The sequence below is a fragment of the Rutidosis leptorrhynchoides genome, chromosome 11 (assembly GCF_046630445.1).
Source record: "Rutidosis leptorrhynchoides isolate AG116_Rl617_1_P2 chromosome 11, CSIRO_AGI_Rlap_v1, whole genome shotgun sequence".
Taxonomy (NCBI): domain Eukaryota; kingdom Viridiplantae; phylum Streptophyta; class Magnoliopsida; order Asterales; family Asteraceae; genus Rutidosis; species Rutidosis leptorrhynchoides.
This window is the reverse complement of record NC_092343.1, coordinates 6,250,239-6,322,327: the sequence shown is the minus strand read 5'-3', so window position 1 is coordinate 6,322,327 and position 72,089 is coordinate 6,250,239. Positions and strand designations below refer to the sequence as shown.

The window sequence follows — 72,089 nt, the reverse complement described above, 5'->3', positions numbered from 1 at the left end:
CGAGCAGGAAAAGTAGTTCAGGTAAGCATCTGAACTGGGAAGGATAAGTTCTCCACGTCGGTATAGCGAATAATAGACATGTAGCAAGCGCGTAATCAGGCATAACAACTACAGCAGCCTAGATTGTTTACAACAGCACGTAGCATGGCAATAGTAACAGTATCATACCGAAGTAACATGCTAAAAGCAGATAGCAGCATGCAGTGGCGAGAGTAAACAAAAGCATACAGCGAGTTTACATAGTAGTAAAAGGAAATGGTAGCATGCAATAAGTTCATACAGCAGTAGAAGTAAGTAGTGGCATGCAGTAGTATAACAGTAGCATGCAACAGGTTCCGCAGAAACAAGTAAACTAGCAAGTTGTAGATTAGTCCTATTAGTGAATCCTACTCGGGTCGGTCTTAGACTCACTAATGCATCCTAATTCCCTACAACCAATGCTCTGATACCAAATGTGACGCCCCGTACTAAATCATCATGTACGGACCATCAACAACAGGATCATTACAAGGTCAAACACTATATGCGTTTTCAAAACAAGTTTGCATTCATATCAAAAGGTGATGTCATAACTAACGTCAATTGTTTTACATCAAAAGTATGCTTCAATGAACAGAAGCAAAGGTAATAGTACGTGACCCTTAGGTCGTTACAATTCATAGTTCAAAAGTAATTAAGTTTGAATGCAAGATAAAGTAATTCATGCGGAGATAACTCTAGAGCAGCGGGTGTCTACAGCAAGACTAGTACACAGCGAAAGCAAGCAAACCTTAAGCACCTGAGAAAAACATGCTTAAAAACGTCAACACGAATGTTGGTGAGCTATAGTTTAAGTATAACAGTAATGTAAGGTAGGCCACGAGATTTCAGTGCTACAAAGAGCTTTTCTAAAGTAATCCAAATCAGTATGTTTAAGTATATGCTCAACCGTGGGCACTCGGTAACTAACTTAACGTTTAATAATATATCACCCCCTGAAGTACACTTGGCAAGTGCGTATGTTTACGAAGTATTAAACACTCGTTAAATGCTAGCGCGACTAGCCCGAGTGGGGATGTCAAACCCTATGGATCCATATCTAAGATTCGCGTTCACCGGTTCAAAAACCAATGACTAAACGTTACCGAGCTAAAGGGAATGTTTCTGCCGTTATATAACCCACACATATATAAATTTAAGTACTCGTGCCTAGTATGTAAAACATAAAATCCGCACGTATTCTCATTTTCCAAAATAAGTTAAAGTAAAAAGGGAATGCTATAACTCACAATGATAAGTAGCGGTAAAGTATGACCCGGAAAGTAAGCAAGTAATGAAGGTTGTCCAAACGGGTCCTCAACATAAGTCAAATAGTATTAAGTCAGTAAATCGTCCCAATAGATTTATAAGTATGTAAATAAGGTCTTAAAGGTCATCATCATTCATCATCAAACAAAAAGTATAAAGTAAGTTTTGTTCAAGGAAAGAGTTTTAAAACAAGGGCTGACTTCGGTCAGTCACCACGGACTCTACACAAACTGAACAGAGGTGAGACCAGTGGTCATGGCTCCGTCTAAGAGTCCTTTAAGTTTGGTAAAATTTACAGAAGCAAACTCGTCTTCATTTAACCGTGGTGACGGTTTAAGTGCGAGTAGGTCAGAAATTTCTGCACAACGTTAAAAGGACATAGTGACAATCGGAGGGCCATAAATCCTAAAACGTAACTCGGATGAAGACGAGTCTTAAATTAAAAGTTATCTACACGAACTGAGCTAACTGAAAATCAAGGTTACAGTAGCCCAGGTGTACTGGTCTGTCACAGAAACAGCAAAACAGTAAGCAGAGGACAGGAAACAGAAAAATAGTGGGTTCTGGTGGGTTTGGTGCTTGATGTTCATCATGGTTCTCATCCTTGATGCCTATAGCTTCAAGTGTATAACTCATTGATGTGTTTACATCATCGTTACCAAGGTTTGACCATCATAACCCAAGTGTAAGTCTAAGACAAGTAGCACAACTCATTTAAGTATTGCAAGTATTTTGATGAACCAAAGTTACATCAAAGTCTTAGGTTTAACACATACATGAAATATAAAAGTAACATTGAACTAAAAACTTGAAAGTAAACTAGCTAATCAAGATCTTAAGTAGTAGAACATAGTTCTTAGTTTGATCTTGAAGATCCAAGACTCAAAAGTCTAGATCAAGCATAAGTATACAAAGTTATTTTTAAAGAAAACTTTCTTACATGTTCTTGAACTTTTAAGTTAACTTTTAGTTCCAAGAGGTATGAGATCAAGACTAACTTGTAGTACTTGACCATTTAACAACAAACATGAATTTAAATGTACAGGAAATGAAGTAATAAGCTAACTAAACAAGTAAAAGGTTTATGGTTGTTCATACTTTAAAGATTCAAGCCTAAGTCTTGATCTTTAGAAAGTAAACTTTAAGTTTACTTCATGAACACAAGTATGCTTTCAACACATGAACTTTGATATTTAAACAAGTATTATGTGTAGATCGTAAACTAGAAAGTTTATGTCTTGTATGTCTTGTAAGAACAAGATGATATGAAGAATCAAACTAAAGAGTTTGATTCTTACAACACAACAACAAACTAACAAAGTAAGTGATTAAACAACAACAAGTAATCAAACACAAACAAAGAATGATGATGATGGAGTGTTTTAGGTTCGGTCTTGTTAAAGAAAAGAAGAGAAGAAAAGCTTTAAGTCACTTACAAGGAAGAAGAGAAAATGGAAGAAAAGTTGAGAGGAATTTCAAGTATTTTGTGTGTGTAAATGGGAAATGAGGTTACAAGTGAATATGTTAATCAAATTTGAAAGCAAAAAATCCATTCCCAAGGCCATATGGCCGACGGCCAACAAGGGAAACAAGGGGAGGGTTTAATCCACTAGATTATGCATGTAAAAGTTTTATAAAGTTGGTTATTAGATGGTTGTTCATGGGGAAGATGTCTAACTAGATTCCAAGTGGCTTAAACTAACTAGTTATGTTCTAAATAATACTTACAAATGTTAGTGGGCTAACTAGTCCACTAAGGAAGTAGGGTGAGCTTATAAGCCCAAGTATGTATGTAAGTAACAAGTTAAATGAATAAGCCCAAGTCCAAAAATAATAATCCAATAAAAGCCCAAGTAATTAACTAGTAACTTTAGTTAATTAAAATGATTAATAAAACTTAATCATGAATGTAAATAATATCTGAAAATATTATTCGTATAATGTACGTGTGTCACAAAGACGTTTCGAGCATTCAAAAGTTAATCGCGGTAACAAGTAAATGTAATAACATACATTCGTTTAATCACAAGTATTAATAATAACCATTATTAATTAAAGATGGAAAAGTCAGGGTCGTTACATTAATGCTCATAATATATTATAGTTGACAACTCTTATACTCCGTATATAGAATATACGAGATGATGAGGTAATCGGGCGTTCTGACGGTGATCTTTTTTAGACTGATCATGCATATATTTTCCAAGAGAACAATACGCATGTTCAATACATTTAGGGGGGGGGTATAAGGATCTTAGAACTTAGCTCTCTGATCCGGCTACCGTGAATAACCCTGGCCGACATGATGATGTCGGAGGGGTGGCTAAGTGGTTAAGTCCACCTTTGATAATGTTCGTTGATCAGAAGGCCCCAGATAAGGTCGTATGTGCCAGTTTAAGAAGAACTAACCTGTTAACCTTTGATGAATGATGATGATGATTACGTATTGTGAGCTACGTAATTGCGATGATGATGATGTGTTGGAATGATAATTAGGGTTAGTATATATAGGCAAACCTTAATTCTAGAATCGTCTAATATTGTGATAATCCTGTCCATAACAAACTCCCCCGAATCTCGGGTGTAATTATGGAAAAGATATTAGACTTGATAACCAAGTAACCACCATGCCGGGAAGAAAGGCATTCAATACGCAACCGCATGGACGCATACCGCGTACAGAGCATATGCATACGCGCATTAGCATTTGCCCGCAAACGTATAGCATGCGCATGCGGGTCGCGGTATCATTATGTCCCCCCAGTTTGAAGTTATATGACGCAAGACATATGATATCAAACTATTAAGCAAAAAAGAAAAAACAAGAAAACGTCCAGCATTAAATTTTCCGCACGCGGCTCGAGGTCATTAAATGCCTGACAGTGTCACAGAAGCCTATTCAGCTGACAAGACATAAAGTAACAGTGACACAGCGAACGTGAACCACTAGCCGCTGGTTGGTAACGACACCCAATGATGATTCATGGATTGACCGTTAGATTGAAACATGTGTACGCCCCTGATGAATTTGCCACCCCACATTTTCCTATAAATACACGCAAAAAACCCTCATTTCTACCTTTTCTGCCAAATCGTCTCCAATACGCTGCTCAAACCAATTCCGATCAGACGTCGTGTATTTCCGGACGTTCATAAAAAGTCAGTAATTCTCCGATCACCCTTATTAAATGACGAAAGAGAATGAAACCTTTGTAGATAGTGTAGAGTCTGTCATTGAGCAGAAACATATAGATTCTTTGATTAATGTAAAGACCCGTCCTAATCCATAAGAACGAATACAATAACATATGATTACATCGTGAGGTATTTGACCTATATATGTTACATTTTACTAACATTGCATTCGTTTTAAAAGATAAACTTTCATTACATCGAAAGTTGACGGCATGCATACCATTTCATAATATATCCAACTATAATTGACTTAGTAATAATCTTGATGAACTCAACGACTCGATTGCAACGTCTTTTGAAATATGTCATGAATGACTCCAAGTAGTATCTCTAGAATGAGCTAAGACACAGCGGAATATTTCTTTCAATCCTGAGAATAAACATGCTTTAAAGTGTCAACCAAAAGGTTGGTGAGTTCATTAGTTTAACATAATCGATCATTTTCATCATTTTAAAAGACCACAAGATTTTCATTTCCATTTCTCATAAATATACGTCCCATGCATAGAGACAAAAATAATCATTCATATGGATTGAACACCTGATAATCGACATTAACAAGATGCATATAGAATATCCCCATCATTCCGGGACACCCATCGGACATGATAAATTTCGAAGTACTAAAGCATTCCAAATTCCAGAATGGGGTTTGTTAAGCCCATAGATCTATCTTTAGGATTCGCGTCAATTAGGGGTGCACTAATTCTCAAAATTAGTGATGTTCCCTAATTCTTAGATTACCAGGCTAAAAGGGGCATATTCGGCTTCGATCCACTCAACCATATAATGTAGTTTCGATTACTTGTGTCTATTTCGTAAAACATTTAAAAATAGCGCATGTATTCTCAGTCCCAAAAATATATATTGCAAAAGCATTTAAAAAGGGAGCAAATGAAACTCACTATGCTGTATTTTGTAGTAAAAATACATATGACGACATTGAACAAGTGTAGGGTTGACCTCGGATTCACGAACCTATATCATTTATATATATATTAACACACATAATCATAATCGAACAATTTTATTTATTATACCTTTAATTTATATATTATGTATGTTTAATTTATGTATATATTAATAATGATTACTATTTATATAGTTATATTAATATATCCATATTTATATACATACTTGTTTAATGTTATATTTAAAAATCGATAGTTTGTTATCTGTAAGTATTTATATAAATAATTTTAGTAGGTTTGATAGATATAGTTATGTGAAATTTTAATATAATTATAGTATATGTAATAAGTATATTTTATGTACAAAATATTTATTTGCTTAAAAAGGTAGTTTTTGATATTAATAATGATAATATTAATAATTATTTTAATTATAATAATTGTAATATTAATAATAACACTTATAATAATTATAATGATAGTAATGTTATTAACAATTGCAAATGTGATGATAATATTAATTTTTAACGATAATAATAATAAATCGTAGTATGATAGTTATAATAATACTTATCTTAACAATAATAATAATAATATTCATTTTTGTAATTATAAACATAATAATAATAATAATGATATTTACTACTTGTGTTGGAAATGATAATAACAATTGTAATCATTTTAATACTAACAATATTAACAACAACAACAACAACAACAACAACAACAACAACAACAACAACAATAATAATAATAATAATAATAATAATAATAATAATAATAATAATAATAATAATAATAATAATAATAATAATAATAGTAATAATAGTAATAATAGTAATAATAATAATAATAATAATAATAATAATAATAATAATAATAATAATAATAATAATAATAATAATAATAATAATAGAAGTAAAATAAGAATGTATACCCTGGAAGTTTTTCTAAAAAGAATGCCCCAGACGAGGCTCGAACCTCTGACCTCTCGTTAAACCGCTAACACCCAAACCACTCTGCCAAACTCGTGTTTCTGTTTTAAACCGTAACTAAAATCGATTTAACCCGTCTCTTCCCGTTTTCCTCTGTTTGCCCAAGTGCCATTTACAGCCCAACAACATTAACCCAAGCCCCAACACGATTTTAAATGGCCTGTTTACAATTTTTAAATGACCCGTTTAAATCTCTGTCCATTTTAATCTCATCTGCACTTCCCATAAAATAAGATCGATCTAGTAACCCTACAAGTGGAGCAGTTCAACAGCCGACACTATTATTGTTAGTATCGACATCCTTATTAGTTCTTCCATTATCTTAACCTTATCATTATTTAACATCACCAATCATCACGTCTTCTTCTTTCTCTCTTCACTTCTCGTTCATCATCAATTCATTAATCTTCATCATGTTATTCGATAATAGCAGCCTCCAGGAGCAATCGAACGTAAAGGATACAAAAAAAAAGAGCAATAGCATGTATGCAGTAACAAATTTTTCTTGGGTTTTAAATTGTAAACAAAAACGAATAACAGTGGGTGGTTTATGAAAGTTAAACAGGAATAGGAACAATTATGTGCGAGTAACAGTAACAGTTATTGGTTACGTATTGGAGGTGTAGAGTAGTGAATTAGTGTCTGGTGGAGTTGTTGATGGAATTAGAAAACATAAGTTGCTGCAGGGAAATTAATTGATGAAAGTGTTGATGTTTTCTTCGTGGCGGTTGTGGAGGATGGTTGTGAAAGTTGAAAAGATGTTCGATTAAATTATGGTATGCATATATATATGTATCTCTATCTTGAATATGCATATGTATATAAATGATATATGGGTGTAGGTGACTGTTTGGAACCGGAAATAGGAGTAGAAAAAGCATGAACGTTACAGCGAACAATAATAGTAATAGTGACGGTGTAGGGTTTCAAATGTAGTGGTTTCGGGTTGTTGTTAACTTGATCGAAATAGAAGAAAGTATGGGAGAAATAGAAACGTAGAGAGAGAGTGAAGATGAGGGTTGTAGTGGTGTTTTATGGTGTCGTGGTTCATGCTTTGGTCAAGAGAAAAGGAAAGAAAGAGATGAAGAAATGTAGTGATAGGTGGTGATCAAGTGTCGGGTTAATTATGGTGATGGGTTTGGTGTTTGTTCGAGCAATAGGGAATAATCATGGTAGCATCCTTGTTTGATCAGAAATGGAACTAACATTAGTAACTTGACTGGGTTCTGTTGTAAACCGAACAAGAAACATACTAGACCGGTGGAAGAAATAGTTGGCGTTCAATTAAGTTTGATGATGGTGATCATAGGTGGTTCGGTTAGACAATAGAAACAATCAGGAGTATTAGCTGCAAGATTTAGATGGGTGTGTGACCATGGTGGTACGATGGTACATGGTGGTTGCAAGGTGGCCGGTGTGATATAGTGACAATCAGGAGTAAGCGAGCTTTGTATATGTATATAATTTATATGATATATCTCTCATATATGTGTGCAAATTCTGTATATAGAATTAGATAAAGGAGAAGAGAAAATAATGTCCCATAGATAGATTAACTCACGGATGTACTTATCAAAAGCAACAGGAAAATTCTAAAAGTTGATGTGTATGTGTAACCAATTTCAGACCAGAATATCAATTAGGAAAAACAAAACAAAATTTTATAGATCATGATACCTACTGATTCGTACGATTTATTCTTGATTTATAATTTATATAATATATATAAATATTAATTCTAATAATGTTAATAATAATTATATTATAATAATAATAATAAATAATAATAATACTGATAATAATAATTATTAATAATAATACTGATTTTTAATAATAGGAATACCATTAATAATAATAATAGAATAAAAATAATAATTAATAATACTAATAATAACACTAAAAATAACAATGATAATAATTAAAATGATAAATTTTTTAATCATTTTAATAAAGATAATAATAATAATAACAATATTGATAATAATATTAATAATTTGATAATGTTGTTAATAACAATATTGATAGTTATATTAATTATAACAAATTATATATAACAAATTTCATATTACATTATTAATAATACTAATAATACTAATGTTATTAATGATAGGGAATGTAATAATAATATAACAACTATAATTAACTTGTATTTACATTTAATATCTTAATGTTACAATTTATTATTTATGCAATGTTTACTAATTATATATATAATTGAATATTTATACATTATATATATTACAATATACATTCAATTACACATAGAATCATATCTATTTATACATAGATTCATCTTAACAATATTATTTCGTATTTTATATACGTAATTAATTCTAATGTTTAATTTATATTATTTTAAATTATTATACATACTTACATTTAGGTATATATATATATATATACTTATATATTTATTTACAACAATTGTTCGTGAATCGTCGAACACAGTCAAAGGATAATTGAATATATGAAGACAGTTCAAAATTTTTGAGACTCAACCTAACAGACTTTGCTTATCGTGTCGGAATTATATAAAGATTAAGTTTAAATTTGGTCGGAAATTTCAGGGTCGTACAATTAAGCAATATCCGCCATTAGCACAGTATAATCCGGTGCCACCCCTAGCCCACCAACGTGCCCATGAGCCACCGGAGAAAAAGGTGGCCATTTATGAACACGCGTTTAAGCATGGAAACTTTAGGGTTCCACCGTCGGACTTTTTTCTAGGTGTTTTAGACCATTACCACGTAGGGTTAGGTCAGTTACATCCATACGCTATAGGAAAGATAGTCCTGTTCGAAATGTGGTGCGCTGCGCTAAACAAGGTGCCTATGGTCAACGTGTTTTGCCATTTATACCGTCTCGCCACGCATCATAAGTCCTGGTTTACGTTTTTCGCACGCCAAAATTTCACAAAAACCCCCAAATCAAATGTTGGCCAATGGAAAGAAACTGTGACGCCCCGTACAAAATCATCGTGTACGGTACATCAACAACAGGATCATTACAAGGTCAAACACTATATGCTGTTTGAAAACCGATATGCATTCATAAAAGATAACGTTTTTACAAAAGATGAATAGAAAACATTAACATGAGTACATGATACTAAGGTCATTACAAAGCTATTGTTCTGAAAATAACATAAGTTGCGAATGCAAAGTAAAAGTTCTATGCTTGAGACATCTCTAAGTAATGCAGCGGAAGTCTAACACAGCAAGTCTGTAATAGCAAGTCTATACACCGAGACTAGAATAGCAAGGCTAACAGCGGAAGCAACATCGTCTAAGCACCTGAGAATTACATGCTTAAAAAGTCAACACGAATGTTGGTGAGCTATAGTTTGTTTGTATCAGTAATGTAACGTAGGCCACGAGATTTCAGTGCTGCAAACAGCGTATCAAAACAGTATGTTCAAATCAGTATGAATAAGTATATGTATAACCGTGGGCACCCGGTAACTAGACTTAACGTTTATAACCCCCTGAAAGTGCACTTGGCAAGCGCGACTAGCCCGAGTGGGGATGTCAAACCCTATGGATCAATATCTAAGATTCGCGTTCACCGGTTCAAAAACCAATGACTAAACGTTACCGTGCTAAAGGGAATGTTTATGCCGTTGTATAACCCACACACATATAAAGTTTAAGTACTCGTGCCTGGTATGTAAAACTTAAAAAGCGCATGTATTCTCAGTCCCAAAATAATTAAAGTAAAAAGGGATGCTATAACTCACAGTGATAAAAGCGGTAAAGTTGGTAATGAAAGTACGCAAGTAGTAAGTCGGTCCGAAAGGTCGTCAACCTAAATCAAAGGTTACTAGGTCAGTAGGTTGTCTTAATAAGTTCTAATAGTGCATAAAATAAGTTTAAGTGTCATCATCATCATCATTCATCATCATAAAAGCTAAGTGAGTTTGACAAGAATAGAGATCGAAACAATAGGCTGACTTCGGTCAGCTTCTACGACCTCTACGTAAATCGAAAAGACGCATGGTCAGTGGCTATGGCTCCGTATATGAGTCCCCTAACAGCTGACCAATTTTTAGGACCTAAATCTTCTTCGTTTGACTGTGGCGACAGTTTAAGTGCGAGTAGGTCAGAAATTTCAGTACAACGTTAATAGGGTGTAGTGACTCTCGGAGGGCCATAAATCCTAAACCGTAACTCGGATTAAGACGAGGCCTAAATGGAAAATCATCTACTCGAACCGAACTAACTGAAAATCAACTTTCCAGTAGCCCAGGTGGTCTGATCAGATACGAAAATCAGTGGACATGAGCTCCAGTGGGGTTCTTGGTGCTCGATGCTCATCACGGTTCTCATCCTTGATGCTTGTAGCTTCAAGTGTACAACTCGTTGATGGTTTAGCATCACTTTTGACCATGATTCACCATCAATACACAATATGTTAAGACCAAGTAAGAATACAACTCATTCATGAGTCTTAGATGGATGATGAACCAAGGTTACATCATATCCTTAGTCTTAACACTAATACAAGTCACAATAACAACTAAAGTTACAAACTTTACATCAATTTAACAAGTATGAACACAATCTAAGTAAAAAGAGGTGATGGAACCCTAAGCTAGAGAGCTTGGATCCATTTCACACAAGTTACAAGGTTACAAAGCTAGAAAGCTTGAACCTTTAAGTGTTCTTGAAGATCTTGAAGCATAAAGCTTGGATCTTTAAGATATATGAAGATAACAAACACAAGTTTGAATCTTTTTCACAAAACAACATGATCAAAGCAAAAAGAACTTAGATTTAACAAAAAGATATGAAGATTCAAGCTAGAAAGCTTGCATCTTGATTGTTCTTGAAGATCTTGAAGCATAAAGCTTGGATCTTGAAGATGCATGAAGATTACAAACAAAAGTTTGAATCTTTATCATAAAATAGAAAGATTAAAGTATAAAAGAAGTAGATCTACAAAAGTTATGAAGATTCAAGCTAAAAGCTTGAATCTTCCATGTTCTTGAAAGATTCATGCTTGAATCAACAAGATATAAGTAAAATCAAAGCTAAAAGGAACTTTGATCTCCATAAAATGATGATGATGATCATGAATTTGAAAAGAAAAAGAAGAAGGAAAAGAAGACTTACAAGTAATGCTAGAAAGGAAAGAAAGAGAGAAAGAACAAGTGTGTGAAAAACCAAAATGATCAAGTGTGGAAATGAGAGGCTAAATGCTAGTATTTATAAGCAAAGAGTGATCACATGGATTGATGACATGGCAAGATCTAGGGTGGTGGTGGTGGACGGTTTATGGAGGGGGAGGGGAAGAAAAAAAGTTTACTTTTTGGCTAATGGTGTCTAAAGTGTGTCCTTTTGCTAGAATCTTATGTAACAAAGTTAATTATCCTTATCCATAATGCTAGCATGACTCACTAATTATTTATTTATTTATTTATTTATTATTATGGGCCACTAGTAAATATATTTGGGCTAATTAATTGGGTCACTAGCTAGAGTAGGGTGGGCTTGAGCCCAACAAGGTAAAAAGTCCAAAAAGGCTAACTATTGGGCTTTAGCAATTAAATAAATAAAATTAAGCATCCAAAGGCCCAAGTAATTATTATTATAAAATAATAATTAATATTTCGCTGTCCAAAAGTTCCGGTTCCGACAAAAGTCAAACGTACGCGCAGTCCGCGTTTTAATCGTAACGGCAAGTAACGCTAACGGTTATAAAGCATCCAATGGACAAGTTAAGCATTCTAATCATACCAAGGCACGTTTTAAAGTATATATGAATATAAAACACGTGTTCCAAGGTTCCATAGTAATAAAGTAACGCAGTACGCACAAATACGCAGTTTCGCAAAAATACAAGGCACAAAAGCAAGTCGAAAAAGCCGGGTCGTTACATTACCCACCTGTTAATGGAAATTTCGTCCCGAAATTTGAGGAGTGACCAAAAATGGTACAGTATTTAAATAAGAAGTAGCGTATCAAAGTTCCGTGAGACTCGTGGGCTCAGAAGTGAGTTATTTGCCTCGAAGGGTACTTGGGCGTATAAAAGTAAGGATAGGTATATGCCATTAATTAAGTCTCTTATCCTAAGAAATCAATAAATTGATTTCGTCTCTGGTTAACATGAGTATGTCATTCGAATATATGTATCCACAGAGGGAAAGATGATGTTTTTAGCCTTACAGGCATCTTCAGTAAGCTGGATGCGTAAAATGCATCATGAATGTTACTAAACTCATCTAAAACATTGAGCGCTTATGTCACAATACAAGGCTAATGGGTAGAACGGAAAACATGGTGATCACAACCATGTGATTTGATGTCTGGATAGTGTTAGCCACGGATTTTACTAACCCCTTGATTTCGGAAGGAGACCATAGGCATAATGAACCCGATATTTAAGAACATTTCATTTGACTAAATGAATTGAAATGTTAGCTGGAAGTGACTAATCGGACTTATATACAATGCAAGCCATAATTATTTATAGTGTCTCCAGGGCGGTCTGAATGAACAATGAAGGATATCACCCAGTTTACCATACTGCAGGTGAACTTATCCTTAGATGAAATGAAAACACAGTTCCATAACGTAACTTTATCCTTTCAGTTACATGTTGAAGTTAGGGTTAACATTAACTAGAACAACATATAGTTGCAACCAACGAAGGAAGGAATACGTAGAGTAACCATATCAGTGTCGTAGATGTTTTAAGCAGTCCCTTCCAAGAGGATAACAAGATTCATAGGTTCTTAAAGTAATTTATACTATGTTTTTGAAAGAAAATCGCACGAAAGGTGTAATCTTTGAACGAGAGTGAACTCTTCGAGCGGTTCATCCTGAATTTATCCTTATACCTAAGGGGATGCGCTGATGAGAAGATACTTGAACCCTTGGTCCTAAAGAACGGTTTACTCCAAGTGAAAAGAATCTCCAAAAATGATTTCTTGTACCTCAACCTACTGTTTCATAGAGATAATGTTTACGAGGGTGTTGCGATTAGTCGTGAAACATTGAGAGTAGAAACCCGCCTAATGTCTTTCCTACGATAGGGTGACCACTGGGTGGGTCCCAGAGAACTGATTTATCGGCCCGCGTTTTTGCCAAGTCTAACCTTAAGAGGAACATTTTACGAGCACAAAGACTTACTAATAAATTTATAAATCTGCCATCCAAAGTGGCTCAAGAGTTTTTAATAAAGATCTTAATAGTAAGCTTTTATCCCTAACGGGGGGCGAGAAGAAGTGTGATCCATACATGGTGTAGTTTAATACGAAAACCTTTAATAAAATCAACCGAGGAAGTTTTGAAAAGCCTTTAAACGTTTGATGCGACAACATAAATGGAACGAAGTTCTTGGTAAATTTAGAAGTATGTACAACGTGTATCATTTGCTCAAAACCATTTGACTTCAACTTAATAAAGGAGCGATTTTTAAATAATTTGGAGGTATAACTTGGAATGTACTAACCAAAATAAGTAAGGGTAAATTTATACATATATGCTTTTATAAATCGCATAAGTGACAGAAAAGTTTTTAGTACTTTCATTTGTCCATAAATCTCGTGAGGACCGCACAAATAAACAACGTGTAAAAATCAACGTGTGAATTTTTTTGATAAACATAGTTTTTCGCATTTCAAAGGTTACGAGTTGAAAAAGATTGAGTGGAAAATCTTTGAATCATCGGTTGACATGTTACTAGGTAACGAAAACTAATGAATTAAATGTAGTTTTGATAACATAAGTCTTTGGGCAAAAATGTTCACGTGTGAAGCCGTTAAAAAGTGAGGTACGAAGGGTAAAGTATGAGGATGAGAAGTTAACCGTTTCTTGACTTTGCAGAAAGCCAAACAGGTTATGACTAATATTAAAGTCGGAATACTGACGGTGTTAATATCGCTAGATGGGAATCTCTTGAAATAAGTCAGGATTTCGAGTTATGTAAGAAAGAGCATCGTTCCAACAGGCGTGGCAAATAAGATCCTTGGGGTAACGCAGTAGCTTTGAATGGTTTAAGTGTTAGTGGATGCCCTAAGGCTCTGCATGGCGTGGTAGTAAGTGCCTTCATCACTTACACACACATAAATCACTCAATTTCGACGGTTGTAAAGTCTTCATGATGACTTGGATGCGAATAAGCAACGAAAAATTTTGTATAATAAGCAACGAAAGTTTTATAGAAATCGTTTTAGGTGACAATGTAAGAAAATAAACGAAGTTCTTTGTAATCTAGGGTTACGTACAACTTGTACCATTCAAGGTAAAATATCTTTTGAACAAAAGATTTGATTTGTAAAAGTAAAATTTCATATGTATCTGTCAAAATAAGTAATTATTTACTTTATTGTATATAACGTATATGATTTCAAAAATTTGCACGAACGGCAAATAAAATAAATTTACTTTCATAAAACTTTGAGAGGATCGCACAGTAAAATAGTGTAAGTAAAATTTTTTTAGCAAACTAAATTTTCATATTTCGGAGGTTACAAGTTGGAAAAAGATCGAGTAAAAGATTTTTTGAAAATTTCGGGTGACATTTGAGCAAAAATGTTACGAGGTAATGAAAACTGTTGGATCTAAATGTGGTTGATGACTATTAGTAGTGCATAAGTCCTTCGACCAAAAATGTTTAAGTGTAAAGTTGTTGCTTATAAGTGAGATACGAAAGGGAGAGTATGAGGATGGGAATTAACTACCCATTGATTTTGGAAATCTCGAACTGATATGACTAATATCGAGGTAAGAAGGATGTTGGTGTGATTACCATCGAATAAGAATTCTTTCGGGATAAGTTAGGATTCAGAGTCGCGTAAGAATGAGCATTAAATAAGATTCTTGGGTAGTCCTTAAGATAGAATTTGTATTGCCGAAGTGACGGAATACAATTTCCTTTATGTATCGTTGTCCATAGTATCGGTTTCTTTCGTAGTTAGAAAGTGAGCAGATTTGGTGAGACGATCACCAATAACCCAGGTAGTGTCATAACTGCCTATTGTTTTTGGCAGCTTCGGGATGAAATCCATTGTCATCCCTTCCCATTTCCATTGTGGGATCTCGGGTTATTGAAGTAACCCAGATGGCTTCTGGCTCACCATTCTCGTGAGGTATACGAATAATATTCTTACTATAAATAACTTACGCTTTCATCCATGAAAGCCAATTTGTTCCAACTAAATCTTATTATACTACCGCGAAAAATTCTATCAGCCTTCTCAAATAACATCTGATTGTGCGTAGATGACTAATCCTTTAAAACTTCCAACTACTACTTTTAAAACTTTCCAAGTTTTGTTGACATGAGGTCATTTCCAATGACCCACCTGTTAATTTTAAGGTACTACCTTAAATTATTCCTCTATCTCTGTCAGATTACCATTAACTTGTCTTAGAGAATACTTAACCCTCATGGTTGTTAATGGCTTACTAGTCATAACACTAAGGTTCTTAGATGTAAGGTTTCTATCACTCTAGTATTAAACAACTTCGAGACAATAAACGTTGTGAAGAAATGTACCCTAACTAAAATCAGGATCCATGCGAGTCTCCATAACTGAGGTAACGATTGCTCTACCGCAAGTAAGTCCAAAGTTTTTCCTGTTTAAGAACTTTTTCCTTAAGTATTCAGGGTGTCTATATCTATAACAAATTTTTGGGTTACAGTATCTAGGCTACGTGGTTATTCTTTCCCTACCTCTAACGGATCATAATGCGTATACTCAAGCGGTTCCTACCAAAATTTCCTTTGAATCACTTCATATTCCTTATGTAGTAACGTTGGGACTTCTGTATGATTTACTTCAATATAATCACGCTGGCCTGGCGTCATTATATTGTACTAAATCGCACGTTCATTCCAATATCACTCCATATGGTCAATGTAACGTGATCACTTCAAGTTCTACTCAGTTTCATATAACGTTGCTTTATCTATGCTATCTCAAAACATAATCTACATAGTTAATCTCACGGTTCCTCGGTGTGGGTGCGTATGTCCCGCAGATCATGCATCAATGCCTAAATGTCCCGAAATTTCTTCAAAATATTCGGGTTCCGGTAATGTCGTTAGGTTCCTTTATAGAAATTCAATATGGGTCTCGTGTCGAGTTGTACGTGTAGTAAGTAGTAATACGATATGTTTCGAGGCGACTCCCAAGTCCTTGGGTATGGCTGAGCATCAGTGGAAGGCACTCTGACCTTGTGAAAGGAGATGTCCTCCCGACTTCTCCAATGCCTAAGAGTGTCAGGGACCTAAGTCCAGAAGTGTCGTTAGATCGTCGAGTAGTGGTGGAGAATGGAAGAGATAAGTGACGATCACGAAAGTGTACGGGATACGGGTCATCTTGCAGAAACTGAACATCCTTCGAATGTTCATACGTTGTACGTGGCTAATTAGGGTGAGCTCGAGGTGCGGTTACTCCGATAAATCCTCCTAGATTGCGTGAAGTAATGTTCCGATTTCTGGAATGGTAGAACAGTAGTCACAGGTGGATTACATTACTAGTACTTAGAGTTAGAAGAGTGGGGAAAAGGGTTCAGAAAACATCTGAATTAGGAAAGATAAGTTCTCCAAGTCGGTATAGCGAAAAGCAGACGGGTAGCAAGCACGTAATCAGGCATAGTAACTACAGCAGCCTAGATCGTCTACAGCAGTGCATAGCATGGCAATGAAAATAGTACTAAACAGAAGTAACAAGCGAAAGCAGATAGTAGCATGCAGTAGCGTAAAATAAGCACACAGTAAGTTCGCATGGCAGTAAAGGTAAGTAGTAGCATGCAGTAAGATTATACAGCAGTAGAAATAAGCAGTGGCATGCAGTAGTAGTAAGAAGTAACATGCAGTAATATAACATAGTAGCATGCAGTGGTCCGCAGAAACAAGTAAACTAGCAAGTTGTAGATTAGTCCTATTAGTGAATCCTACTTGGTCCGGTCTAGACTCACTAATGCAACCTAATTCCCTACAACCAATGCTCTGATACCAACTGTGACGCCCCGTACAAAATCATCGTGTACGGTACATCAACAACAGGATCATTACAAGGTCAAACACTATATGCTGTTTGAAAACCGATATGCATTCATAAAAGATAACGTTTTTACAAAAGATGAATAGGAAACATTAACATGAGTACATGATACTAAGGTCATTACAAAGCTATTGTTCTGAAAATAACATAAGTTGCGAATGCAAAGTAAAAGTTCTATGTTTGAGACATCTCTAAGTAATGCAGCGGAAGTCTAACACAGCAAGTCTGTAACAGCAAGTCTATACACCGAGACTAGAATAGCAAGGCTAACAGCGGAAGCAACATCGTCTAAGCACCTGAGAATTACATGCTTAAAAAGTCAACACGAATGTTGGTGAGCTATAGTTTGTTTGTATCAGTAATGTAACGTAGGCCACGAGATTTCAGTGCTGCAAACAGCGTATCAAAACAGTATGTTCAAATCAGTATGAATAAGTATATGTATAACCGTGGGCACCCGGTAACTAGACTTAACGTTTATAACCCCCTGAAAGTGCACTTGGCAAGTGCGTATGACTTACGAAGTATTAAACACCCGTTAAATGCTAGCGCGACTAGCCCGAGTGGGGATGTCAAACCCTATGGATCCATATCTAAGATTCGCGTTCACCGGTTCAAAAACCAATGACTAAACGTTACCGTGCTAAAGGGAATGTTTATGCCGTTGTATAACCCACACACATATAAAGTTTAAGTACTCGTGCCTGGTATGTAAAACTTAAAAAGCGCATGTATTCTCAGTCCCAAAATAATTAAAGTAAAAAGGGATGCTATAACTCACAGTGATAAAAGCGGTAAAGTCGGTAATGAAAGTACGCAAGTAGTAAGTCGGTCCGAAAGGTCGTCAACCTAAATCAAAGGTTACTAGGTCAGTAGGTTGTCTTAATAAGTTCTAATAGTGCATAAAATAAGTTTAAGTGTCATCATCATCATCATTCATCATCATAAAAGCTAAGTGAGTTTGACAAGAATAGAGATCGAAACAACAGGCTGACTTCGGTCAGCTTCTACGACCTCTACGTAAATCGAAAAGACGCATGGTCAGTGGATATGGCTCCGTATATGAGTCCCCTAACAGCTGAGCAATTTTCAGGACCTAAATCGTCTTCGTTTGACCGTGGCGATGGTTTAAGTGCGAGTAGGTCATAAATTTCAGCACAACGTTAATAGGGTGTAGTGACTCTTGGAGGGCCATAAATCCTAAACCGTAACTCGGATTAAGACGAGGCCTAAACGGAAAATCATCTAATCGAACCGAACTAACTGAAAATCAACTTTCCAGTAGCCCAGGTGGTCTGATCAGATACGAAAATCAGTGGACATGTGCTCCAGTGGGGTTCTTGGTGCTCGATGCTCATCACGGTTCTCATCCTTGATGCTTGTAGCTTCAAGTGTACAACTCGTTGATGGTTTAGCATCACTTTTGACCATGATTCACCATCAATACACAATATGTTAAGACCAAGTAAGAATACAACTCATTCATGAGTCTTAGATGGATGATGAACCAATGTTACATCATATCCTTAGTCTTAACACTAATACAAGTCACAATAACAACTAAAGTTACAAACTTTACATCAATTTAACAAGTATGAACACAATCTAAGTCAAAAGAGGTGATGGAACCCTAAGCTAGAGAGCTTGGATCCATTTCACACAAGTTACAAGGTTACAAAGCTAGAAAGCTTGAACCTTTAAGTGTTCTTGAAGATCTTGAAGCATAAAGCTTGGATATTTAAGATATATGAAGATAACAAACACAAGTTTGAATTTTTTTCACAAAACAACATGATCAAAGCAAAAAGAACTTAGATTTAACAAAAAGATATGAAGATTCAAGCTAGAAAGCTTGCATCTTGATTGTTCTTGAAGATCTTGAAGCATAAAGCTTGGATCTTGAAGATGCATGAAGATTACAAACAAAAGTTTGAATCTTTATCATAAAATAGAAAGATTAAAGTATAAAATAAGTAGATCTACAAAAGTTATGAAGATTCAAGCTAAAAGCTTGAATCTTCCATGTTCTTGAAAGATTCATGCTTGAATCAACAAGATATAAGTAAGATCAAAGCTAAAAGGAACTTTGATCTCCATAAAATGATGATGATGATCATGAATTTGAAAAGAAAAAGAAGAAGGAAAAGAAGACTTACAAGTAATGCTAGAAAGGAAAGAAAGAGAGAAAGAACAAGTGTGTGAAAAACCAAAATGATCAAGTGTGGAAATGAGAGGCTAAAGGCTAGTATTTATAAGCAAATAGTGATCACATGGATTGATGACATGGCAAGATCTAGGGTGGTGGTGGTGGACGGTTTATGGAGGGGGAGGGGAAGGACAAAAAGTTTACTTTTTGGCTAATGGTGTCTAAAGTGTGTCCTTTTGCTAGAATCTTATGTAACAAAGTTAATTATCCTTATCCATAATGCTAGCATGACTCACTAATTATTTATTTATTTATTTATTTATTATTATGGGCCACTAGTAAATATATTTGGGTTAATTAATTGGGTCACTAGCTAGAGTAGGGTGGGCTTGAGCCCAACAAGGTAAAAAGTCCAAAAAGGCTAACTATTGGGCTTTAGCAATTAAATAAATAAAATTAAGCATCCAAAGGCCCAAGTAATTATTATTATAAAATAATAATTAATATTTCGCTGTCTAAAAGTTCCGGTTCCGACAAAAGTCAAACGTACGCGCAGTCCGCGTTTTAATCGTAACGGCAAGTAACGCTAACGGTTATAAAGCATCCAATGGACAAGTTAAGCATTCTAATCATACCAAGGCACGTTTTAAAGTATATATGAATATAAAACACGTGTTCCAAGGTTCCATAGTAATAAAGTAACGCAGTACGCACAAATACGCAGTTTCGCAAAAATACAAGGCACAAAAGCAAGTCGAAAAAGCCGGGTCGTTACAGAAACTTTCTTCTTTATTGACCAAACCGTCGTGGGCACAAATTAGAAGGAAAGATTAGTTTGGTAAGATGGGGTAAAAAAAGATGTAAACAAAACCCCGAAACTGGATGATGAAGAAGCCAAACTACTCGCGGAGTGCGCAAACGCACAGCTTGTCCATCGCTCCTATGGAAATGTGATGCTGCGACTGGGGAAGATATCTGCCCATTGGCCATGGGAGGATCTGCGACCAGCCATAGTCGCACCGAATGGCAATGGTAGGAATAGTAACGTGTATATCCATTTTACGCAGCCACATATGTCTGTAATTAACATGCGTTTAGGGTCAATTAGGTTATGCTTCTAATTGTCTACTTTACAAGACAAATGGTTTAAATAAAACATAACTATAAGGAAACGGTTTAAACGGGTCAAAACTCATCCCAAATGTCTTTTAAGTTAGCAAACTGATCTTTGAATATCACCCAACATGATAAAATCAACCTTTGTGAAGTAATAACACCTTATCAAACTAACAAAGGGAAATGGGTTAAACGGGTCAAAGTTACCTACAATGTCATTTGTAACATGCTAAAGACAAATGATCAAAAACACCAAAACCAACAACATAACTTGTTGCCATTATTTAGCTCTATAATGAAAGTACAAACGAAAAAATGTGTATACACGAATAACTCATGGTTAAAGATATGATCTTTTAGTGAAACAAAACATGAAAAAAGTATTACACATGGAAGGAATCTACTATAGCTTTCAAAGTTTTTTGCGATGACGGCCACTGTTTATCACTTGCACTAGCAACAAATAGCACCAACGTGTTTCCCTTTGCTGTGGCTTTCGCAATGTTGTGTGAACCAGTCAATGCAAAAGGCGTTTCCAATACATACTTGTAGTACTGCAAATATACAACACCATGTAAAGTAATGAATATTTGATTTTGGCAACTTAACTTATTCTTAGAGCTTAAAGTAAATTTCAGGCAGAACTTAAAACCCATGGATATATGATTTTATCATTTTCATGGCGTTTCAATTTGATTTGTAATTTTTTTTTTTGAAAAGCATTTTTATTTTATTTGTAATTTTATTTTATTTTTTTAAAAAAATTTTCCTAGTTATTGGCCGGAGGTCCACTCGGAAGCTATCTCTATATCCGTCGAATAGAGAGAGGGATGACTTTCTCTACTTTTGAGAGTGTTTTTCCTATGGGTGGAGAAATGACTTTTCTTTATTTTCAGATAGGGGAAAGATTGTCTACATCTCACCTCCCCATACACCACTTATGTGGTATTAGGTTTTGTTGTATGTAAAGTAATGAAGAAAAGACAAATTTACCCCTCATGTGCCAGGCACATGACACGACTTAACGAGATTTTTTAACGGCCGTTAGTGACAGGGACCCGCATGAAACTAGTACAAAGTACGGTGACCCCGCACGTCAAATATAAAAAAGTTTAGGGAAGCCGTATGAAATATAAAGTAAACCACAAAACGCCCCCATCTAATTTCATCAGAACAAATATAAAAATATATATTAATGGAAAAGTTTATAAGTTGATAAGATACCGTTTGATCACCGATCTTTTCGATCGACGTTTCAAGTAGTTCTTCATCTAAATCGAGAGTATTTCCTGTAACAAAAGGGCCAAGAGACGCGATAACCTTCTCTGGACTACCAATATCTTCAATTGTTGCGTTTGGTTTGTTGGTCAAACGTATTAAAGGAGATGCAACTACTTGAATTTTACCCTGTTTTTCATCTTCAAATTTCACCTCGATCCAAGGCTCTGCGCATTTGGGTTGGCAATAGTTTCCGGATAAAATGTTAGCAATACGCAATTGTTTCCATGTTGGTGGAAGGACAAATTGGTATGGCTGCACATTTCCTGCAAGCAACTAAAATCAACATTTTACTACTATAATAACAAATCCATGACCTATAAAAAAAAAAAAACATGTACACATAACTCAAACTGGTAAAAATTTTGATCTATGAGTTCATTTTTAACATAATAGTTGATTTTCAACCAAACATAATCCAGTAAATTGAAGTGTATATACAATTATGATCCATATATCACACTAATCTGTGATCTGTGAATGGTACTAACTCTTATCACAAACCCAAGTTTAAATATTAATCAGCATTATGACTTTTGAGCCTAAAGTTAATTAGTACATCTCAAAATAAAATCTGCCAATTTCAACTTGGGCAAACTTCACAAAAAGGTGCTCATTTCTTGTTATCTAAGCTTATCAAAATTATAAAAAATTGATGAAAAAAATGGTAATTGTTTTTACAAGGTAGGACACAAAGCTGCAGCCGTGAGGATCGAACTTTGGTTTTCACTAAAGAAACGACAATTGAGAGCACACAAATTTTTAATACTATCCTTTAAAAAGAAAGAAAGTTAAATATATATATTTAAGTTTAAGTAAAAACCTTAGAATCCTATACCTTTACAGAGATCCAGATTAATTAGTTCTTACAGTTCAACTTTATAATCAAGTTCTTAGTTTTATCCCATTTCTCATGTCTATCTCTTAGGGTAAACTTTACAAAAAGTTGCTGACTTTCATATTTTCAACTCGAGCTATTATACTGTTACTTTGGCTGATTCAATAACGGAACTTAATAGGCGCTAGGAGGGGTTCTGGCCCACTAAATTTTAAGCAAGTATTGAAATTTGTAGCCTTTGAGTTACAAACGTTTGGGTTTTTGAATCAACTAAATCAGTGTAAGTTTTTAATGCTAATATGGTGAAGGGCTCACATAATTTGTAATGTTCTTTTGCTAAGGTACAATTTACACTTAGAAGTTGATTAAGATATTGATCAAATAATGATAAAAAGTACCTGCACGAAGAGCTGGAGTATCTTTAGAGGAAGCTTGAAACAGAACGAAATTCGGATCAGATGTCGATTGGGGTAAATAAGAGCCGACTTCAATCTCTTTGGCTGCTAATGAAGGTAAAGGTGAATGCAGTGGGATTAAAGTAGTAGTGAATGCTGGAACTAATAGACTCAATCCTTTTAGAAACTGTCTTCTTGAAGGTGGAAACTGAGAGTGTGAGAATGTGTTTGGTTTGTTGATTAGTTTATTGTTTGAAGAAGATGAAGAACTAATGGAAGATAGTGATGAAACTGAAGCAGAAGATGAAGAAGAAGAAGCCATTTGTTGGTTGAAATTATGAGTGAGAAAGGGCGGTTTAATCTGTTTTTGGATCAGGTTTTGTATTGGTCGCTCTCTGTATAGCCACATGTTTATATCATACCTAAAAATTAAATTTATTACTATAACTTTTATATCTATATCTATCTATATCTATATCTATATCTATATCTATATTTTCTATTTATACGGAGTATTGTTTTTTTTAGACACGGGATCACCGTGACTTAACTACCATGTGACTTAACTACCCACGAGTTTATCTTTCGTAGTTGTATAACCCGTGGTGACTCGGGTATTTTTTCGGGTTCGGGCCGGGTAAATGGGTCTAGGGGTCGGGTACGTGGATAGTTTTAATTTTTTCGCGGGTTCGAGTTCGTGGATAGTGTTAGACACAAACCCAATTATCCGACCCTTATATCCGAAAAAATACTCGAGTCCATATACCCGGCCCGTATACCCAAAATAAGACTCGAATACCCTTGAAATAATCCATTTACCCAATAATTAGTAAGAAAATGGGGACCCGAATACCCGTAAATAACCCCGTTTACTAGCTAGTTATTAACTAAATGAATAAGAACCCGATAGATTGAGTCCAGATTTAAACGGGTTTTTCTAATCGAGTTCGGGTCTTGACCCGATGCCATCCCTAAATCATACATCTAATGGTCAATTTTTGAATTAGTTCTCATTGTACCACATTATATCACATTATATGTTGTGGAGCCACCACTTATTTTGGCATCAAACAATGATTTGGGTCCTAAACAACAGAGTATGTTTGTCGTAGTTTGCCTCAACAACAATAAAAACACCAGAAAATAATCAAATATACACGACGAAGCTGTTCAAACACAGCGGTCATTTCAAAGCCCTAAAATTGTGATTATCGTCTGTTTCTATCTAGGGTTCTTTTTTGCATACCATATTTCTCAATCGAAATTATCATTTTTTATTATTATAACAAAACGATTCGCTGTAAGTACTCTCATATTCCATCAAATTTGCTTGCTTTGTTACTTTTTTTCTTTCATGATTTAATAATTGTATTCGTTGATTCAACCACATTCTAATTCTATACTAAATTCACAAAATTTGCTAATCTTTTAATCGTGGTTCCGTTTCTTACTAGAAACGTGTAATTCTGTAGCAAAGGAAATTAGATATTAATGTGATTGTTAATTTAATATGTGTGTTAGATTTGTATTAGTGATTAATCTGCTGTTGATAACTGTCAAGATCAGTTTCGGTTTATGATTGAATAAGAGTGTTTTAAGCCGTGGTAATGTATAGAGTGTCGTTTTACACGTATCTGATATTGAATTAACATGTGGCTCTATGCTGATTAGTTTGACCTAAGTGTGTTGAGAGCTACTGTGTTTAATTTAACGAAATTTTAGGCGTTTTCATTGCTGAAGTATCGAAAAATCGATAAGCTTTACTAGCAAGTGGACTTTTGAGCCCTAGAAATACAGGTTGTGTGTTTGAATCATACTGATGAAAAATTACAATTATAATTCCTAAAAGAAAAAATGGTTTCAATTTTGGATTAAAATCTCAAGAAGAATGTTTGTTTATCTTGTACTTTGTATTTTAATGTTTGTGGCTTCATATGTATGCAGGATTTGAGTATAACAATGAATCCAAAAATGAAATCAAGAAACGTTACAGAAAACGGGGACACGGTTGAGGATTCAATACTTATGACTTTAATTGGAAATGGTGAAGATTTGTCTCCTATGGTACGACATTTATTTGAAATGGGTAAACCCGAAGCTCTCGTTCATCAGCTCAAAAACGTTGTTAAGAAGAAAGAAATCGAAATCGAAGAGCTTTGCAAGTTACACTACGAAGAATTCATCGTTGCAGTTGACGAACTTCGTGGTGTACTTGTTGATGCAGAAGAATTAAAAGGTGAACTTGCAAGTGATAATTTTAGGTTACAAGAAATTGGTAGCGCGTTACTTTTAAGATTAGAAGATTTACTTGAATCGTATTCGATTAAAAAGAATGTTACCGAAGCAGTTAAAATGTCGAGAATTTGCGTCGAAGTAATGGATCTTTGTATAAAGTGTAACAAACATGTATCAGAAGGTCAGTTTTACCCTGCGTTAAAATGTATCGATCAGATCGAGAAAAATTACATGAAGAATATTCCTGTTAAGTCTCTTAAAAACCTAGTGGAGAAAAAGGTCCCGGTGATAAAAACGCATATTGAAAAAAAAGTTTGCGGTGAAATTAACGAGTGGTTGGTTCATATACGGAGCACGTCGAAAGATATTGGACAAAAAGCGATTGGATTTGCGTCTTCTGCTCGTCAGAAAAACGAAGATATGCTTGCGCGTCAGAAAAAGGCTGAAGAAGAAAGCTCGTTAGGGCTTGGCGATTTTACGTATTCGTTAGATGTTGAAGATATTGATGAAAGTTCGGTTTTGAAAATTAACCTTATGCCGCTTTATCGAGCGTATTACATTCATATATGTCTCGGAATAGGTGATCAGTTTCGGGATTATTACTATAAAAACCGTATGTTGCAGCTGAGTTCGGATCTGCAGGTATCTTCGGATCCTCACCCTATATATATACAAACATATACATATACATACATATACATATACGTATACGTACAAAGATTTTCACATGAATAGATTGAATCACCCATAAATGTTGATGAGGAGTAAGAATGAACATAAAATAGTTTAAATAAACCTTATATTTTACCTATATAATCAAATATATAATTTCTCGTTCACATGTGAATATTTGTTTGTGATACATGTGAACATTTCATATAATTAACAATTTAACATGTAATTTGTGGTAATGAACATATGTTTGTTAATGATATGAGCATTAGTTAACATTTGCATGTTATTTGTTGCATTTAAATGCATAAAAACTATGAAATTAGAAAGTTCTCGCAGTTATATATTTATATTTGTACATATATAGATAACACATACACATACACATACACATATATAGATAACGCACACATATAGATAACACACACATATAGATAACACATACACATACACATACACATATATAGATAACACACACATATACACACATATACACATCTATGCATATCTATACATACATACATATATATACATATGTATAGGGTTATATTATATCCATATGCATTCACATACTTAAATCGGACCTGCAGGTTTCTTCGCTTCAGCATTTTCTTGGATCACATCAAACTTACTTGGCGCAAATTGCGGGTTACTTTATCGTTGAGGATCGGGTTCTAAGGACAGCTGGCGATTTACTATTGGCTAATCAGGTTGAGGCGATGTGGGAAACAGCTGTAAATAAGATGACGTTGACTTTGGAAAATCAATTTTCGCAAATGGACACTGCAAGTCATCTTCTTCTTGTGAAAGACTATGTTACCCTTCTTGGGGCGACCCTAAGACAATACGGGTATGATGTGGGCCCCATTCTTGACACTTTGACCAATAGTCGTGATAAATATCACGAGCTTTTATTGGCAGAGTGTCGGGTTCAGATTAAAGATGCTGTTATTAATGATGATTGTAAGCAAATGGTTTTGAAGGAGTCGGAATATCAATCTAATGTTGTTTGTTTTCATCTTCAAACGTCGGATTTAATGCCGGGGTTCCCGTACGTTGCTCCGTTTTCGTCGATGGTCCCTGACTGTTGTCGAATCGTTAGGTCGTTCATTAAGGATTCTGTTAATTACTTATCGTATGGGGGTCAAACTAACTTCTTTGACTTTGCAAGAAAGTATCTTGATAAGCTGCTGATAGATGTATTAAATGAAGTTATACTCAACACGATTAAAAACGGTAACACGGGTGTATCTCAAGCAATGCAAATTTCTGCAAATATTGCGTTTCTCGAACGCGCGTGTGATTATTTTCTTCAAACCGCGTCGAAACAATGTGGGGTCCCTACTCGAATGGTTGCAAGGCCGCAGACTACACTAATGGCTAAAATGGTTCTCAAAACTTCAAGGGATGAATCTTATCTTGCACTTTTGGATTTGGTCAACCATAAGTTGACCGAGTATTTATCACTTATGGAAAACGTGAATTGGATAATTGATGACGTGGCGCAACATAAAAGTGAGTACATGAACGAGGTTGTTATTTATCTTGACACGCTTTTGTCGACAGCTCAGCAGATTTTACCTCTCGATATCATGTATAAAATTGGTAATGGAGCTTTGGAGCATGTTAACAACTCGTTTATGGATACTCTTTTAAGCGATAGCTTAAAACGGTTTACTGCAAATGCGGTAATGGGGATTAATAATGATATCAAAAGTTTGGAACTTTTTGCAGATGAAAAGTTTCATGGTACTGGATTAAGTGAAATATATAAAGAAGGAAGTTTTAGAGGGTGTTTGTTAGAAATAAGACAGTTGGTTAATCTTTTATTGAGTAGTCAACCTGAAAATTTCATGAATCCTGTTATACGTATGAAGAATTACAACACGTTGGATTATAAAAAAATCGGGATTATTTGTGAGAAATATAAAGATTCACCCGATGGTTTGTTCGGGAGCCTTTCGAACAGAGGTGGTAAGCAGAGTAATCGTAAGAAGTCAATGGATGTGTTAAAGAGAAGATTGAAGGAGTTTAATTAATAATTAAGAACTGTTACAAAGTTTTTTGCTGGTGGTAGAATAAGCCAATTGTACTTTCTGTTTTCATTTATTTATTTATTTATTTATTTATTAATGATTAATGATTAATGATTAATGAATTAATGATTAATGACTTACCTAGTTGTTCACCTCTATATCTGTTTAGTTGCTGAAGAGAACTTTTCAATACAGTAGGATAAATGGTATTGCCTCCAGCTTCTATTAACTGATTTTGTTTGAATGTTATTAGTTATATAAATGTTGTAAAGTTAAATCCTTTCACCTTAGTGGCCAGAATAGATACAAATGGTAGTCATAAAAAGTAAAATCTACCGAATGCGTTCCTGTTCTAGTGATCATGTTTCATTAAAAGTTAACAACAAAACTTGTAATAATACCATTCATTTTATCATAAAAAATAAATATGATCGTTGGATTGATTGTTGAAAAGATTATTACCTAATACAATTTCATTTCCAAAGCTAATGACATCAATGACCTTATTTTACTTTCAATTTACAATTAAAATCATTTTAACTTCAAATGATTAATTACTTAATTAATACTTAGTTTTCAAATTCAAATTTAAATTAATTATTAATGAAATATTTGGAAGTGATTTAAATGACGATTAGGAGGGATTTAAAGCTATTTTAACTGCAACTATCATGCTAATTGAAAGGGATGTAATGCTATTTTTACTGCAACTCATTAAAGGAATTCAAACAAATACTTAACATTCCATATAAACAGCACGATTGAGTAACATTTTTTTTTTTTTTTTTTTTTTTGAAAGGCAAGTAGGATATATAAATAAAGGAAAATTACACGATACGGACTAGCAAGAAGCTAGCAAAACAAGCACGAGACAACACCCGACGACAACTCTACTAAAAAGTCACATCAATTACAGACTCGAAACGATTACCGACTCGAAACACGACAAGACATGAGACTATGTATCCGACTCCGAGGACGCACAAGAAGAGCAGCATGAGCAGCAATCAGTTTCATCCTCGTCCTCAAACGAATGCTTCATCACATTATCAATGAAAAGCCTATCATGCCAGCGAAAGGATTCCCGACGGCGACAACGTTTCAAATTAGCTCTTCTCCACACATGCTTAATGAAATGACTTTTAATTAGGGGGTGAAATTTTTTTCCCCTAACACGAAAACGAGCAACAGCTGTAGATGATGGGCAAGTGATAACCTCATTCGAGTCGGCATAATCCCTGTCATCTAAACAAGAATCAGCCGATATAACATTTTCATCCACATTTGAAGTAGGATCCAGCCTGTTTGGAGATACACAACCCACCTTAGGATCATTTAAGGGAATTGGCCCATTAAGCTCAGGCCCAAAATTATTTTGAATTTGCTTTTGGGTAAAAATACTGTCACGCGTGCCATTGGAATCACCAATTACATTGGAACTATCCTTATCCTCCCTCGATCCACTTGTAAATCCTACGCCCGAGATATTTTCTGGCACGTAATCCGAAGTTGCAGAATCCAGATGATCGTCGGACGGAAAAGAGACAGAAGCCGGAATTTCTTTGACTGGAACAGGGATAAACTCTCCTTCTTCAATAACATCATCGACATCAGACCCGTCAACGACTTCATCTTGTTCGGTGGCCTTTTCCTCACAAAGATTATAGTTCTTACCCACTCTCGGCCCTTCTTTATCCGTCGAAATGGGATCCTTGTTAAGTACCGATTGGGACACACCTTTAACCTCAACATCAACGTTGGAGACGTCATGAGGTTTTATCGATGCATCACCACAGTCGTCCTTTACCGGAAAATCGTCAACCTCGATCAAAGTCCACGAAACACGATCTTTGTTAAAGCTAAAAACAAGGTTGTGGTTGTACACCGACTTAGGAAGGTTAAAATCGAAACATTTATCACCAATCTTAATCTCAATTCGACTGTTGACAGGTAGTTTAAAAAATTTGGAGTCGAGATTCGCAGACGGGGCAGCAGCATTTTTGTCTTCCCATTTGAACGGTTTGGCCTGACCTTGGTTCCAAGGAGCAGGAGGAAAGTCCTCGAACCCATTAATATTCGGAATGGCCTCATGGTGCCTGCGAGAAGGGAGATCTTCAACTTTCGAACCCCGACTTGTACAAGGAGGAATCTTAACCCCTGCAGATTTTTTCTCCAAAGCCTTATAGGCTCGAATCCATCTTCCATTTATATGAATGGAGTTTAAGACTTTGGAGAAAGACTCGATATCGTCAATGCCTTCAAATCGAACATAACCAAAGCGTTGACCACTCGATAGTTTTTTTCGTGCAAAATACACATCTTTAAGAGTACCGTAGTTCTCGAAGATTCTCCGACAATCATCCCGGGACCAAGACTCCGGGAAATTGAAAATCAAAAACGAAGTTACACGATTATCACACGACGATGAAGACGAAAAGCCATTGGGCGTTGCACGATTGTCACACGACGAAGAAGACGAAAAACCAGTGGGTTTCGACATATGGGTCAAACCAACATCCTCTAGAGGTCTGGCCGGAGAAGATGTGGCTGACCGGAAGTTAAGGCTGGTGGACAGCAGTGTAAGGTGATCGGAGTTTTAAGGGTGTTGGGAGAGAAAGCTGTTTCTATCTATATAGATAATTTTCTCTGTTGTTAAATGAAAGTAGAAATTAAGAATGGAGATGAACGGAAAGAGTTGGTTGTGGCGGTAGGATGATGGTGTAAGGTGGTAACGGTAGTGAGAAAAAAGGAAATATGGAAAATTCAAATTAAAGTTGGGAGAAAGGGTTTACATCGGATGTGAGTTATTAATGATGATTTTTTATCAATATTGAGTAACAAATTTTAGGGCAGAAATTTTCAAAATCAATCTCAATCATATCTTTGCAGATGATTATCATAGACGATGAACTAACAGATCAATGATAATCAGAAGTGTATGATATGTAAGTCTACTTAAATCAGTTTTTGAAATTTAGTTTTTAACTTTCTCGATTATTACTTTCAACTTTGGGTATTAATTTGATCGATTTGATCGGAAATCAGTGCGACTATCGTCATGTATAACTCGGGTGTTTGTTTTTTTTTATTTGTTGAACTGACTGGCATCATCATGTTATTCCTCTATGTTTAATTTTCCATGATGTAATCAGCATATTTATAGGAATTGTGGCTTGCTTTTTCTTCTTCAAATCCATCTGTTCATAACATTGAAGGTACAATTGTTCAACGACCATTATTGTTTCTAAGAATCTACGGTAATTGTTTATCGACATTTATTGTTTATAGACCATTATTGTATTCATCCCCAATCTGTTGGTCACTAACATAGGTTCTTCTTGTGCAAGCACTAGATCAGTGAGAGTTTGGTAATGAGTTATTGTATTTATTAAAGAAGTCAAGAAGCAGATCAAGATAAAAATTGTATTTAATATCCTACTGCTTATCAAAATGGGTTGGTTGATTACCTACAGACATTTTCGGTGAATATATCTAACTTCTATTGTTAGTTACTACGGAGTAATATGTTAGGTATGGTTATATAAACTGTTCATTGTTGTTATAATATATTACTTATTTAATGGTTTTATTTGTTATTTTGCAGCTTCTTTAATATTGAAAGGTTAGATTGTTGTGTTGAATTAAGCTCTCAACATCATGTACAATGCCTTGAGGACAGGTCATCATTTGACCTTTTTCAAAAGTTACAAATAAAATTCAGCAGAACATACTGAGTTGTAAATTAAGTACTTCCAGTATATCAAATGAATCATTTTAAATTCCAACCGCGACAACTTTGTTGATCGCCTTGCTCTGCTCGGATAGAAAGTACAGTTCTGTTCGAGTTAAATTGCTATTAGGATTTGGAACAAGTTGGTAATTATTTTTTCCAAAATGTTGGCTTCTATTCATTTCCTGAATAAAGTTTATATCATGTCCTTTTTGTTACCAGACATATGAACCATTCTTGTCAAATGGGTCTTTATGGTCACCACTCCTTTCTTTTAATCCATAGTCTAACTGTCTTTTTTAGTCATGCGAAACATAAACTTGGGTTTTCTTGCAGAGGTGATACGAATCAAAAGTTTCAACGGGACCAAACACCTAATATTTGCAATTTCTCGTGGATAGCAAGTTGCACCAACAAAATATCTCTTTCTTGGATGGTAAATTATTAGAAGGATGAAGATGAGGGTGATATTAGCCTTTTGATTTATGGATATTCAAAGGTGAGTATATTAAAAACTATTTTTTGACCCCTTTGAGCTTTTAGAACTTGTAAAAAGTCCAAAATGATCTAATTATAAGTGAATGGGTCAAAATATATACCTTGAATATCATGATTGTTTGTTAGTCCATCACTGAACAACATTTTTTTAGTTGGTTTAGCCTTTTAGGTAAAAGTAAAAAACAAAAACCAATGAAAAAACTCTAATGATATGAAACGTTGGAAATATGCAAGGAAGTATGATTCCTCTTTCCCTAAATTTATTTATTTCTTTCCCCTTAGGTCTTTTGGCTTCTTTTTATATGGATATAATAACTGAGTGCACTTGCATAGACCATTACTAATGCATATTGACACACTAACAAGTATAAACTGTATTAGTAATTGTATTTCCAATGGGAATGGAAGTTGCTAAAAGTGAGATCAAAAGCTCTATTTTTGTGCCTAAGGAAGTCATAGGTTCCAATTCAGTCAAATTTCAGTACGAGTGTTTGATGAACTTTTTTAAAATACACTTCAGATGGCATTTGTAGTGTACTTATTATATATATGACCGACGCTTTATAATTAACTTCTTTCGCGGAAAGTCTTTGGGAAGTGTTGAAGAAACAACCACATTGTTGTAGGAATCATTACAACCATAAGTAAGGAGGCATGGATCAATATATGACGCATGCTTTATTATATTGTGTGTTTATCACATGTTTATATTTTATAAAGTAGTAGATAAAATGTATTATTTAAAGTAAGCCCACGTTATAAGGAATTAGGTTGCATTAGGTCATTTAAAGTAAGTCCACATTATAAGGAATTAAGTTGCATTAGTGTTAGAAAGTGTGTACTTCATATTGTGGCTTTACATGATTGATGCAAGAAATTATCTAGAGTCCCATTCATAAAGAACCTACTGTTATATTTTCTTTAGAATTAAGTATACTAAAATTTAAATGCAGGACGGGTTTGAAATCCAACTAAAAGCAATGGAGATTTTCATGCTTCTTTATGTCTTGCGGTAGACATTTGATTACCGGTTGCTGATGTTGAATACAGTGGTGCAGCTGCCATTTGGATTTTTGTTCTTTTAGGTTGCTCGATCAACAACATTAATGGTGTGGAGTCTGTCCATTAAAGCTTTATCCAATCCGTCCACTCCTGGCTATGTGTATGGTGTTCAACTTCAAGTGGGTTTTAAGCTCAAAATCTAGCAATATGTTAATATGACTATTCCAAGCTTAAAGTCTCTCAAAATGACTTCAAGTTCAAAGTCTTCATGTAGGCTACTTTCAACTTTTTTATGGTCTTCAATTCTTTGTATGGGTTTTTGGCAGCTTAGATGATTTGGTTTCTTCGTCTTAGCCTTTTAGTTTGCCGATCGTCCATTGATGAAGGTTCTATATTTATTTTATTTCTCTGTTTTTTCGCCGAAAAAAAAATTGGTTACAAAGTAGATGGAAAAAGTTACAAAATACAAAATGAATGAGTATTTATAGCACCGCACTTAACCCCTTACAAGTTTGCAAATAGTTATTTAACCCCTTGCAAGTTTGCAAGTACTTATTGTTTGGTAGATAGTTTATTTTAAATTTGATTTTTATGTTCTAATAGTGTTACATTTGAATATCGTTATTATTCATGTTATTTCTACTTTACTATACCAAAATTTTTACAAAATTCCGCGAATTCGCGGGTCTTTGACTAGTTATTAGTTATATAAATGTTGTAAAGTTAAATCCTTTCACCTTAGTGGCCAGAATAGATACAAATGGTAGTCATAAAAAGTAAAATCTACTGAATGCGTTCCTGTTCTAGTGATCATGTTTCATTAAAAGTTAACAACAAAACTTGTAATGATACCATTAAGATGTATGATTGTTTAAAAGAAGAGCTTTTCCAGGTTCATCTTTCAGAAAGAGAAGACAAGTGGTGTTGCTCTTTGACATCGGATACACTGAGTTCGGTTAAAGCTATTCGCGAACATTTGGACCAGACAATCTTGCCTTCGTTACCTTTGGCGACCATATGGGTCAAAACTCTTCCTAAAAAAGGTAACTTGTTTTGGTGGCGTTTCAAGTTGGATGCTTTACCGCTTCGTTGGAACCACGAGAGGTGTGGAGCTTCCGAGTTTAGATTGCCCGATTTGTGATCAAGAAATTGAACGTCGAGATCATGTATTCTTAATGATATCATAAAATATGAAGCCTGATGTCGTAACAATTTTATTGATGTACCTCTCATTTTGTTTTCTTGGGTAAAGGGCCTTATGAATTAAAAATAAAATTATGTAATTGCATGTTTATGTCATTTTATTTTGACATGTTGTAGCTTAGTTGCATTATTAGGCTGTTTGTAACGGGTATAAAGACACCCCGTTTCTTACCTATGTGGCGATCAATAGACGCCAAAATTGGTTGTATTGGGCCGTTACTTTACGGCGTGTCTTTGGCGTCGGGACGAAAGTAACACAGCAAGCAACGGCTGTTTCTTCTTCTTCATTTTTTTTTTTATTAATTTAAAAATAATATTTTTATCCCTTTTAATACTTAACCAAATTATATTTTATCACAATACTCAAAAGTAACACCACCACTACTCCACCCAACAAGTAACACGTCATAGTCATCCAAAAAATGCAAAAAAGCGAGTAACACCAAAAGAAACGCCACTCACCGTTACGAATGGTCTTATGCAACTTAATTGCTATAATAATTGTGATAACACAAAGAAATAGTTTAGGTTGTAGCGTGTATTGTTCTTTTGCTTAGTTGTGGTCCTACTTGTTGTAGTTTTAATATTTAGTTTAGTGAGGTTTTGATTTTGTTTTGTTTCCTTTGTGCTAAGGTTGTATTTTCCGGTTTCTTGTTTTCAGATTGTTTGTTAATTTGTTTTGTTTTCTTATCGTTTAATGTTTTCCATCTTTGATGAAAGCTTCTCGTTATAATTATGATATTTGTTTTTTCTAGAAAAAAAATTGTCCAAAAAAAATACTCATAGCATAGAATATTAATTGGTCTTTTAGTTGATATAACTAGTGAAATGACCCGTGAATTCACGGGTTTGTTTAAGCGAAACAATTTAATAACATGTTTTAGGTATTTAGTGAATGTAAATGATAAAGTCATTTATTTTAATGACCTATGGAACCATGGATTCGACTAAGAAACTTGTCGTTGTTTTTACAAATATATAAAGATATGTATTTTTGCATACGTATGTAACGTTGTTAATCTCATAAATAGAATTCATATTTGAATATTGATAATGTGATAATTATAATTATAATTATTATAATAGAAATATATTATAATAATAATAAAGTTTGCTCAAAGTTGAGTATTTATATTTTTAATAATAATTATTAGTAATAATAAATGTTTTTTGAAATTGTTTTAGAAAATTAAATTACAATTATTATATAAAGTTGTACAATATGCTTTAAAATTTGTAAATGTGTTCATTGGATGTTTTGTAGAAGATTGTATAATTTGTTTTAAAGTTTGTAAATATGGTTATGTGATTGTTTTATCATAAGGTTGTACTTAATGTTTCAAATATTGTACATATGGTCATTGGATGTTTTACCATAAGCTTGTGCATAATGTTTCAAATACTCTACATACAGTCATGGGAGTGTTTTATTTCTTTCCATAATAATCGTAAAATTTGTTTTTATTTTGTATGTTTTTATGTCATTAGCGTGTTTTTTAATATTTAATTAATTAAGTAAGATTTAATAGAATTAATATATAAAATATTAATGACATCATCATTTATGAAATTAAAATGTAATTAACTAAATGATGACATTATCATTTTAGAGGTTTATTAGATTATATAGATTTCATTGTTTGTCAAAACACAATGAAAAAATAAAAATATAAAACATACGGAGTAGAATATTAGATTTGTCAATAAAAAGGAATTTCACTTTTACATTTGTTTATAAAGGAATTTCGAATTTAATGTGTATAAAGGATTAATGTTTTTAGAAGGCTGCAATTATAATAATACGTGACAAGTTGTGGTTCAATTTAATCTTTAACGTTTAATTTGGTTTAAAATTGGTAGCAAATGAAGTATGTGACAGATTTGCGGGAACAGGGTTTCATGCCAAATTGATAACATATTTGACACAACAAATGCATCTTCCCATGGTTATGGCTTCCAACATATCACAAGTGAAGGTATGACTTATGTTAACTCTTTCAGGGAATGGTTTGCATCACAACATTTTCAATACTACCACAGCTCATATCACCAGCTTGTCCTACAAAAGAAAACTGCACAGAAGCTTCATCTCAACTATGGATTCTTTACCTTTGCCTGCTTTTGACCTCCCTCGGTTCGGGCACCATTCGACCTAACGTAGTCACATTTGCAGCCGACCAATTCGACATGAGAACAAGCAAATCCAACCCAAGTAGTGCGGGCCGTAACTTTTCAACTGGTACTATTTTTGTATGGGAGTTGCAACCCTAGCGGCCCTTACCATCGTGGTCTATGTCGAAGACCACGTTGGGTGAGGCCTGGGTCTCAGGATACCAACCATTGCAATGGTTTTGTCATTTATTGCATTTGTGGTTGGTTGCTTCCCATCTTTATCGAAGGGTTAAGCCCGAAGGGAGCCCGTTGGTTCGGGTGGCCCAAGTTGTAGTGGTTGCATCTAAGAGAAGGAAACTTGTAGTGCCTGAAAACACAGCTCTTTACAAAAATAAAGACTTGGATGCAAGAATTTCGGCCGATGGAAGGCTTCTACATCCAAATACCATAAGGTAATTCACCTCAAAATTCAAGATTATTCATATTTTTATCATATTTACACGTTTTAAATAAGGATGTTGATAATGACACTCTTAGGGCTATTGTTAAAATGATCAATCTCATTTGCTTTTGTTTATTCTAGTTCTCATTGTATGATTAGAATGTTCAGTTGTACATTTGGAGTTTCTTTATGATCAAGCACCCGAAAGTATGAGAAGTACTTGTATGACGTTAAATTCAGTGACTGTGGCGATAGGAAGCTATGTTGGTACGTTCGTTGTATCAATGATTCATGATCACACGGGAAAGGAACATAATTGGCTACCGGATTATAATTTAAACAAAGGGAAATTAGATTACTATTATTGGATAATGAGTGGTATACAAGTAGTGAATTTAGTGTACTATGTGACTTGTGCTTATTTCTATATGTAAACCACTTGAAGTGGTTAAAGATAGTGATAGCGATGGTGATTTGGAGTTAGCGAATGAGGATACGAACGTACTGCAATCGCCTTTGAATGATCAAACACAAGAAAATGATGAAAACAATGAGAATAGGGATCTCGAGTACAAGGAGAAGAGAAGGTGAAAAAGATGGTTAGTGAATTACTAACCACAATGTGCCTTTGAAAAAATGCAATATGTAATAACAAAATAAAAATAATGTTGTTTTTTATTACTTCTTTCGTCTCAATTTTATAGTCATTGATTGACTTTTTTCCTTAACATTATCTTTAAATATTTTTTTTTGTTCTATAATACATGATGAAATATATTAAATTAAGTTTTATGTGTTTTCATTTGGCATAACTTTCATCAAGTATTTTATAACATAAAAAGAGTTATCTACGGTCAAAGTTATGAAAAAAATTAACCCAAACTATTAAATTGAAACAGAGAGAGTATATAGTTGTGAGTGCAAATTTTTAACCGTGTGATCACATATATATATATGGTCGTGGTTTTTCATCGTAGCATGAAAAGTATATGTATGTATGTATGTATCAATGTATGTGTGTATTGTATTTCTCTTTTTCAGTATTTGTTCTATCTTTATTTAAAAAATGCGTTTTTCTATTTGTAGCTCTAAGGGTTAAATTTAAGGATTTAATCAGGGAAAATTTAAGGATTTGGATGAAAACTTTACATCATAATCTCATCAACGTAGCTTCATTATCATGCAAGCGTGTTTTTTTCATGATTAAAAATAGTTATGTGAACAATAAAGTTAGATGAATGCGTTATCAAAGTGAGTAAATAATATACTCGTACGGAGTAGAAAAGAAACAGTATAACTTTTCATCTGTATTATTTTGTAGAGAAACTTCTATACATTTACCAAGTACGAATAAAAAAAGATAAAAAAAAAATGAGATGCTTCATGTTTATCATTATTTGTTAGTATACTCATACTTTTAATAGGGAGCAAGTACTTTTTATGGTTTGTTGATGAAGTGGTAAATTGTGGACTCCATTGTTCCATCGTGCATCCATATGTGTGGGTAGGTGAAAAATTAAACCAATTGAAAAGGTAGAAGACTAGAAACGTTTCGTTTTGAGTCCATAAATAAGATTTAATATTTGTATACATTAATTATTATTATATTATCGTGAAATATGTGGAGATTAGAAGGCGTTCACAACGAATGAATCTACTACTCGTTGATTATGACCATATTAAAAGCCGACAACATAACTTTTTGGTTTGAATCTATGGTTGTATAAGTTTTGATTATTATTATTAACAAGCAAGGTTCTTGTCTTTTCATAAACTAGTAAGCAGAGGCGAAACTAGAATTTTTTTCATACGGGGCAAAAAAAAAATTTAAACCGTAGCAATTTTTATGGACAAAATTTGAAGATTTTGGGGCAAAATTTGGAGATTTTGGGGCAAAAGTTGGAGATTTTTGGGCAAAAGTTGGAGATTTTGGAGCAAAATTTGAAGATTTGGGGCAAAAGTTGAAGAATTTCGGGCAAAATTTGAAGGTTTTGGGTCAAAATATGTAGGTTTGGAGGAAGAAAAAAAAAATCCACCGGGGGCAAAATCGAAAAACCCAAAATTTTTACATTGAAAAAAAAAATCCACTGGGGGCGGCCGGCCCCCTTGACCCCCACACACTTTCGCCCCTGCTAGTAAGTTTTTAACAAGATAACAGTCTCGAATATGAAGTGGAAATGTAACTTTGCACAACATTAAAAAATACTAAAAAAATTAATTAGTCAATATACTCTAATAATCAGCCATCAACTAAAAAAACGCAAAGCCCTAAATTCACAATTTGACAAACCCTAAATTTACACTCAGAAACGGAGGAACAGAAGCGGGAAAAAAAGCATTAATACATCAATGAAAACCCTAACCTTTCAACCATAAAGCATATGTTGTTCACTCAATAAATAGGGAAAAGAGACGACGAGAAGACGATGATAGTGGTTGCGACTCTAAGAGTTACATGCGGAGAAGACGACGTCGATCTCGATGGTGACAGTGGTGGCGATGGAGACGGTAAGATGGTGGCGATGGAGACGGTAAGGGAGATGGTGGCGACGGAGACGGTAAGGGAGATGGTGGCGACGGAGACGGTAAGGGAGATTGTGGTGAAGGAAAAGTCGAAAGAAGCTTCTGGCCTGAACCATCGCTGAAGCTAAAAATGGAAAAGGGAAAGAAAGCTAGAAATAGATATTTTATTGTGTTAAATGACAAAAATACCCCTTTCGAATAAAAAATAGCCGTGAACAGTGAATAGAATTTGCTTAAATGTAATAGTATTAATAATTAATAATAAAATAAAAAGGCAAAATGTGAATAGACTATGACCGAGTTTATTTAGAACTTAATGAACTTAATTATATAAATTGAATAAGTTGTATAGTGTTTGTTTTTAACTTAATAAATATCAAATGTCTTAATATTTGAAGTTATAAAAATGTGAATTTTCATATTCGCCCACTGCTTTCAAAACTACTAACGTAACTTCCTATTACTAACGTATGTATAGTGGTAAATTTATTATTTTAATTATTCAGTCAGTTATTCAACACATAAATCAAACAATAATTATTTTTCTATTACTTATTCCGCACCTACATGATAAATTCATTCATAAAACATAACTTTATGGAAATAAAATACAAATAGGGCGTATATTAGACTACTTGAAGAGTACTTGATATTATAATTACCATTACCATTATATTATATTATACCTTATATCTAAAAGACAAAGGTCACGTGAATAGTAACCCACAAGTTTCACAAACCACCCCCACTCTTTTACTTACTTACATAGACAAAGGTCACGTGAATAGTAACCCACAAGTTTCACAAACCACCCCCACTCTTTTACTTACTTACATTTTAGTCCCAAACAAATATATAATATCTAACTTTATGGTTTTTACAAACTTATCACAAACTTTTAACATTTTATACTTTAACCATTAAACTCCTCATTCGTTATAAATCGACTACATACTTTATATACTACCTAATAGACAAAAAATAAATAATAGTCGCCAGTGGTGCTTTCGTTCTTTCACTTTTTTTTCCCATTTTCCACCTTTTTTTTTAAAAAAAAAAAACCCTCATAGTTTGTTCAAATATTAAAATCGACCTCCAAACAGGGAGTAAAGTGTCAAATACTCATTTTCATAAAAAAATTTTAAAAAAACTACACCCAAATATTCAACGGGCCATATCTTCTCGCTCGCACCGAGTTAAATTTTTCTGAAACCATCGTTAAACTCGAAACAATTTTAGGAGCACACTGTCACTAACTATACGCAAATCAGACGCTTTTTAAAAAACGCTAAATATTTGAGGTACTTTTCATACACGTTGATTTTGCGTTAAATTTTTAAAAGTCGACAATTCCATAGTGAAACGCGGAGATGTACATATATTGTTGTTAATTTAAAATAACATTTAAATCTTTCACGGATTATACCTTTTAGTTCGACTCGAGTTGCGCTTCAACGATATCATCGTTAGCCACAAAATAATTTTACAAACTAAACGCAATATAATACATTGAAAACCGAACCCCGGCGCGAAGCGAGGGTTCGAACACTAGTTTTAACTATTAGACAACAATGATGAATAGTACCAGGAGTATTTTTGTCATTTCGCCTTTTTTTTCTTCCTAACTTCCACTTTGCCAAAAAATCCCCCACACTTTGTTCAAACATTAAAACCGGCCCCCCAAACAAGGGGTAAAGTGCCAAATCAACATTTCCATAAAAAAAATCTTAAATAGATTTCACCCGAATATTCAACAGGTCATATCTTCTCGCTCGCAACGAGTTAAATTTTTCCGGCATCATCGTTAAACTTGAAATAATTTTACGAACACAACGTCACTAACTATACGCAAAACGGATTCTTTTTTAAAAAACGCTAAATATTTGATGTACTTTTCATACACGTTGATTTTGCGTTAAATTTTTAAAAGTCGACAATTCCATAGCGATCGGAGATGCGCATATATTGTGAATTTAAAATAACATTTAAATCTTTCACGGGTTATACCTTTTAGTTCGACTCTAGTTGCGCTTCAACGACATCATCGTTAGTCACGAAATAATTTTACAAACTAAACGCAATAAAATACATTGAAAACCGAACCCCCCGCGCGAAGTGAGGGTTCGAAAACTAGTTATAACTATATACTAATTGATAAAGTCCCCAAATAGTAAGTGAATAGTATCATTATTACGCTTTAACTACTTGCACGTTTCGCATACACAGTTGTACCCACAAGGGGTACTACTATGCTACAGTGATTTTTTTTTTTTACATCCCCCTTACTTCCCTACAACTTTTCCTAAAGGCCGGTACAACAAAGCTCTCTCGATTTTTTTTATTTACCTTATTTTTCCCCACAAAAAATGTCACCCATATTACTTTTTTTAATTACTCCTAAACATTCTAAGCTGTGTCATTTCATGTCACTATCACATTGGCTCACATTCGACCTTCTCATTATTAAAACCGAATACCATAAACGGGATAACTAAGTCGTGAATAATTTATATAAAAAAAACGTATTCTTAAATGTCAGCTTCGTAGCCGCTCAAAACCCGCAACGAAGCGCGGGGGCACACAACTAGTTTTCTGTAAATGATAATATAATATAATATAATATAATATAATATAATATAATATAAAATAATATAATATAATATAAAATAATATAATATAATATAATATATTATAATATAATGTGATATAGTATAATTTAAATATATTTTAAATCTAAATAAAGTTATAGTGTAACAAAAAAAACAATAGAAAATTATATGAAAAATGCATTAAACTTTCACCAAATTTCTAACGTATGCGTTCAACTTTCAGATTATCTATTGTATACATTCAACTTTTAAATCTTTAATATTGTATGCGTTTAATTACTTATACTCCCTGCGTTCCATATCTATTGTCGAATATTCTTTTGTAAAATGTCCCAAATTAATTGTTCACTTCCAAAATGAAAAAAATAATGTAATAAAGTTCTTTTGTGTCCCTAATTTACATATGTAAAACAAAAAAAAGGTACAAAAAATGTGTAAGACTAGAAAGTGAAAAAAAGTACCAGTTGTAGCGACCCGACAAAATCGTCATTGACGGCGCCGTCTACTTAGGTCCCGTTACGTGGTCATAAGTCTTTAAAGCAACATTTGACCAAAAGTATGTCGCATTCATTTCAAAAGTAAAGATGTTTCAATGTTTACAAAGTAGTTCGACAACTAGTTACATCACAAAGTTTAGAGTACAATTGAAACATGTGCGGCACAATTTAAAAGTAGCCAAAAGACGCTCCATGTATGCATGTATACTCGACATCCAAGCAAGTATCAAAAGTAAAGAGCGGAAGCATGTATCACAAAACGTTCAAGGACCTGAGAAAAACATAGAAATCTGTCAATGAAAACGTTGGTGAAATTATAGGTTTAAGTAAGTAAGTACAAGTGAACCACAAAATTTGTAACATTGATATAATAGTAATACATTCCAAAAGTTAATATTCACGAGCACCCAATTATCAATGCTTAACATTCCTTCCATAGAACCCCATCACAATAGTGTTAGAGCATACACTGTTTCTCGAAAATATATTCCATTCGTAAACGTTAGCGAACCGTCTGAATGAGGGTTTGTCAAACCCATATGGATCCATACAACATAAGTTCTCGCTTACACCCGGCAAGTGTAACTAATGATAATCGAATTGAGGATTTTGTTCCAAACTCGTATGTAGAATGTTTGTTTTCCTGTACTTGTGTTCACTTAGTAAAAGAAACGTTTATGTTTTCTCATCCCAAATGTAAGTTCAAAAAGAGTAAAAGTGGGACTATGATCTCACCTTAAGTGCACGAGTAAAAGAGTACTTCAACAAGTAAACGTGTGCAAAGAACAAAGGTAGTCTTGACCTAAACAAATAGGTCGTATCAATAACGGTAAACACGATAGGTCAAAGTGTTCAATTAGTCCTATGGCTCGTTACGACTCGATCATTATAGCATGTGAATCAAATTGTCATGTTTCATGCAAGATACAAGTATAAAAGCATGTTAGAATGATTGCATAAGTATTTGGTTAAATTTGATTAAAAGTCAACTTTGGTCGGGTCAAAGTCAACGAAAAAGTCAACACGTTCGGGTCGGGTCCCGAACTATTTTTCTGAGGTTTTTATTCATATATAAGCATGTTAGAACAAGTTACATGTGAATCGGAGGTGCGTAGCATAGCAAACATTTTTTGAATTTTGACCATGTAGGTCAGAACCCAAACACGGCAAATGCCGCGCCGCGACCAAAGAGGGCCGCGCCGCGATACTTAACGTGGTCTGGTGCCTGGTCAGTTTCAATTGTCCAAGTCCAAATCTAAACTTCATTGAAACACAAAACACAATCCGTAAACTCTTACGACACGTATCTTATATCGTTGGAAAGGTAATTTGACAAGGAACATAACTAAATACGTTTCATCAATAAAAAACATCATTTACAAATATCGAGTTTTCATATTAAATGATCAATTAATGCTCATCATTAATGCTTCAATTTCATAAATGCACAATTATGATTCGGGAATTAAATGCACACATGTGATACGTCGTTTCATAGATAATTATGCATACAATGCAACTAAACACTTACCAACAATAATTCATGGCATTCAATGCATCAAATGCTCACATTTAGTTCTATCAAACCCTAACCAACATCACCAAAATCAATAATCAAGTTTATGAAGTTTTCTAAAACAACCTACACATCAAATTGAAGCTAGTGATACTAGTAACACAATTAAAACATGCACTTATAACATTTAACAACATTCAAGTAACCAAATCACCAATTCAAACATACCAAAGTTTAAGTTCATGTTAGTTGCTTAAAATAACGAGATCGCACATATAAATCATATATTCATGTTCGACTTGAGCCATAGACACTAATTAACACTTTTACAAGTAAATATCATCAAGAACACAAAATCTAGTGATTTTAGAAAGTTACCCAAATGCAATAAGGTTGGTATGGATTCAAAGAGGAAGATGCAAGGATTTCGAATAGGTAATTTGTTTGGATTGATGCTTGCCCGATTTGAAATAGATGATGATTCTTTGTTTTGGGTTTTGAGAGAAAAATGTGAAAGTATAAAAGAAAATGGAAAATGAAAAGGATAAAGAAAGGAGGTGGGTGTGACTAGTCCATCTAGTCACATCTTTGTTCAATTGGCGAAACTAGTCCCTCGAGTTCGGTTGCGGGTGCGTGAATTACCTAAACGAGATAATTTAAACGCGTATCAACGGAAAGTGTTATAATTATATAACGAACTTTAGAATAAGTAAACGGAAAAGTAAACAGAAAAAGGCGGAATGTTACACCAGTGACATGTACTTTTTCTTAAACTGTGTATTTTTTGTCTAAATATAATAGATTTGGGATGTAGGGAGTAGCTCAAGTAACCGGTCAACATGTAAAAATAATTACTGAATTTTTTTTTGAAAGGCAAATAAATATATATATATATATATATATATATATATATATATATATATATATATATATATATATATATATATATATATATACGAAATAATGTACAGAGAGGTGTAGTAGCCGATTTGGTTACCAACACCGGACACGAGATTTACAAAGCAAATTACACGAGAGAGCAAAAATACACGACACGACTTTTGAAACCATTACAATAACAACGAAACAATACTTAACCCAGGTCAAGATTCACATCTAACACGTTTGGTGATGACGGACTAATAATCCATTGGTGCCACGATGAAAAGAGTTTTCTCGAACGATTTTTAATCCACTCAAAGGACTTCACTTGAACTTCACTAACAATCTTTGATGTTGCCTAAGCGTCATTTTGAAACACTTTTAGATTCCTATTCTTCCATATTAAGTGGCATGTAACCCAAACAACCGCTTGCCATATTCTCTTGAATCTTGGAGCCGAAACTAGTGCATTCGAACCTTTGATCATTTCATCAAGCGTGATACCCAATTGGAGAGGAAGATTCCACCATTTTAGGATGCCAATCCAAACTTCTTGAGCGGATTTGCATGAAAAAATGGCGTGATCAATAGACTCGACCGCGTCATTACATATGGGGCATAATAACGAGTCTAAATCGATCCCCCTCCGATCAAGTTCTTCTTTTACCGCAATTCTTTTCCTTAATAATCTCCACACAAAAATTCTAATTTTTTGCGGGACAAGGTTGTTCTTGATGGTAGCCGATGTAGTAGTCTCTCTTGAAATTAACTTATCGTCTATTATTTTAGCCATCGATTTTGTTACAAACGAGCCAATTTTATCACCCGAAAACTTCCACTTGCATGCTCCATTTCTAGAAATCGAAACCGTTTTGATGGTGTCTGTCATGTTTTTTAGTTCCCCATGTAGTCTACCCGTGAGATCTCGTGTCCATTCCCAATTAAAGTTCCATGAGTTGTCGACAAAATAAACTCTGTTTTTGACTTTGATCGCAGGCTGCTTTTCAAAACGAAACAAACGCGGGAAGATGTCTTTAAAAGGGCCGAAGGATGCCCACTGTTCTGACCAGAAGCTGATGTCGCCACCATCTCCAATCTGTCTTTCGAAGAGGGTAGCCACGCTGATGCCGAGTTTAAAAAGATCGTTTCCCACTTTGATGATATTCTTCCAAGCTGTGTTCTATTTTACGTAGACATTATCACGATTAGAACCCAACCCCCCGTCCTGCCCATAGATGCTTTTGATTGTTCTAACCCAAAGAGAATCACATTCGGTATAAAAATGTCAACACCATTTGATGAGTAGTGCCCAATTTTTTGCCTTAAGACTCCCAATATTTAACCCGCCCTCTTTGTAAGGTAGAAGAATGGTGTCCCATTTAACCCAAGAAAGTTTGGTATTATTCCCCGACCAGCCCAAAAAAAAATTACGTCTCATACCTTCGCGTTGGTTGATGATGCAAGAAGGAGCCCGAAACAACGAGAAGTAGTATAGAGGGAGACTATTAAGTACCGCCTTAAGGAGTGTTAATCGACCACCGAATGACATCATTCTTGCTTTCCAATCCGACAAACGTTTGCTTAACTTATCGATCACGGGATTCCAAGCATCTTTTTTGTGAAGTTTTTCACCAATCGGCATCCCTAAGTAAGTGAACGGTAAGGACCCCGCAATACACCCCAATCTAGGAGCCATGTGATCTATATCACCACGAATCACCCCAATGCCATAAATGTGACTTTTTTGCATATTGATTTTTAATCCTGATACTTTTTCATAGCACTCTAAGGTTTTATGCACGTTAATAATGTTTCTTATTCCAATCTCCGAAGAATATAGTATCATCCGCGAATTGGAGATGTGAAATTTTAATCTTATCCCGCCCGATTTCAACCCCCCTTATGATCTTGTTTATAACCGCGATTTTTGCTAGAATATTTAACCCTTCGCTAGCAATGATGAAGAGATAAGTGGAGAGGGGGTCGCCTTGTCGAATCCCTCTTTGTAGAGAAAATTCTTTGGTCGGCGATCCATTAACAAGAACCGAGATGGATGCGGATCTAAAACAAGAATCAATCCATTTCAACCACTTTGACCTGAAGCCCATTTTTCTCATGATGTCGGAGAGAAAGGCCCACCGAACACTATCAAATGCTTTCTCAAAGTTCGCTTTAAATATGAAGCATTTAGACTTATTATTTTTGACATCCCCAACCAACTCATTAGCAATAAGAATGCTATCAAGGATCGATCTTCCTCGGATGAAGGCGCTTTGTTCGTTACCAACAAGTTTATCTATCACAAAACGGATTCTATTTGCAAGCAATTTCGACAATATTTTGTAATAGCTCCCAATGAGACTAATCGGTCTATAATCGCGCAAATTGATCGGATCGTTTTTCTTCGGGATTAAAGTGATGAACGAGGCATTGCAACCTAACGAGATATCACCGCTACTCCAAAACCATTGTATCGCTTTCATTAGATCCGTTTTGATCACGTCCCAAAACTTATGGTAAAAGTAGAAATTGAAACCATCGGGCCCGGGCGCTTTCGAAATGCCACAATCTTTAATAGCTAACCAAACCTCTTCTTCACTAAAAGGGAGTTCTAAGGAGGAGGCGTCTTCTTGTGAAATCTTCGATGTTTCAAAAGCTTCGAAGTCAAAACAGTTACTGTTCGGGTCTTCATAAAAGGATTTGAAATGTCTATATACTTCATTTTTTATATCTTCCAGGTTTTCTTGCCACACTCCATTAATATGTAATCCTCGAATATTATTTTTGCTGTTTTTTCTCTTAATAACCGCGTGAAAATATTTCGAGTTTTCGTCTCGCTCGATCGCCCATTTGGTTCTTGATTTCTGTTTCAATATGTTGCATTTTATTCGGTCTTTATCTACCCAATTGTTTCTGCTATTTAACCATTCTTCTCTTTCAGTATCCGATAAACTTCTTCTTTCTGCTTCAATATCCCAAAAGTTACAAATTTCGCTTAACTCTTTAATTTCAGCGTCCAACTTGCCAAACGTGAGGTTACTCCAGGTTCTGAGTTTGCCTTTAACATTTCTTAATTTGAGTCTGAAGGCGGTATCAGGTCAGCAGGGAGCAATCGGTATATTCCACGCGTCAACTATAACTTTATCAGCCCCATCCGCATCTAACCAAAAGTCGAATACTCTAGTGGGCTTGGGCCCGAAATCAGTCTGCCCGTTTTTGAGCAGTAAGGGGGTGTGACCTGATAAGTTCCTGTCTAAGGCGGTAACAGACAAGTCATTCCACATTACTGCAAAATTATTGGAAACAAGAAAGCGGTCTAACTTACTAAATTGCAACCCGTCATCACTAAGTCTTGTATATTTACGGCCCGATAAGGGAATTTCAATCAGGCCATTGTCGTTGATGAACTTGTTGAACCAAGAAGCATGCCTTGGGATAAAGGCAGTGTTCTCTCTTTCATGTATGTACCTAACCTCGTTAAAATCTCCACAAAAAACCCACGCAGCGTTATCATAAGATAAAAGATCATTCAAGCTATCCCAAAATTGTTTCTTTTTTGCATCACTATGGGGGCCATAAACATTAACAATCACAATTTCCGAATCAAAATTAGAGAGTTTACCTTTTATGGCTATGAAAAATTCGCCCTCTACTGCACGATCCACTTGGAAAATACTCGCGTCCCATAGTAGTAGCAGTCCTCCTAATCTGCCAATGCATTCTTTGACTGCATATTTTACACATTGGGAACCCCAAACTTGTTCGATCCATAGGTCATTGAATTTTTTACGTTTTGTTTCTTGTACAGCAGCGATTATAGGTTTAGCACTTTGAATCAATTGTTTGAACCACCCTATTTTACCATCTTGGTTGAACCCATGAATGTTTACAGATAGGATCTTCATTGAGACAACAAAAATTAGCGCGAAACACGAAGCATTGATGATTAGGACTCCTGCTTTAAGTTGAAGCCGAGAAGTTTAGCAAAATCGCCAAGATTGACGCTATCTTCTGATTCATTATCATTGGGATCTTCCGTGTGATTTAATTTCTTAGCTTTGGATTGCAGAAGTTCATTGATTGAGGGTGAATGCGGGCGCTTTGAACCACTGATGCTTTTAATCGATGCCTTTTTCTTTTCTCTGGCAATTTTTTTTGCATAATTGATGCGTGAAGAAGCGTACCACTTGCGAATATTTTTCCAGGAGAGACCAGGCTTGCTCCTATCACCGGCACCATTTGAAGTCGATAAAGAGATACGGTTTCTCTTTAGGTTTTGAGTATCACACGGAATAGACAATTTCAACCCTTTAATAAAGTCTGCTATTTGATTTGGGCTCCCATCAATTTCCTTGGTCCATAGGTTAATTGAAGGTCCATTGTTTTGTGGCCCAAATGCTTTGAGCCCAATTGCAATACCTTCTTTAAATCTTTCAAAAGCATGACTCCCTATATTTGTTGTGTTTGGCTCACTATGAACTGGATCACGTGGATTGTTTGCAACGTTAAACAAATTTACATTATGGTTGGGGTCCACCGAATCGGTACCAATATCTTGAATATCTTGGGTTTGTGAGCTCGAGGCATCTTTTCCATTAATGCCCTCATTATTAAGGTTTTTGGAATTCGTAGCATCTTTTGGGATATGGGACAAGGTGAAATGTCTCATTCATATTGATTATAAACGTTTCATATTAATTGATTTCGTTGCGAGGTTTTGACCTATATATGAGACGTTTTTCAAAGACTGCATTCAGTTTTAAAACAACCATAATCTTTATTTTATCAATAAAGGTTTTAAAAACATTACTTAGATTATCAAATAATGATAATCTAAAATATACTGTTTACACATGACCATTACATAATGGTTTACAATAGAAATATATTACATCGACATATGTTTCTTGAATGCAGTTTTTACACAATATCATACAAACATGGACTCCAAATCTTGTCCTTATTTTAGTATGCAACAGCGGAAGCTCTTAGTATTCACCTGAGAATAAACATGCTTTAAACGTCAACAAAAATGTTGGTGAGTTATAGGTTTAACCTATATATATCAAATCGTAACAATAGACCACGAGATTTCATATTTCAATACACATCCCATACATAGAGATAAAAATCATTCATATGGTGAACACCTGGTAACCGACATTAACAAGATGCATATATAAGAATATCCCCATCATTCCAGGACACCCTTCGGATATGATATAAATTTCGAAGTACTAAAGCATCCGGTACTTTGGATGGGGTTTGTTAGGCCCAATAGATCTATCTTTAGGATTCGCGTCAATTAGGGTGTCTATTCTCTAATTATTAGATTACCAGACTTAATAAAAAGGGGCATATTCGATTTCGATAATTCAACCATAGAATGTAGTTTCACGTACTTGTGTCTATTTTGTAAATCATTTATAAAACCTGCATGTATTCTCATCCCAAAAATATTAGATTTTAAAAGTGGGACTATAACTCACTTTCAAAGATATTTCCTTCCTCGAAAATAAGACTTGGCCACGGATCGATTCACGAACCTATACAAATATGTACATATATATCAAAGTATGATCAAAATATAATTACAACTATTTTTATTATGTTTTAAAGATTTGAGTGTATTAAGTCAGTTGTCCTCGTTAATAACCTACAACTAGTTGTCCACAGTTAGATGTACATAAATAAATCGATATATATTATCTTGAATCAATCCACGACCCAGTGTATACACGTCTCAGGCTAGATCACAACTCAAAGTATATATATTTTTGGAATCAACCTCAACCCTGTGTAGCTAACTCTAACATTACTGCATATAGAGTGTCTATGGTTGTTCCAAATAATATATATACATGGGTCGATATGATATGTTAAAACATTTGCATACGTGTCTATGGTATCCCAAGATTACCTAATATATTAGAATAGATGTATAATACAATATAAGTTAGCTAGGATATGATTTGTATAGATTTGTTAAACATTTCCCGTAGCTAAAAAGATCAAAAATATCCAATCTTGTTTTACCCATAACTTCTTCATTTTAAATCCGTTTTGAGTGAATCAAATTGCTATGGTTTCATATTGAACTCTATTTTATGAATCTAAACAGAAAAAGTATAGGTTTATTGTCAAAAATATAAGTTACGAGTCGTTTTTGTAAAGGTAGTAATTTCAGTCGAAAGAACGATGTCTAGATGACCATTTTAAAAAACATACTTTGAGTTTAACCTTGATTTTTAGATATAGTTTCATGTTCATATGAAAAATTATTTTTCCAGAAGAACAACTGTTAAATCAAAGTTTATCATAGTTTTTAATTATCCAAACCAAAACAGCCCCCGGTTTCACTACGACGGCGTATATCCGATTTTACGGTGTTCATCGTGTTTCCAGGTTTTAAATCATTAAGTTAGCATATCATATAGATATAGAATATGTGTTTAGTTGATTTTAAAAGTCAAGTTAGAGGGATTAACTTTTGTTTGCGAACAAGTTTAGAATTAACTAAACTATGTTCTAGTGATTACAAGTTTAAACCTTCGAATAAGATAGCTTTATATGTATGAATCGAATGATGTTATGAACATCATTAATACCTCAAGTTTTCTAGATAAAACTACTGGAAATGAGAAAAATAGATCTAGCTTCAAAGGATCCTTGGATGGCTTGAAAGTTCTTGAAACAGAATCATGACACGAAAACAGTTCAAGTAAGATTTTTACTCGAAATAAGATTGTTATAGTTGTGGAAATTGAATCAAAGTTTGAATATGAATATTACCTTGAATTAGAAAGATAACCTACTGTAAATAACAAAGGTTCCTTGATCTTAGATGATTAGTTGGAATGGATTAGAAAGCTTGGAAGTAAACTTGCAAACTTGGAACTATTCTTGATTTTTATGAAACTATACTTATGGAATTTATGAAGAACACTTAGAACTTGAAGATGGAACTTGAGAGAGATCAATTAGATGAAGAAAATTGAAGAATGAAAGTGTTTTTAGGTGTTTTTGGTCATTGGTATATGGATTAGATATAAATGATGTGTAATTTTGTTTACATGTAAATAAGTCATGAATGATTACTCATATTTTTGTAATTTTATGAGATATTTCATGCTAGTTTCCAAATGATGGTTACCACATGTGTTATATGACTCACATGAGCTGCTAAGAGCTGATCATTGGAGTGTATATATCAATAGTACATACATCTAAAAGTTGTGTATTGTACGAGTACGAATACGGGTGCATACGAGTAGAATTGTTGATGAAACGGAACGAGAATGTAATTGTAAGCATTTTTGTTAAGTAGAAGTATTTTGATAAGAGTCTTGAAGTCTTTCAAAAGTGTATGAATACATATTAAAACACTACATGTAAATACATTTTAACTGAGTCGTTAAGTCATCGTTAGTCGTTACATGTATATGTTGTTTTGAAACCTTCAGGTTAACGGTCTTGTTAAATGTTATTAACCCATTGTTTATTATATCTAAAGAGATGTTAAATTGTTACATTATCATGATATTATGATATATAATATATCTTAGTATGATATATATACAGTTAAATGTCGTTACAACGATAATCGTTACATATATGTCTCGTTTCGAAATCATTAAGTTAGTAGTCTTATTTTTACATATGTAGTTCATTGTTAATACACTTAATGATATATTTACTTATCATTTAACATAATTAACCAAGTGTATAAATATCTTAATATGATTCATATGTACTTAGTAAGACGTTGTTATAACGATAATCGTTATATATATCGTTTTCGAGTTTCTTAATTTAATAGTCTCATTTTTATGTATATAACTCATTGTTAAAATACCTAATGAGATACTTACTTATCATAAAATCATGTTAACTATATATATAACCATATATATATGTCATCATATAGTTTTTACAAGTTTTAACGTTCGTGAATCACCGGTCAACTTGGGTGGTCAAATGTCTATATGAAACCTATTTCAATTAATCAAGTCTTAACAAGTTTGATTGCTTAACACATTGGAAACATTTAGTCATGTAAATATCAATCTCAATTAACATATATAAACATGGAAAAGTTCGGGTCACTACAGTACCTACCCGTTAAATAAATTTCGTCCCGAAATTTTAAGCTATTGAAGGTGTTGACGAATCTTCTGGAAATAGATGCGGGTATTTCTTCTTCATCTGATCTTCATGCTCCCAGGTGAACTCGGGTCCTCTATGAGCATTCCATCGAACCTTAACAATCAGTATCTTGTTTTGCTTAAGTCTCTTAACCTCACGATCCATTATTTCGACGGGTTCTTCAATGAATTGAAGTTTTTCATTGATTTGGATTTCGTCCAACGGAATAGTGAGATCTTCTTTAGCAAAATATTTCTTCAAATTCGAGACGTGGAAAGTGTTATGTACAACCGCGAGTTGTTGAGGTAGCTCCAGTTGGTAAGCTACTGGTCCGACACGATCTATAATCTTGAATGGTCCAATGTACCTTGGATTCAGTTTCCCCCGTTTACCAAATCGAACAACGCCTTTCCAAGGTGAAACCTTAAGCATGACCATTTCTCTAATTTCAAACTCTATATATTTTCTTTTACTGTCCGCGTAGCTCTTTTGTCGACTCTGGGCGGTTTTCAATCGTTGTTGAATTTGGATGATTTTCTCGGTAGTTTCTTGTATTATCTCCGGACCCGTAATCTGTCTATCCCCCACTTCATTCCAACAAATCGGAGACCTGCACTTTCTACCATAAAGTGCCTCAAACGACGCCATCTCAATACTAGAATGATAACTGTTGTTGTAGGAAAATTCTGCTAACGGTAGGTGTCGATCCCAACTGTTTCCGAAATCAATAACACATGCTCGTAGCATGTCTTCAAGCGTTTGTATCGTCCTTTCGCTCTGCCCATCAGTTTGTGGATGATAGGCAGTACTCATGTCTAGACGAGTCCCCAATGCTTGTTGCAACGTCTGCCAGAACCTTGAAACAAATCTACCATCCCTATCAGAGATAATAGAGACGGGTATTCCATGTATGGAGACAACCTCCTTCAAATACAATCGCGCCAACTTCTCCATTTTGTCATCTTCTCTCATTGGCAGGAAGTGTGCTGACTTGGTGAGACGATCAACTATTACCCAAATAGTATCATAACCACTTGCAGTCCTTGGAAATTTAGTAATGAAATCCATGGTAATGTTTTCCCATTTCCATTCCGGGATTTTAGGTTGTTGTAGTAGACCTGATGGTTTCTGATGTTCAGCTTTGACCTTAGAACACGTCAAACATTCTCCTACATATTTAGCAATATCGGCTTTCATACCCGGCCGCCAAAAGTGTTTCTTGAGATCTTTATACATCTTTTCCGCTCCGGGATGTATTGAATATCTGGTTTTATGTGCTTCTTTAAATACTATTTCTCTCACATCTCCAAACCTTGGTACCCAAATTCTATCAGCCCTATATCGGGTTCCGTCTTCCCGAATATTAAGATGTTTCTCTGATCCTTTGGGTATCTCATTCTTCAATTTTCCTTCTTTTACAACCCCCTGTTGCGCCTCCTTTATTTGAGTAGTAAGGTTAGTACGAATAATTATATTCATAGCTTTTATCCGTATAGGTTCTCTGTCCTTTCTACTCAAAGCGTCGGCTACCACATTCACCTTCCCCGGGAGGTATCGAATCTCAAAATCATAATCATTCAACAGTTCAATCCACCTGCGTTGTCTCATATTCAGTTGCTTCTGATTAAATATATGTTGGAGACTTTTGTGGTCGGTATATATAATACTTTTGACTCCATATAAATAATGCCTCCAAGTCTTTAATGCAAAAACAACAGCACCCAATTCCAAATCGTGAGTTGTATAATTTTGCTCGTGAATCTTCAATTGTCTAGACGCATAAGCAATCACCTTCGTTCGTTGCATTAATACACAACCGAGACCTTGCTTTGATGCATCACAATAAATCACAAAATCATCATTCCCTTCAGGCAATGACAATATAGGTGCCGTAGTTAGCTTTTTCTTCAATAATTGAAACGCCTTCTCTTGTTCATCCTTCCATTCAAATTTCTTCCCTTTATGCGTTAATGCAGTCAAGGGTTTTGCTATTTTGGAGAAATCTTGGATGAATCTTCTGTAGTAACCAGCCAATCCTAAAAATTGACATACATGCTTCGAAGTTTTTGGGGTTTCCCACTTTTCAACGGTTTTTGAAATGTCCCGTTCTTATTGATTAAAAACGTTCCATATTAATTGATTTCGTTGCGAGGTTTTGACCTCTATATGAGACGTTTTTCAAAGACTGCATTCATTTTTAAAACAAACCATAACCTTTATTTCATAAATAAAGGTTTAAAAAGCTTTACGTAGATTATCAAATAATGATAATCTAAAATATCCTGTTTACACACGACCATTACATAATGGTTTACAATACAAATATGTTACATCGAAATCAGTTTCTTGAATGCAGTTTTTACACAATATCATACAAACATGGACTCCAAATCTTGTCCTTATTTTAGTATGCAACAGCGGAAGCTCTTAATATTCACCTGAGAATAAACATGCTTTAAACGTCAACAAAAATGTTGGTGAGTTATAGGTTTAACCTATATATATCAAATCGTAACAATAGACCACAAGATTTCATATTTCAATACACATCCCATACATAGAGATAAAAATCATTCATATGGTGAACACCTGGTAACCGACAATAACAAGATGCATATATAAGAATATCCCCATCATTCCGGGACACCCTTCGGATATGATATAAATTTCGAAGTACTAAAGCATCCGGTACTTTGGATGGGGTTTGTTAGGCCCAATAGATCTATCTTTAGGATTCGCGTCAATTAGGGTGTCTGTTCCCTAATTCTTAGATTACCAGACTTAATAAAAAGGGGCATATTCGATTTCGATAATTCAACCATAGAATGTAGTTTCACGTACTTGTGTCTATTTTGTAAATCATTTATAAAACCTGCATGTATTCTCATCCCAAAAATATTAGATTTTAAAAGTGGGACTATAACTCACTTTCACAGATTTTTACTTCGTCGGGAAGTAAGACTTGGCCACTGGTTGATTCACGAACCTATAACAATATATACATATATATCAAAGTATGTTCAAAATATATTTACAACACTTTTAATATATTTTGATGTTTTAAGTTTATTAAGTCAGCTGTCCTCGTTAGTAACCTACAACTAGTTGTCCACAGTTAGATGTACAGAAATAAATCGATAAATATTATCTTGAATCAATCCACGACCCAGTGTATACGTATCTCAGTATTGATCACAACTCAAACTATATATATTTTGGAATCAACCTCAACCCTGTATAGCTAACTCCAACATTCACATATAGAGTGTCTATGGTTGTTCCGAAATATATATAGATGTGTCGACATGATAGGTCGAAACATTGTATACGTGTCTATGGTATCTCAAGATTACATAATATATAATACAAGTTGATTAAGTTATGGTTGGAATAGATTTGTTACTAATTTTCACGTAGCTAAAATGAGAAAAATTATCCAATCTTGTTTTACCCATAACTTCTTCATTTTAAATCCGTTTTGAGTGAATCAAATTGCTATGGTTTCATATTGAACTCTATTTTATGAATCTAAACAAAAAAAAGTATAGGTTTCTAGTCGGAAAAATAAGTTACAAGTCGTTTTTGTAAAGGTAGTCATTTCAGTCGAAAGAACGACGTCTAGATGACCATTTTAGAAAACATACTTCCACTTTGAGTTTAACCATAATTTTTGGATATAGTTTCATGTTCATAATAAAAATCATTTTCTCAGAATAAAAACTTTTAAATCAAAGTTTATCATAGTTTTTAATTAACTAACCCAAAACAGCCCGCGGTGTTACTACGACGGCGTAAATCCGGTTTTACGGTGTTTTTCGTGTTTCCAGGTTTTAAATCATTAAGTTAGCATATCATATAGATATAGAACATGTGTTTAGTTGATTTTAAAAGTCAAGTTAGAAGGATTAACTTTTGTTTGCGAACAAGTTTAGAATTAACTAAACTATGTTCTAGTGATTACAAGTTTAAACCTTCGAATAAGATAGCTTTATATGTATGAATCAAATGATGTTATGAACATCATTACTACCTTAAGTTCCTTGGATGAACCTACTGGAAAAGAGAAAAATGGATCTAGCTTCAATGGATCCTTGGATGGCTCAAAGTTCTTGAAGCAAAATCATGACACGAAAACAAGTTCAAGTAAGATCATCACTTGAAATAAGATTGTTATAGTTATAGAAATTGAACCAAAGTTTGAATATGATTATTACCTTGTATTAGAATGATAACCTACTGTAAGAAACAAAGATTTCTTGAGGTTGGATGATCACCTTACAAGATTGGAAGTGAGCTAGCAAACTTGAAAGTATTCTTGATTTTATGAAACTAGAACTTTTGGAATTTATGAAGAACACTTAGAACTTGAAGATAGAACTTGAGAGAGTTCAATTAGATGAAGAAAATTGAAGAATGAAAGTGTTTGTAGGTGTTTTTGGTCGTTGGTGTATGGATTAGATATAAAGGATATGTAATTTTGTTTTCATGTAAATAAGTCATGAATGATTACTCATATTTTTGTAATCTTATGAGATATTTCATGCTAGTTGCCAAATGATGGTTCCCACATGTGTTAGGTGACTCACATGGGCTGCTAAGAGCTGATCATTGGAGTGTATATACCAATAGTACATACATCTAAAAGCTGTGTATTGTACGAGTACGAATACGGGTGCATACGAGTAGAATTGTTGATGAAACTGAACGAGAATGTAATTGTAAGCATTTTTGTTAAGTAGAAGTATTTTGATAAGTGTATTGAAGTCTTTCAAAAGTGTATAAATACATATTAAAACACTACATGTATATACATTTTAACTGAGTCGTTAAGTCATCGTTAGTCGTTACATGTAAGTGTTGTTTTGAAACCTTTAGGTTAACGATCTTGTTAAATGTTGTTAACCCAATGTTTATAATAACAAAAGAGATTTTAAATTATTATATTATCATGATATTATGATGTACGAATATCTCTTAATATGATATATATACATTAAATGTCGTTACAACGATAAACGTTACATATATGTCTCGTTTCAAAATCATTAAGTTAGTAGTCTTGTTTTTACATATGTAGTTCATTGTTAATATAATTAATGATATGTTTACTTATCATAATATCATGTTAACTATATATATAACCATATATATGTCATCATATAGTTTTTTTACAAGTTTTAACGTTCGTGAATCACCGGTCAACTTGGGTGGTCAATTGTCTATATGAAACCTATTTCAATTAATCAAGTCTTAACAAGTTTGATTGCTTAATATGTTGGAAACATTTAATCATGTAAATATCAATCTCAATTAATATATATAAACATGGAAAAGTTCGGGTCACTACAGTACCTACCCGTTAAATAAATTTCGTCCCGAAATTTTAAGCTGTTGAAGGTGTTGACGAATCTTCTGGAAAGAGATGCGGGTATTTCTTCTTCATCTGATCTTCACGCTCCCAGGTGAACTCGGGTCCTCTACGAGCATTCCATCGAACCTTAACAATTGGTATCTTGTTTTGCTTAAGTCTTTTAACCTCACGATCCATTATTTCGACGGGTTCTTCGATGAATTGAAGTTTTTCGTTGATTTGGATTTCATCTAACGGAATAGTGAGATCTTCTTTAGCAAAACATTTCTTCAAATTCGAGACGTGGAAAGTGTTATGTACAGCCGCGAGTTGTTGAGGTAACTCAAGTCGGTAAGCTACTGGTCCGACACGATCAATAATCTTGAATGGTCCAATATACCTTGGATTTAATTTCCCTCGTTTACCAAATCGAACAACGCCTTTCCAAGGTGCAACTTTAAGCATGACCATCTCTCCAATTTCAAATTCTATATCTTTTCTTTTAATGTCAGCGTAGCTCTTTTGTCGACTTTGGGCGGTTTTCAACCGTTGTTGAATTTGGATGATCTTCTCGGTAGTTTCTTGTATAATCTCCGGACCCGTAATCTGTCTATCCCCCACTTCACTCCAACAAATCGGAGACCTGCACTTTCTACCATAAAGTGCTTCAAACGGCGCCATCTCAATGCTTGAATGGTAGCTGTTGTTGTAGGAAAATTCTGCTAACGGTAGATGTCGATCCCAACTGTTTCCGAAATCAATAACACATGCTCGTAGCATGTCTTCAAGCGTTTGTATCGTCCTTTCGCTCTGCCCATCAGTTTGTGGATGATAGGCAGTACTCATGTCTAGACGAGTTCCTAATGCTTGCTGTAATGTCTGCCAGAATCTTGAAATAAATCTGCCATCCCTATCAGAGATAATAGAGATTGGTATTCCATGTCTGGAGGTGACTTCCTTCAAATACAGTCGTGCTAACTTCTCCATCTTGTCATCTTCTCTTATTGGCAAGAAGTGTGCTGATTTGGTGAGACGGTCAACTATTACCCAAATAGTATCAAAACCACTTGCAGTCCTTGGCAATTTAGTGATAAAATCCATGGTAATGTTTTCCCATTTCCATTCCGGGATTTCGGGTTGTTGAAGTAGACCTGATGGTTTCTGATGCTCAGCTTTGACCTTAGAACACGTCAAACATTCTCCTACGTATTTAGCAACATCGGCTTTCATACCCGGCCACCAAAAATGTTTCTTGAGATCCTTGTACATCTTCCCCGTTCCAGGATGTATTGAGTATCTGGTTTTATGAGCTTCTCTAAGTACCATTTCTCTCATATCTCCAAATTTTGGTACCCAAATCCTTTCAGCCCTATACTGGGTTCCGTCTTCCCGAATATTAAGATGCTTCTCCGATCCTTTGGGTATTTCATCCTTTAAATTTCCCTCTTTTAAAACTCCTTGTTGCGCCTCCTTTATTTGAGTAGTAATATTATTATGAATCATTATATTCATAGATTTTACTCGAATGGGTTCTCTGTCCTTCATGCTCAAGGCATCGGCTACCACATTTGCCTTCCCCGGGTGGTAACGAATCTCAAAGTCGTAATCATTCAATAATTCAATCCACCTACGCTGCCTCATATTCAGTTGTTTCTGATTAAATATGTGTTGAAGACTTTTGTGGTCGGTATATATAATACTTTTGACCCCATATAAGTAGTGCCTCCAAGTCTTTAATGCAAAAACAACCGCGCCTAATTCCAAATCATGCGTCGTATAATTTTGTTCGTGAATCTTCAATTGTCTAGACGCATAAGCAATCACCTTCGTTCGTTGCATTAATACACAACTGAGACCTTGCTTTGATGCATCACAATAAATCACAAAATCATCATTCCCTTCAGGCAATGACAATATAGGTGCCGTAGTTAGCTTTTTCTTCAATAACTGAAACGCTTTCTCTTGTTCATCATTCCATTCAAATTTCTTCCCTTTATGCGTTAATGCAGTCAAGGGTTTTGCTATTTTGGAAAAGTCTTGGATGAACCTTCTGTAGTAACCAGCTAGTCCTAAAAACTGGCGTATGTGTTTCGGAGTTTTCGGGGTTTCCCACTTTTCAACAGTTTCTATCTTTGCCGGATCCACCTTAATACCTTCTTTGTTCACTATGTGACCGAGGAATTGAACTTCTTCCAACCAAAATGCACACTTTGAAAATTTAGCGTACAATTTTTCCTTCCTCAATACTTCTAACACCTTTCTCAAATGTTCACCGTGTTCTTGGTCATTCTTTGAGTAAATAAGTATGTCATCAATGAAAACAATGACAAACTTGTCAAGGTATGGTCCACACACTCGGTTCATAAGGTCCATGAACACAGCTGGTGCATTAGTTAAACCAAACGGCATGACCATAAACTCGTAATGACCGTAACGTGTTCTGAAAGCAGTCTTTGGAATATCATCTTCTTTCACCCGCATTTGATGATACCCGGAACGTAAGTCAATCTTTGAATAAACAGACGAGCCTTGTAGTTGATCAAACAAGTCGTCGATTCTCGGTAGTGGGTAGCGATTCTTGATGGTAAGTTTGTTCAACTCTCGGTAGTCGATACACAACCTGAATGTACCATCTTTCTTCTTGACAAACAAAACAGGAGCTCCCCACGGTGATGTGCTTGGTCGAATGAAACCACGCTCTAAAAGTTCTTGTAATTGGCTTTGTAGTTCTTTCATCTCGCTGGGTGCGAGTCTGTAAGGAGCACGAGCTATTGGTGCAGCTCCTGGTACAAGATCTATTTGAAATTCAACGGATCGATGTGGGGGTAATCCCGGTAATTCTTTCGGAAATACATCGGGAAATTCTTTTGCAATGGGAACATCATTGATGCTCTTTTCTTCAGTTTGTACTTTCTCGACGTGTGCTAGAACAGCATAGCAACCTTTTCTTATTAGTTTTTGTGCCTTCAAATTACTAATAAGATGTAGCTTCGTGTTGCCCTTTTCTCCGTACACCATTAAGGGTTTTCCTTTTTCTCGTATAATGCGAATTGCATTTTTGTAACAAACGATCTCCGCTTTCACTTCTTTCAACCAGTCCATACCGATTATCACATCAAAACTCCCTAACTCTACTGGTATCAAATCAATCTTAAATGTTTCGCTAACCAGTTTAATTTCTCGATTCCGACATATATTATCTGCTGAAATTAATTTACCATTTGCTAATTCGAGTAAAAATTTACTATCCAAAGGCGTCAATGGACAACTTAATTTAGCACAAAAATCTCTACTCATATAGCTTCTATCCGCACCCGAATCAAATAAAACGTAAGCAGATTTATTGTCAATAAGAAACGTACCCGTAACAAGCTCCGGGTCTTTCTGTGCCTCTGCCGCATTAATATTGAAAACTCTTCCACGGCCTTGTCCATTCGTGTTCTCCTGGTTTGGGCAATTTCTAATAATGTGGCCCGGTTTTCCACATTTATAACAAACTACATTGGCATAACTTGCTCCGACACTACTTGCTCCGCCATTACTCGTTCCGACACCATTTGTTCCTTTCGTTCTATTAACCCCTGGTCCGTAGACCTCACACTTCGCCGCGCTATGACCATTTCTTTTACACTTGTTGCAAAATTTGGTGCAGAACCCCGAGTGATTCTTTTCACACCTTTGGCATAGCTGCTTCTGATTGTTGTTGTTGTTGCGGTTATTATTGTTGTTGGGATGATTGTTGTAGTTGCTGTTGTTGTTGTTGTTGTTGTTGTTGGGCCGTTTGTTGTAGTTGCGATTGATGTTGCGATTGTTGGGATAATTGTTGCGATTATTGTTGTAATTGCTGTTGTTGTTGTATTGGTGATTCTTATCACCGTTTTCCTCCCACTTTCTTTTGACTTGCTTCACATTGGCCTCTTCAGCAGTCTGTTCTTTAATTCTTTCTTCAATTTGGTTCACGAGTTTGTGAGCCATTCTACATGCCTGTTGTATGGAGGCGGGCTCGTGTGAACTTATATCTTCTTGGATTCTTTCCGGTAATCCTTTCACAAACGCGTCGATCTTCTCTTCCTCATCTTCGAATGCTCCCGGACACAATAGGCACAATTCTGTGAATCGTCTTTCGTACGTGGTAATATCAAATCCTTGGGTTCGTAACCCTCTAAGTTCTGTCTTGAGCTTATTGACCTCGGTTCTGGGACGGTACTTCTCGTTCATCAAGTGCTTGAATGCTAACCACGGTAGTGCGTACGCATCGTCTTGTCCCACTTGCTCTAGATAGGTATTCCACCATGTTAACGCAGAACCTGTGAAGGTATGCGTAGCGTACTTTACTTTGTCCTCTTTAGTACACTTACTTATGGCAAACACCGATTCGACCTTCTCGGTCCACTGTTTCAATCCGATCGGTCCTTCGGTTCCATCAAATTCCAAAGGTTTGCAGGCAGTGAATTCTTTGTAGGTGCATCCTACACGATTTCCTGTACTGCTAGATCCAAGATTATTGTTGGTATGTAGCGCGGCCTGTACTGCGGCTATGTTTGAAGCTAGAAAAGTACGGAATTCCTCTTCATTCATATTCACGGTGTGTCGAGTAGTCGGTGCCATTTCCTTCAAAATAGTTAAATGGAACAAGTTAATCATACAGAATATTAAGAGTAGTTAATAGTATTTCGTAGCATAATATGAACTCATTTATAAAAGCTTTTTCTTCATATTAGCGTTTTATAAGTTTAAATTCGGGTAGTACCTACCCGTTAAGTTCATACTTAGTAGCTAATATACAATTCAACTACTACAATTCTATATGAAAAACTGATTATAATAATATTTCGCGTTCAAACTTTTATACAATATTTTACAAACTTACAATACCGCTTATTTTACATAAAGCATGAAATATAGCACACAATAACTTTGATACAAGATAGTTGTGAAGATAATTCTAGCTAGTACACAAGTCGTTCAGCAAAGGCAATAAAGACACGTAATTCATACGTCCAGAAACAAGTCATGCATTCTGGTTTTACTAGGACTACTTCCCATCCTTGGTCTTGTGCAACATAACCGTTATGGCCGTTGATAAGACAGCGTGTTGTAACGTCGTCAAAGGGACGAGGGTTACGTAATGTCCAACAGTCCCGTAATAATCTAAAAACCTCATTTCTTACCCCAATTACCGACTCCGTCACTTGTGGAAACGTTTTGTTTAATAGTTGTAGCCCGATGTTCTTGTTCTCACTTTGGTGAGAAGCGAACATTACTAATCCGTAAGCATAACATGTTTCTTTATGTTGCATGTTAGCCGCTTTTTCTAAATCACGAAGTCCAATATTCGGATATATTGAGTCAAAATAATTTCTTAACCCGTTGCGTAAAATAGCATTTGGGTTCCCCGCAATATATGCGTCAAAGTAAACACATCGTAACTTATGGGTTTCCCAATGTGATATCCCCCATCTTTCAAACGAAAGTCTCTTATAAACCAAGACATTCTTGGAACGTTCTTCGAATGTCTTACAAACTGATCTCGCCTTAAATAGTTGTGCCGAGGAATTCTGGCCGACTCTAGACAAGATTTCATCAATCATGTCTCCGGGTAGGTCTCTTAAAATATTGGGTTGTCTATCCATTTTGTGTTTTTAAACTGTAAAATAGACAAGAGTTAGATTCATAAAAAAATACTTATTAATACAAGCAATTTTTACATATATCATAAAGCATACGAACACAATATTACATATATTACACCACACGAATACAACTATCTTATTCCGACTCGCTCGTTTCTTCTTCTTCGATTTTGGTTCGTTTTGCCAAGTTTCTAGGGATATATGATGTTCCCCTAATACGAGCCGTCGTTGTCCACATTGGTTTAGAAAAACCTGGTGGTTTAGAGGTTCCCGGGTCATTGTTACAACTTAAGGACTTCGGGCGTTGACGATACATATAAAGTTCATCGGGGTTGGAATTAGATTTCTCTATTTTTATGCCCTTTCCCTTATTATTTTCTTTTGCCTTTTTAAATTCAGTTGGGGTAATTTCTATAACACCATCGGAATTCTCGTCGGAATCCGATTCATCGGAGAATTGGTAATCCTCCCAATATTTTGCTTCCTTGGCGGAAACACCATTGACCATAATTAACTTTGGTCGGTTGGTTGAGGATTTTCTTTTACTTAACCGTTTTATTATTTCCCCCACCGGTTCTATTTCTTCATCCGGTTCCGATTCTTCTTCCGGTTCCGATTCTTCTTCAGGTTCCGACTCTTCTTCCGGTTCCTCTTCGGGAACTTGTGAATCAGTCCACAAATCATTCCAATTTACATTTGACTCTTCATTATTATTAGGTGAGTCAATGGGACTTGTTCTAGAGGTAGACATCTATCACATAATATCAAACACGTTAAGAGATTAATATATCACATAATATTCATATGTTAAAAATATATAGTTTCCAACAAAAATGTTAAGCAATCATTTTTAAAGAAAACACGGTCGAAGTCCAGACTCACTAATGCATCCTAACAAACTCGATAAGACACACTAATGCAAATTTTCTGGTTCTCTAAGACCAACGCTCTGATACCAACTGAAATGTCCCGTTCTTATTGATTAAAAACGTTCCATATTAATTGATTTCGTTGCGAGGTTTTGACCTCTATATGAGACGTTTTTCAAAGACTGCATTCATTTTTAAAACAAACCATAACCTTTATTTCATAAATAAAGGTTTAAAAAGCTTTACGTAGATTATCAAATAATGATAATCTAAAATATCCTGTTTACACACGACCATTACATAATGGTTTACAATACAAATATGTTACATCGAAATCAGTTTCTTGAATGCAGTTTTTACACAATATCATACAAACATGGACTCCAAATCTTGTCCTTATTTTAGTATGCAACAGCGGAAGCTCTTAATATTCACCTGAGAATAAACATGCTTTAAACGTCAACAAAAATGTTGGTGAGTTATAGGTTTAACCTATATATATCAAATCGTAACAATAGACCACAAGATTTCATATTTCAATACACATCCCATACATAGAGATAAAAATCATTCATATGGTGAACACCTGGTAACCGACAATAACAAGATGCATATATAAGAATATCCCCATCATTCCGGGACACCCTTCGGATATGATATAAATTTCGAAGTACTAAAGCATCCGGTACTTTGGATGGGGTTTGTTAGGCCCAATAGATCTATCTTTAGGATTCGCGTCAATTAGGGTGTCTGTTCCCTAATTCTTAGATTACCAGACTTAATAAAAAGGGGCATATTCGATTTCGATAATTCAACCATAGAATGTAGTTTCACGTACTTGTGTCTATTTTGTAAATCATTTATAAAACCTGCATGTATTCTCATCCCAAAAATATTAGATTTTAAAAGTGGGACTATAACTCACTTTCACAGATTTTTACTTCGTCGGGAAGTAAGACTTGGCCACTGGTTGATTCACGAACCTATAACAATATATACATATATATCAAAGTATGTTCAAAATATATTTACAACACTTTTAATATATTTTGATGTTTTAAGTTTATTAAGTCAGCTGTCCTCGTTAGTAACCTACAACTAGTTGTCCACAGTTAGATGTACAGAAATAAATCGATAAATATTATCTTGAATCAATCCACGACCCAGTGTATACGTATCTCAGTATTGATCACAACTCAAACTATATATATTTTGGAATCAACCTCAACCCTGTATAGCTAACTCCAACATTCACATATAGAGTGTCTATGGTTGTTCCGAAATATATATAGATGTGTCGACATGATAGGTCGAAACATTGTATACGTGTCTATGGTATCTCAAGATTACATAATATATAATACAAGTTGATTAAGTTATGGTTGGAATAGATTTTTTACTAATTTTCACGTAGCTAAAATGAGAAAAATTATCCAATCTTGTTTTACCCATAACTTCTTCATTTTAAATCCGTTTTGAGTGAATCAAATTGCTATGGTTTCATATTGAACTCTATTTTATGAATCTAAACAAAAAAAAGTATAGGTTTCTAGTCGGAAAAATAAGTTACAAGTCGTTTTTGTAAAGGTAGTCATTTCAGTCGAAAGAACGACGTCTAGATGACCATTTTAGAAAACATACTTCCACTTTGAGTTTAACCATAATTTTTGGATATAGTTTCATGTTCATAATAAAAATCATTTTCTCAGAATAAAAACTTTTAAATCAAAGTTTATCATAGTTTTTAATTAACTAACCCAAAACAGCCCGCGGTGTTACTACGACGGCGTAAATCCGGTTTTACGGTGTTTTTCGTGTTTCCAGGTTTTAAATCATTAAGTTAGCATATCATATAGATATAGAACATGTGTTTAGTTGATTTTAAAAGTCAAGTTAGAAGGATTAACTTTTGTTTGCGAACAAGTTTAGAATTAACTAAACTATGTTCTAGTGATTACAAGTTTAAACCTTCGAATAAGATAGCTTTATATGTATGAATCAAATGATGTTATGAACATCATTACTACCTTAAGTTCCTTGGATGAACCTACTGGAAAAGAGAAAAATGGATCTAGCTTCAATGGATCCTTGGATGGCTCAAAGTTCTTGAAGCAAAATCATGACACGAAAACAAGTTCAAGTAAGATCATCACTTGAAATAAGATTGTTATAGTTATAGAAATTGAACCAAAGTTTGAATATGATTATTACCTTGTATTAGAATGATAACCTACTGTAAGAAACAAAGATTTCTTGAGGTTGGATGATCACCTTACAAGATTGGAAGTGAGCTAGCAAACTTGAAAGTATTCTTGATTTTATGAAACTAGAACTTTTGGAATTTATGAAGAACACTTAGAACTTGAAGATAGAACTTGAGAGAGTTCAATTAGATGAAGAAAATTGAAGAATGAAAGTGTTTGTAGGTGTTTTTGGTCGTTGGTGTATGGATTAGATATAAAGGATATGTAATTTTGTTTTCATGTAAATAAGTCATGAATGATTACTCATATTTTTGTAATCTTATGAGATATTTCATGCTAGTTGCCAAATGATGGTTCCCACATGTGTTAGGTGACTCACATGGGCTGCTAAGAGCTGATCATTGGAGTGTATATACCAATAGTACATACATCTAAAAGCTGTGTATTGTACGAGTACGAATACGGGTGCATACGAGTAGAATTGTTGATGAAACTGAACGAGAATGTAATTGTAAGCATTTTTGTTAAGTAGAAGTATTTTGATAAGTGTATTGAAGTCTTTCAAAAGTGTATAAATACATATTAAAACACTACATGTATATACATTTTAACTGAGTCGTTAAGTCATCGTTAGTCGTTACATGTAAGTGTTGTTTTGAAACCTTTAGGTTAACGATCTTGTTAAATGTTGTTAACCCAATGTTTATAATAACAAAAGAGATTTTAAATTATTATATTATCATGATATTATGATGTACGAATATCTCTTAATATGATATATATACATTAAATGTCGTTACAACGATAAACGTTACATATATGTCTCGTTTCAAAATCATTAAGTTAGTAGTCTTGTTTTTACATATGTAGTTCATTGTTAATATAATTAATGATATGTTTACTTATCATAATATCATGTTAACTATATATATAACCATATATATGTCATCATATAGTTTTTTTACAAGTTTTAACGTTCGTGAATCACCGGTCAACTTGGGTGGTCAATTGTCTATATGAAACCTATTTCAATTAATCAAGTCTTAACAAGTTTGATTGCTTAATATGTTGGAAACATTTAATCATGTAAATATCAATCTCAATTAATATATATAAACATGGAAAAGTTCGGGTCACTACAGTTTTGATCTTTGCCGGGTCTACCTGGATACCTTCTTTGTTCACTATGTGACCGAGGAATTGAACTTCTTTCAACCAAAATGCACACTTTGAAAACTTAGCGTACAGTTTTTCTTTCCTCAATATTTCTAGCACTTTTCTCAAATGTTCTTCGTGCTCTTGATCATTCTTTGAGTAAATAAGTATGTCATCGATGAAAACAATGACAAACTTGTCAAGATATGGCCCACACACTCGGTTCATAAGGTCCATGAGCACAGCTGGTGCGTTAGTCAATCCAAACGGCATAACCATAAACTCGTAATGACCATAACGCGTCCTAAAAGCAGTTTTTGGAATATCATCCTCCTTTACTCGCATTTGATGATATCCAGAACGTAAATCGATTTTCGAATAAACCGACGAGCCTTGTAGTTGATCAAATAAGTCGTCAATTCTTGGCAGTGGATAACGGTTTTTGATGGTAAGTTTATTCAACTCTCTGTAGTCAATACACAACCTAAATGTACCATCATTCTTCTTGACAAACAAAAACAGGAGCTCCCCATGGTGATGTGCTTGGTCGAATGAAACCACGTTCTAATAGTTCTTGCAGTTGACTTTGCAGTTCTTTCATCTCGCTGGGTGCGAGTCTGTAAGGAGCACGAGCTATTGGTATAGCTCCTGGTACAAGATCTATTTGAAATTCAACAGATCGATGTGGAGGTAGTCCCGGTAATTCTTTCAGAAATACATCGGGAAATTCTTTTGCGACGGGAACATCATTGATGCTCTTTTCTTCAGTTTGTACTTTCTCGACGTGTGCTAGAACACATAGCAACCTTTTCTTATTAGTTTTTGTGCCTTCAAATTACTAATAAGATGTAGCTTCGTGTTGCCCTTTTCTCCATACACCATTAAGGGTTCTCCTTCTTCTCGTACAATGCGAATTTCATTTTTGTAACATACGATCTCTGATTTCATCTCTTTCAGCCAGTCCATGCCAACTATTACATCAAAACTCCCTAACTCTACTGGTATCAAATCAATCTTAAATATTTCGCTACCCAGTTTAATTTCTCAATTCCGGCATATATAATCTGCTGAAATTAATTTACCGTTTGCTAATTCGAGTAAAAATTTACTATCTAACGGCGTCAATGGACAACTTAATTTAGCACAAAAATCTCTACTCATATGGCTTCTATCCGCACCCGAATCAAATAAAACGTAAGAAGATTTATTGTCAATAAGAAACGTACTCGTAACAAGCTCCGGGTCTTCCTGTACCTCTGCCGCATTAATATTGAAAACTCTTCTGCGGCCTTGTCCATTCGTGTTCTCCTGGTTCGGGCAATTTCTAATAATGTGGCCCGGTTTTCCACATTTATAACAAACTACATTGGCATAACTTGCTCCGACACTACTTGCTCCGCCATTACTCGTTCCGACACCATTTGTTCCTTTTGTTCTGTTAACCCCTGGTCCGTAGACCTCACACTTCACCGCGCTATGACCATTTCTTTTACACTTGTTGCAAAATTTGGTGCAGAACCCCGAGTGATACTTTTCACACCTTTGGCATAGCTGCTTCTGATTGTTGTTGTTGTTGCGGTTGTTATTGTTGTTGGGATGATTGTTGTAGTAGTTGTTGTTGCTGTGCCGTTTGTTGTAGTTGCGATTGATGTTGCGATTGTTGGGATAGTTGTTGTTGTTTTGGTGACTCTTATCACCGTTTTCCTCCCACTTTCTTTTGACTAACTTCACGTTGGCCTCTTCGGCCACCTGTTCTTTAATTCTTCCCTCAATCTGGTTTGCTAGTTTGTGAGCCATTCTACATGCCTTTTGTATGGAGGCAGGCTCGTGTGAACTTATATCTTCTTGGATTCTCTCCAGTAACCCTTTCACAAATGCGTCGATCTTCTCTTCCTCATCTTCGAACGCTCTTGGACACAATAGGCACAATTCTGTGAATCGTCTTTCGTACGAAGTAATATCGAATCCCTATGTTCGTAACCCTCTAAGTTCTGACTTGAGCTTATTGACCTCGGTTCTGGGACGGTACTTCTCGTTCATCAAGTGCTTGAATGCTGACCACGGTAGTGCGTAAGCAGCATCTTGTCCCACTTGCTCTAGATAGGTATTCCACCATGTTAACGCAATACCTGTGAAGGTATGCGTAGCGTACTTCACATTATCTCCTTCAGCACACTTACTTATGGCAAACACCGATTCAACTTTCTCGGTCCACCGTTTCAATCCGATTGGTCCTTCGGTCCCATCAAATTCTGAAGGTTTGCAGGCAGTGAATTCCTTGTAGGAGCATTCTACACAATTTCTTGCACCGTTAGCTGTATAGCTAGATTCAGAGTTATTGTTGGTATGTAGCGCGGCCTGTACTGCGGCTATGTTTGAAGCAAGAAAGGCATGAAATTCCTCTTCGCTCATATTCAAGGTGTGTCGAGTAGTCGGTGCCATTTCCTTCAAAATAGTCAAATGAAACAATTTAATCATACAGAATATTAAGAGTAGTCAATAGTATCTCGTAGCATAATATGAACTCATTTATAAAAGCTTTTTCTTCATATTAGCGTTTTATAAGTTTAAATTCGGGTACTACCTACCCGTTAAGTTCATACTTAGTTGCTAATATACAATTCAACTACTACAATTCCATATGAAAAACTGATTATAATAATATATCACATACAAATATTCTTCAAACTTACAACTTCGCTATATTACAAATAACATGAAATATAGTACACTATGATACAGGACAGTTTTGAAGATAAATCTAGTTAATACGCAAGTTGTTCAGCAAAGGAAATAAAGACACGTAATTCATAAGTCCAGAAACAAGTCATGCATTCTGGTTTTACTAAGACGACTTCTCATCCTTGGTCTTGTGGAAAATAACCGTTATGACCATTAGCTAGGCAGCATGTTGTAATGTCGTCAAAAGGACGAGGGTTTCGTAATGTCCAACAGCCCCGTAATAATCTAAAAACCTTGTTTCTCACCCCAACTACTGAATCCGTCACTTGTGGGAAAGTTTTATTTAAAAGCTGCAATCCGATGTTCTTTTTCTCACTTTGGTAAGAAGCGAACATCACTAACCCGTAAGCATAACATGCTTCTTTTTATTGCATGTTAGAAGCTCTTTCTAATTCACGAAATCCTATGTTGGGATATGTTGAGTCAAAATAGGTTCTTAACCCGTAGCGTAAAATTGTATTTGAGTTCCCCGCATTTAACGCTTTAAAGAAAACACGGCGTAACTTAAAGTCTCCCCAATGTGATATACCCCACCTATCAAAGGAAAGCCTTTTATAAACTAAGGCATTTCTGGAAAGTCTTTCAAATGTTTGACAAGTTAATTACGCCATAACTAAATGTGCTGATGAATTCTGACCGACTCTAGACAAGATTTCCTCAATCATATCCTCTGGTAGGTCTTCTAAAATATTCGGTTGTCTACCCTTAACGTCCATTTTGTTTTTATCCTGTAAAATAGACAAGGATTAGATTCGTAAAAACAAACAATACAAGCATTTTTTACATAGAACATAAAAGTACAAGCACACTACAATACATTTATTACACAACATGCTCACACCCCTCTAATCTGAATCAC

The 72,089-nt window shown here is 34.8% G+C and overlaps 2 protein-coding genes and 1 pseudogene across 2 annotated transcripts; 2 read left to right on the top strand and 1 right to left on the bottom strand.

Moving 5' to 3' along the window:
* Positions 1-20,912: 20,912 nt before the first annotated feature.
* On the bottom strand, positions 20,913-23,599 carry LOC139877326 (psbP domain-containing protein 6, chloroplastic). Its single transcript, XM_071864739.1, has 3 exons — positions 23,179-23,599; positions 21,889-22,208; positions 20,913-21,218 (listed from the first exon to the last, which is right to left on the bottom strand). The coding sequence occupies exons 1-3, from the start codon at positions 23,582-23,584 to the stop codon at positions 21,048-21,050; spliced, it is 897 nt and encodes a 298-aa protein (XP_071720840.1). The 5' UTR covers positions 23,585-23,599; the 3' UTR covers positions 20,913-21,047.
* Positions 23,600-25,134: 1,535 nt separating this feature from the next.
* On the top strand, positions 25,135-28,163 carry LOC139877163 (exocyst complex component SEC15A-like). Its single transcript, XM_071864576.1, has 2 exons — positions 25,135-26,052; positions 26,673-28,163. The coding sequence occupies exons 1-2, from the start codon at positions 25,135-25,137 to the stop codon at positions 28,119-28,121; spliced, it is 2,367 nt and encodes a 788-aa protein (XP_071720677.1). The 3' UTR covers positions 28,122-28,163.
* A 6,044-nt stretch (positions 28,164-34,207) lies between these two features.
* On the top strand, positions 34,208-37,298 carry LOC139877274 (protein NRT1/ PTR FAMILY 3.1-like; annotated as a pseudogene).
* The last annotated feature ends 34,791 nt before the right edge of the window (positions 37,299-72,089 follow it).

Coding starts and splice junctions, on each gene's coding strand:
- LOC139877326 (XM_071864739.1), bottom strand. CDS start 23,584: ATGTGGCTATACAGAGAGCGACCAATACAAAACCTGATCCAAAAACAG. Junction 22,209..23,178: donor TACTCCAGCTCTTCGTGCAG/GTACTTTTTATC, acceptor AGTTGCTTGCAG/GAAATGTGCAGCCATACCAA. Junction 21,219..21,888: donor AAAAGATCGGTGATCAAACG/GTATCTTATCAA, acceptor GTATATTTGCAG/TACTACAAGTATGTATTGGA.
- LOC139877163 (XM_071864576.1), top strand. CDS start 25,135: ATGAATCCAAAAATGAAATCAAGAAACGTTACAGAAAACGGGGACACG. Junction 26,053..26,672: donor AGCTGAGTTCGGATCTGCAG/GTATCTTCGGAT, acceptor TCGGACCTGCAG/GTTTCTTCGCTTCAGCATTT.